Raw genomic sequence first — 70,361 nt, 5'->3', positions numbered from 1 at the left:
GAGAAAATCCATTTCCTTGCCTTGTCCAGCTTCTAGAGGCTTCCACATCCCTTGATTTGTGACCTCCCCCCACCCATCTTCAAAGCCAGCAACACTGCATCTCTCTGACCCTTCTGCAATCACCTCTCCCTCTGACTCTGACTTACCCAGGAAAGATTCTTTCAAGGACTCCTGTACTAAGTTGGGCCCACCCACATGATCCAGGATGGTCTTCCCATCTCAAGGTCCTTATTCCTTTTTTTTTTTTTTTTAAGATTTTATTTATTTATTTGACAGAGAGAGAGATAACGAGAGCAGGGACACAAGCCCGGGGAGTGGGAGAGGGAGAAGCAGGCTTCCCGCTGAGCAGGGAGCCCGATGCGGGACTCAATCCCAGGACCCTGGGATCATGACCTGAGCCGAAGGCAGACGCTTAACGACTGAGCCACCCAGGCGCCCCAAGGTCCTTATTCCTAATGGCATTTGCAAAGGCCATTATTCTGTCTACTCACTCAATGATAGGTCCTGCCCATGCTCGGGAGGAGGGAGTTGGATAACGGTGTTAGTAACAGGAGGCAGGGACCACTGAGGAACTGGGGCTTTCTCCCCCTCATCGGGAGTGAGGCACCTGATGCAGCTTCATCACAGGCAAGTCTTCATTCTTGCCTTCACCATCCACCGGGGGATGTTGGGTGACCGTGACTTCTGTGTGCCAAGTAGGGTTCTCCGACTGTTAACCAAAGAAGCCAACCCTGGTTGACATAAGGAAGAAGACGTTTCTTGGAGGGCTGGTGGGGCCACAGAACGAATGGAAAGCTAGAAAGCTGCACTTGGAAAAGAACAAGAAGAAAAGTGGCTCTGTGATCTAGGAATCGGGGACGATCACTGTGGGGCCCTAGCAAGAACAGTCTGGTCCGGAAACAGCCAGTGGGAGACAACAAAGAGCCGTCTCCAGTCCAGTTAATCACAATACGAGTTATTTTTGGCTCATGAGGCATTCCAGCATGGGTATATATGCCTGGTTGGGGGGCTTCTGTGGCTCTGTCATCCCCTAGGGCCTCAGAGTCCCTTCACTTCCAGCCAGTGGGTAGGGAAAGCGTGAAAAATCCTCTAGGAGGTGAGCGTGGGCCAGACCTGGAAGTGGCTCTGTCACACATTCACGTTAGCTACCACTTGGTGGCATGGTCACGTCTCATTGCAAGGAAAACCTGGAAATGTAGTCTGTGTGCCCAGGAAGAAGATGAACTGGATTTTGGGGAGCTTGAAGCAAGGGTGTGTTTTTGTCAGTAAAGTTTTATTGGAATGTGGCCATGCCCATTTGTTTACATACCGGACACGCTGCATTGGCAGAACAGTTAACAGTGGTGACTGTCCCGCCTGCCAGGCCCGAAATGTGGACTGTCTGGCCCTCTACAGAAGGAGTCTGCTGAGCCCTAGAGCAGTCTGCAAAAAGCACGAAGGTCCCTATTTCTTGGCATCCAATGAGATAGGGGATATAACAGCTGTTAGTACACCTAGCGCGTAGCAGCATGGGTGAGTAATCGATTGCAGGCAATTATGAACCTGCTAGGATCTACTCACATATTAGTACCTCTGCATTAGGACCGGCCTTCCATCCATATATAATGCCACCAAAAGCACCAACTATGATGTTTGTCCTTTCTCTGTAGGTTTTATGTATTTCCAGGTTTCTTCCTGCAAAGCTAAGATCTCATTCCTTCAGGAGCCTTCACTGAGTGCCTGATGTGAGCCAGACTCCAGGAAAATGTAGAGAAATGAGACCTGTTCTTGCCCTGGAGAAGCTCCCCAGCTAGCATCAGAGAGACAGACATGTAGGCCGGTACTCGGAGTACGTTTGGGACAAGAGCGGTTAAAGAAAGTCAAGAGCTATTCCAACACAAAATGCTGTCTGAGGGTCCTGGCAGTCTTCCCATAGGGGATCATTGAGGGTGGGCCTTAAAGGTTGGATAGGAGTTTGCCAGAGAGGCAGGGTGTAAGAGGCATTCCAGACAAGGACAGTACATGTTCCTCTCTGAGCAAACATTTATCCGGTGCCCATGGCGAGCCTGGTCCTGTGCCAGGCCCCCAATGTAGCAGTGACCCCAGACAGATGAGGGCCTCGCCCGCAGAGTTTATGCCCAGCCGAAGAAGGCCACTGTAGAATCATGACCCATGAGATGCCATCAGAAAGGACACATGTGAGAAACTGTGGGAACCTGGAAGGGAGGAAGTCTGTGTGGTCTCTCTGTCTTTGGAAAATAACTTTATATAGTTTTTACTTTTATATTTTATCACTTTTTAATTTTTTATTTTATTTTTTTCATCATGATAGGTGCACTCCTTAATCCCCATCACATATTTCACCCATCCCTCCCTCCACTCCCCTCTGGTAACCATCAGTTTGTTCTTTTTAGTTAAGAGTCTGCTCCTTGGTTTCTCTCTCTCTCTCTTCCTTTGTTTGTTTGCTTTGTTTCTTAAATATCACATGAGTGAGATCATATGATAATTGTCTTTCTCTGACTTATTTCACTTAGCATTATACTGTCTAGCTTCATCCACATCATTGCAAATGGCAAGATTTCATTTTTTATGGTTGAGTAATATTCTGTCTCCCCCCCCCACACACACACACACACATCACATCACATCTTTATCCATTCATCAATCGATGGACACGTGGGCTGCTTCCATAGTTCACCTGTTGTAAATAATGCTGCAATAAACATAGGGATGCATGTATTCCTTTGAATTAGTGTTTTTGTATTTTGGGGGTAGATACCCAGGAGTATGATTACTAGATTGTAGGGTAGTTCTGTTTTTAATTTTTTGAGGAACCTCCATACTCTTTTCCAGGGTGGCTGTACCAGTTTGCATTCCCACCACCATGGGAATGGACGAGGGTTCCCCTTTCTCCTCATCCTCGCCCACACTTGTTGTTTCTTGTGTTGTTGATCTTAACCATTCTGACAGGTTGAGGTGAAATCTCATTGTAGTTTCGATTTGCATTTCCCTGATGATGAGGGATATTGAGCATCTTTTCATGTGTCTGCTGGCCATTTGGATGTCTTCTTTTAGAGAAATGACTGTTCATGTCTTCTGCCCATTTTTGAATTGGGTTATTTGTTCTTTGAGTGTTGAGTTGTGTCGGTTCTTTATAGATTTTGGATCCTAACCCTTTTTGGATATGTCATTTGCAAATATCTTCTCCCGTTCCATAGGTTGCGTTTTAATATATATTTTTTAAACTCTCAGTGGTTGACATTTTGGCCACTGGATGTCATCACAGATCTAGCTCCCCCTGGCCCCAGTTTGATTTTATGAAAATCTACAAATGTGCGTATTTAGGTGTGCAACATGGTGTTTTGCTCTAACTGTTCTTTCTCCCCCACCACCTTTATCAGGCGAGGCTGGCAGAGGGCCCGATGGCTGAAGACCACCGAGAGCCCCTGGCAGGAGCCGGCGCCCTCCGGGAGGCCCTCCGGGCGCTCCTGCCCCGCACAAAGGAGGAGCTGGTGCCGGAGCTCGGGGAGAAGGTAGAGCGCAGCGTGGTGTGGCTCCTGTGGGAGGCCGCCGAGCTGTTCTGCGAGGGCCGCCGGAGCGAGTGTCTGCAGGCCAGCGAGGCCATCCTGGACTACTCCTGGGAGAAACTCAACACGGGCCCGTGGCAGGACGTCCACAAGGACTGGCGCCGTGTCTACGCCTTCGGCTGCCTCCTGAAGGCCGTGTGTCTGTTCGAGGAGCCTGGGGATGCCCCTGCAGTGGCCGCAGCCCTGAAGGCCTGTGACATGGGCCTGCTGATGGGGGCGGCCATCCATGGGGACATCCTCATTAAAGTCGCCGCTATCCTCCAGGCGCACCTCCCCTCGGGAAAGAGGCCCGGCCCAGGCTCGGCCCAGGAGCAACCCAGCATGAAGGTATCTAGGTGGGATTGTCGCCTGCCACACCTCACATGCCCCCCACAGCTCAGTTTTTTCTAGAAGGGAGGAGTCAGCTGTCCCCAGGGGTGAGGCCTCACGGCGTGCTGACCTCTGGCGGAAAATAGCATCTCGGCAGATTTAGAAATGGAACAGCCCAGTCTGTTTTCTCAGTTCCCCCCCACACACACACACTTTCTGCAAAAGCAGTGCCCTTTCAGGAGAGAGGGAGGGTGGAGGCTCTGTGGCGCCGAGAGCGGCAGCTCGAAGGGCTCGTGTGGGCCAGAGCCGTGGGCAGCTGTAGCCCGCACCTTCCGGCCTGTTCTTGGTCAGCTGGCTGAAGCGTCACCCACTTTCCGGGCTGCCTCGCTCCCGGTGCTGCGGAGTTGGGGCGAGCTGCTACCTCCAGCGGCCTCCTGGTCCCGTGGCTGGTCGGTCCCGCCCTTGAGGTCCTGGCCTGGGGGGTTCCTGGTACTTGGGGGCGCGAAGCACACCGCGCAGAGCTGAGGGCGGGGGCAGACAGGGAGTCAGGCCCCAGCGCTGGCGTGCAGGCCTCAGCCGCGATACCTCTGGGCATGTCTGGTCGCTGGGAGGAAATAGGTCTGTGACACAGGCACGTGGGAAAATGTTCCATCTCACCTGTGGTTTAAAAAAAAAAAAGGCAAGAACGGGGAAGCAGCCATTGTTGGCCGTGAAATCCTCAAAGGAGGTTTCCTGTGATACCCGGTGCTGCCAAGGACGCCAGGGGGCCACGGGCATGGCGTGTTGGTTGACCTTTCACGGGGCAGGGCAGACATGCCTGTGCCCTTCGACCCAGGGGTTGCACTTCTCTTTCCCACGCCAGGTCTGCCCCAAGGGAACGTGGAGGTGGCCCCACACCCAAGGTGGTGCTCCCAGCGTGGGCGGCGTCGGGCAGTGTGTGTAGCTGAGGGGGGAGAGCTCACACTCTGGAGTCGGCCTGCCGGAGTCGGCCAAGGGCCTGGGCCCCTCCATGTCCCCATTCCCGTGCCTATAAGGGGGGTTTGCTCGGCGGCTCTCTGGAGCCCAGGCGGTGGTCCAGATGTGCCAGGCGCTGAGGGTACGATTCAGAAGGGCCCGTTCTCCTGGAGCCTGGCTTCTAGGAGGCTGTAGAAGAACGTCTTCTCTCGCGCGGTGAGAAGGGGGAGGCAGCTTCGCTCACACAGGGTGGTCAGGGAGGCCTCTGATGAGGGCAGGTGTGACAACCAAAGCAGAGGGTATACAGGCCGAGAACAGGCAAGTGGGAGGCCTCGCACCCGGCCCGCGGGGACAGAGGGAGCGGACCCCCACCCACCGGTGATCCTGGGCGCTCTACGTGGGAGGTCTCTCCCAGTAACGTGACAGGTGAGCAAACTGAGGCCCGAGGGAGTGACTGGCTCAGGTCACTTGGCTGACAGGTGGTTGAGGAAGTCCCGGCGCAGGGGCTCCCACGACCTCGCCGGGGCTGTGACCTGCTTTAGCTGGGCTGCCCGTCCCTCACGTCCCTGCTGGGCATCAGAAGCTGGGCCAGGAACACGTGGTCACGGGACAGGGTCCTTTGACACCAGATGGCGTTTGGGGTGGTGACTTTTCCTCTCTTGCGGAGTTTCTGTCTGTACGTTCCTCTTATAATCGAACAGACCCTTGAACTGGTAAAGAAAAAAGTCTGGGTGTCGCCAGAATGAAGAGGAGGAGGGGGATGCAGGGACAGTGCTGACACGTACGGCGCTGTCATCAGTAACGGAGTCAGCTAGCCTGCAGGGACACAGACGCCCAGCCCAGTGCCTCAGACGGTCACTTCTCGGCGCTTTGATTTTTAAACAGAAAGCGAGGGACGACCATGTTTCGGTTCCGGATGTGGCGTTGGAGAGACCGGTCCCCCGGCTTCGCTGTCCGTCCCTCCAGCATTTCAGGAAGCAGTTTCTGGTTCCCAGGAGGCCTGTGATCCTGGAAGGCGTGGCGGACCAGTGGCCATGCATGACGAAGTGGAGGTGGGTGGCTCTGCCCGATCCAGCCCCCCGCCCCCACCTGGGGACTCCCCGATTCCGTCTCCCTTCGTCCCAAGGAAATGCAGCCTCGCGTGCACGTCCCGACCATCCCTGCGTGGATCGCTCGGGGTTAACCGGGGATTACAGGCACAATGCGCCACGTTCGTGGCAGAGATGGAAAGGTCCGTACTTCCACAGCTCACTGCTCTAAGCAGGTTCTAGTGAGTGCTCGCCTCGTGTGGCGTGAAGTCTGTTAAAGCCATTTTGCACGATCTGAGGTGTCCCCTGGACCTTCCCAGGGGCCCTGAGGCCTAAGAGCAGAAGTAAGAACCCGAGACATGGCCCCTCCCCTGCAGGCAGGGCTCCTGGGCTTGTTCCCTCCTCCCATCTGCTCCAATTCGTGGTGGTGACAGCAGGTCAGGCCACTGGGCGGTGGCCAGCATGCCAAAGCTGCGGAAAGGAGCAGGGGTCTCTGAGGACGATGGATCGGCTCCCCTGTCTCCCGTGGGTCGTGCATGGAGTGGTTCCCGCCAAGGCTGTGAAGAGTACCGGCTGCTGGGGCCATCATCCCGCAAACATTCATTACGGGTCTTACTATGGGCCATCCGCCACGATCGGCTCGTGCTGTGTTTTCTCTCTCTGTCCTCCCCGTTCCCATCCCGTGGGACAGGTACCGTCATCACCCTAGCTTACCAGTGGGCAGAGGTCCCCGGCCGGTCACGGGCAGGGCCAGGCCACCCGAGCTCAGAAGCCAGCGCCCCCGCCGTGCCGCCTGCTGTTTGCTCGGAGGTCTCTGAGCTCAGAGACAAGGTGAGCGGAGAGAGAACTGGGAGGCTTTCGGCCAGCAGGGCGATAGAACCACCCAGCAAGAAGCTTGGCAAACCAGCCTCCCCGGATCTCTCTGCAAAGCCACATGGCGTCAGTGGGCTCGTCACCCCACGTGTCAGTGCCCGAGTGCCCCCCGCCGGTAACAGCAGTCTCTCTCCCCGTGGGGCTGTGTGGAGACCAGAGGCCAGTGTGGCCGAGTGCCCGGCAGGTCTTAGCCAAAGCGACAGTGGTGACCATGCGTATCTGTCTTCTAGTTTGGAGTATATCCAAGACATTGCCGGCTGCCGAACTGTCCCGGTGGAAGTCGGTTCCAGGTACACGGACGAGGACTGGTCGCAGACGCTCATGACGGTCAATGAGTTCATCAGCAGATACGTCAGGAGTGAGGTATGTCGTTGTGCCTCCTCCCCCGCAGCGTTTACGGTGGGAGCTCGCGGGACGAGGATTTGGAGGGGCTGGTAGGGGGGCCAGAGTGAGGAAGGCCAGCTGCAGGGCCTGCGGAATGCTGACTCATTTCAGGTCTTTTTTTTTTTTTGGTACAATTCAGTGGTTTTTTTTTTTTTAGTGTCTTTGTAAGATTTTGCACCCATCCCCACTAATTCCAGAACATTCTCATCACTCCCCAAGAAATGCTGTAGCCATGAGCAGTCACTTCCTCTTCTGCTATAGACAACCCCTAATCTGCTCTATGTTTCCATGGATTTCCCAATTCTGGACTTGGCATAGAAACGGAATTGGACAGTCTGTGGCCTTCTGTGTCCAGCTGCTGTCGGCACTGCACTCTCGGGGTTCCCTGCTGTGGCTGGGTAATATCCTGGGGTGTGGACACCCCGCATTTTGTTTATCGTCAGCTGATGGCCAGTCAGGTGGTCTACACTGGCTGGTGTGAAAAGCGCCACTGGGAACGTTCCCGTCCAAGTTTCTCTGTGTGGACGTATGTTTTCGTTCTTCTCGGGTATATATGAGATGCCGAATCGCCGGGTCACAAAATGTTTGACCGTTTTGAGGAACCGCCAGACGGTTTCCAAAAGCAGCAGTGCTGTATTCTCGTGTCAGATTAGTCACAGTAAGGGCCAGGGGTGGCTTCCCCTTCCTGAGGCCCAAACAGTTCCTCTGGGCTCAGAAGGGAAGCCCGCATGTGGCGCATGGACCCTTATGGGGAGGGGACGTCCACCCAGCCTCGGCAGTCCCGGCCGTCTTCCTGGCCCGGAGAGCAGAGCCCTTCCCGAGGGAGGTCGGGGAATTTCAAATCCGTGGTCTGCGATTGTTCCACACACTTCCTAGCAGCTCACACCCAAGGCAGCCCCAGGCCCAGCCCCTGGAAAGTTCTGATTCGGTTTCATCTGGGTCTGCTGCAGTCCAAGGGCCCGGGAGGTGACCATGCTGGCTGATAGTTTGAAACACAGAAGAGTAAACCACGGAAAGCTCTGAGCACAGCATGGTCAGCGCCCGGCTAACCTGAGTTAGCATCTTTGGGCCAGAATCCCCGTGACAGCAGAGATCACACAGATCCGGCCCTGCCCGCCGCAGAACCCCAGGTCTGGCTTGTTGTGACTTTTCGAGTCATCAGGAAGAGAAGGGAGTGAGGGAGAGGGCTGGAAGCAGAGAAAGTCTTGAGGGATTCTAGAGAGAAGCCTCCATCTCCTTCAACATAATAGTTTGGAGTATATCCAAGACATTGCCGGCTGCCGAACTGTCCCGGTGGAAGTCGGTTCCAGGTACACGGACGAGGACTGGTCGCAGACGCTCATGACGGTCAATGAGTTCATCAGCAGAGCCTGGGAGACCCAGGCCGGTGGGGCTCTGGCTATGGTTGGGGGGACTGGCGGCCAGCCTCCCGTGTGCTCCACCCCCAGCGGCCCTTCCAGAGCCTGCGCCACCTCCCAAGAAGGCCTGGAGCCTTGTGGAGCCCAGTTTGTAAGGCACCAATCTTTCCATCCGTCTGATGGCAGAGATGTTCACGAGATGATCATCTCTGGGGAGTGCAGCTGGGCTGCAGGAAATGGGTGCTCACAGTTGTGCTGGGAAGTCAGTACATGGTTAATTTTGGGAAAATAAGCTGGCAGAAGCTACTAGAATTTAAAATGCACACACTCCTTGACTCAGTTGTTCTGTTTTTGGGAGGACATAAATATAAGGACCAGAATATTAGGCTGTTTATGGAAACACTGGCTAAATGACCTGACTGTCCACCAGCAGGGGGTGATTGAATTCACGGGGTGTCCTGCCTGTAAAACATGTATCCGTCAAAAAAAAAAAAAAAACTGAGGCAGATCTGTACGTACTCACCTGAGGAGACACTCATGAGGTTGTCATTAAATGAAACAAAGATTTCCAAGGAATACATATGATACCATTCCATTTTTATTTATAAAAGAAATCCTCATGGGTGTACAGCCTCTTCATTTTCATGGGGGGAAACTGAGCCTGGGGCATCCCTACAGAGGCGGCCCCAGATCCTGAGTCTCCCTGGGGCCCAGCGCTGCCCGCAAGAGGGAGAGCATCGCCGGTGTTCGCCCCTGGGGCACAGAGGGGCCCAAGGGGGACGGGACGCACTTGCCAGCTGGCTGCCCGTGGCTGGGGCGCACCCGGTGCCGAGAGCGAGCGGAACAGCGCCCGGAGGGTGCTCCTTACGGCTAACCAGGCTTTTTCTGTGTCGCTTCCGGTTTTCCTTCCGCGGATCAGTCGAGGGACGTCGGGTACCTCGCGCAGCACCAGCTCTTTGACCAGGTAGGTCTGAGACCACGCTCCTCTGTCCTTGACCCTGCCACCTTCTCCCACCTCCCTTCCTGGGCTCTGAGCCGCAGAGGGCCGGAAGGGCTCTAGCAGCCTCTTGGGCCACCCACGGGGGTGGCGCCTGTGTCCCCCTCACCAGCGGGCAGCACGTGGCGAGCGGGAGACTGGGCGTGCCGACCTCAGGGCTCCAAGCCTGGGGTGGGGGGGTGAGGAGGCCACGGCATCGGAAGGAGGTGGCCCCAGCGAAGTGGGAGCAGGTGTGGTCGGACGTAGAGGAATGGGTCCTGGGGAGCCGAGTGAGGGCGGCAGGCTCTGACCCGACCCGGAAAGAGCAGGTCGCTGCTGTCCTTGACCGTGGGTTTTCCAGGGGGGTTCCCGGCACCGCCCTTAGCCCATCTCAGCTGTCAGCTCACGAGGCCGTCTCCCCCCAGCTGGGCCTGTGTGCTCCTGGCAGGGGCCGGGTTCAGTTCCTCTGGGTCCTCAGCCCTGGTTGGCCAGACTGAAGACCCTCAGGACAGACTGCTTGAAGGCTGAAGGCGGAGGGGGTCTCGGGCTGGGGCTGAGAGGAGGAGCGGGGTCCAGCCAGGCCGGAGGCAGGAGGACATTGCAGGGAGAGGCATCTCATGCACTGAGGCTCAGGGCGCACTCTGGAGCGGGCTCCCTGTGCCGGGAGCATCCACCTGCCTGGGAGATGTGTTCAGAAGAGCAGAGCGAGAAGGCAAAGAGGGAGGCTGGGCCCCAACTGCGCGAGCCTTGAAGGTCAGACCAAGAACTCGGATTTATCTGCAAGGCAGCAGGGAGTCCTGGGAGGTTTCTGAGCAGGAGGATCCCAGTAAGAGGAGGTATTCCGGGGAGATCCATCAGGAGAGCCTGGGGTGGGGGCAGGGCAGAAGTCCTGCTCCGGCTTTCTCCGTCACTGTCACCGGTCAGCCCTAAGAAGGGAGCATGACAGGGTGGCCCCACCAGCGCCCCGGGAGCTGACAGAAATGCAGGATGGCTCCCAGCCCCCACCCCGGCAGCGCGTGTCCCGTGCACCTGTCACCCAGGGCCCCGAGCACACGGTGAGGAGGGGGGCTCACTCACGACGCGCTGGTGGGACCCCGGGGGCTGCCTGGCTGCGGGGAAGTGAGAAAGCGAGGATGCGCCGTGGACAGAGGGAGCTCCGCTCTGGTGAGGACAGGTGCCCCAGAAGATGAACAGCGCTTGTGCGTGGTCACACGGTGTGTGGTTTTTCCTGTTCTTCTCTGCAATTTGCAAAGCATCTAGAACGAGCCCGTATGCTGATCATCATGAGAAAAAATAGACTTTATTTTTAAATGTAGACACAACGAGGGAACAAAGTGAAGTGGAACCCGATTGCCTTCCGAGTTTTCAGAGCCATCTGGTCAGGCTGAAACAACCTGACAGCTTATCCCAGGGAGGTCACTGAACAGTTTCCTTCTGTCCACCCCCTGCCCTGTCCCCCCACTCACTTCACTCTGTTCTGGGAGCGGGGGGCCGGAATGCTGCCGCGGGCCTGGGCTTCCTCATGAGCCCCTCTGCACCCTGCTCTGGGCCCGGCCCTGGGGGGGACAGAGTAAGGAAGAGCCGCCCCTCCCGCCCCAGTGGACCTGAAATCCAAGTACATCAGCTGGTGACGAGCGCCCCCAGGAGAAGAACAGAGGCAGCCTTGTGGCGGTGGCTCTGGGGAGCCCAGGGGCAGGGAAGGCGTCTCCAGGAGGTGAGACTTCAGTGGCGACCTCGAAGATGAGCAGCCTCCAGCCATGGGGCGGATGTTTTGCCCATTTTTTTTATTGGGTTGTTTGTCTTTTGAGTGTTAGGAGTCCTCTGTACGTTCTGGGTCTAAGCTAGTTGTCTAGTGTAAGCGCCGTATTTGATGCCAATCCTTAACTTTCTTCTTTTGTCTAAAAGGAGACAAGAGGGGGGCATGCCAGCAAGGGGGGGCAACAGGAGCTGACTTGCCCCTTGAGCGGGTCTGGAGCGAGTGCCTGGGGTGGGGGGGGGGCGGGGAAGAAGCAGGTGGGGCTGGAAGAGGAAGGATGGTCTCTTCCATGCCTGGGGCTGCGTGGGAGGGTTGGGGGCCTTCTCAGATGGCCGAGGCCCCGTCCCGGAGGGGAATGGAAGGTGGGCGGGTGGGGCAGCGGGGAGACCCCCAGGAGGCTGCTGCCGTAGTCCAGGGGGAGCTGATGCCCGGGGAAGCGGACAGCTTCCAGACTGGTGCCAGCTGCCGGCACCTGCACACAGGTGGCTGGGCGAGGCCGAGGGAAAGGGAGCAGTCAAGGAAAACTCTAGACTTGAGACCCGAGCGCCCGGTCAGTGGAGCCGAGGGATCCAGGAGGGACTTCGCTGGTGTCTCGGCCAGGCTACAGACACTGCAGTGGGGCCCAGCAGGAATGCCCGGGCAGGGCAGCACCTGGCCTGGGCGGGGATGGGGGGTTATGCCCCGAAGGGGGAGATCTGGGTCAGTCAGGGCCCGAACCACAGCCAAGGTCTGCCGGGTCTGCCCCTGGGCTGGGGCTACTCTCACTGCCCCTCCTGACAGGGGACCCAGGTCCAGTTGGGGCTGTCCAGCCCCCAGGAGCCTGCGCACCCAAAATTAAAGGGGCCGGAGCGGGTGGGGGCTGGGTGGGCTGCGCTGTCTTTCCCAGACCTCTCGAATTAGGACTGTAGATCCTGCCTCCTGCCCTCTCCGAAGGAAAGGGGGAGTCTAGCGAGCAGGCCCCTATGGTGCCATCCCAAGTGACCAGCCTGTCCCCTGAACTTGGTCACACCTCCCGTGGACCCTGTGAAGCCACAGGTAAACTCGCCTCCCTGTCCTAGGGCAGCCATTTTCGATTTTACTAGAACAAGAGGAAGCAGTTTGAGAAGAAGAAGGCAAAGTGCCCAATTGTTTTTAAGACGAACCAAGACCTTGAAGACATTTTGCCTTTTGGAGGGCCACCTGGATCTTTCTCTCGGGTCCCCAGAGGTGTGTTTTCACCTCTGCTGCCCAGAGTGCCACCTGGCAGGCCCCCGCACTGCTTTGTGGGGCCTTCTCTGCCTCCACGAAGCTCAGTGGCTCCCACCTGAAACCTCTTGCCCAAAAACTTCTTACTGACTTTTCTCCCAGGGACCCCATGTTGTGGGAGATTGTGGCCACCACGCTAGGCCTCCCTTTAATTATTGGTCACATGATGGGAGCATTCCTTCTCTTGGGGGGGGGGGTCTCTGAATCCGTGGCCAGTGGCTCTCATTACACCATTTGACCAACCAGTCACAGCCCAGAAACCCTGATGATATCATCAGGGACCAATCATCTTCCGACCGTCCCAGCAGGAAGCAGCTGTGTGTGACGGAGCCTCGTGGTGATGGAGAAGCAGGAGGTTCCCAGAGGCCTTTGGCATCTCCTGCCAGCCCCCACCCCACCGGCCGCCCCACGGGCCGACAGGACAGGGGACCCCAGACTGGGAACTTGTACGTTAGCCCAGAGCAGTGGACACAGCCGCATTTCTCTACTTCTGCACAGGCTGTTTGAGACAGAACAGCCTGAGGTCCCTGCAGGGAGAACACTCCAGCCATTCCCAAGGATCCATCAGTGGCTTCTTGGCCAGCACCCTGAACTTGGAGCAGCTATGACTGAAAGATGGCGAAAGCCTGCCTGCAGCTGCCCCTTCAGAGCAGGGAGACGTCCCTCTCAAGATACCTGAGGAAAGTAGCCGAGGGGTGCCCCCCACCGCCACCCATTAGGGACCAGACGTCGGTTTCTGTGGAATTTCCCCGAGCCGCCGAGCCACCTGCCCTGGCAGCAGGCAGTCTTCGAGGCTTGGGGCTGCAGGGGCCATGGGGGCCTGGCCTCCGTGGGAGAGAACCGGCGTCTGATGGGCCTTCAGAAGGCCCGGCCAGGGATACATCCAGGGGAGCGGGCCCGCGGCCCCCTCCCCGGGGTGTCCGGACCCCTCACCATCCCTGAGCGGGGGTGCTGGGGCCCTTCTGCGGGGTGCAGCCCCAGTGGGGCCCTCTGAAGGCCCAGCCAGGGAGCGGGGAGGATGTAGGGCTAGAAGCAAACTCCAGAGGGGACACCATGCTTGCTGTCTGAAAGCACCTCTTGTCGGCGGGTCAGGGACGGCAGCCGGGGCGGGGAGCCAACAGCGCCTCCTTTGTATCGAACTCATTTCTACATAGTGTCTGGTTTTTGCCCTTTGATTATTCATGTAGCTTATGTACCGGGATCTTTATTATGTTTAACCCTTGGGTACCACAGTGCAAAAGTTTCTCCCTTTATTGGCCTTTGGATTCATGAACGTATTTAAAATGTACGCACGGTGACCGCTTTCTCCTTAGTCCATTTTGGGGAATCTCCCTTTCCAGAGATTTGATGAATACCCAACCCCATTTTCTTTCTGTTTTTTTCTTTAATTTGATTTTCAAAAACGTGGCACTCTGCAGAACATTGCGAGCTGGTGTATTTTTAAGTGCAAAGCAGTGCTATCAGGTTTTCAAAAAGGAAACGAAGATAAAATGCACATGACAGGGAAACAAATCTGGAAATAAAATTATATGTAACTCTTTCCTAATGATTATATATTTATTTTTTCTTTCTTTTTTAAAAAATTTTATGTATTTATTTACTTGAGAGAGAGAGCTTGCATAGTGGGAGGGGCAGAGGAAGAGGGACAAGCAGACTCCATGCTGAGCACAGAGCCCAACATGGGGCCCGATCTCATGAGATCACAGCCTGAGGCGAAATCAAGAGTCGGACACTCAACCAACTGAGCCACCCAGGTGTCCCTATGTATTAATTTCTTCAGTTGGTTTTTCAGTTCCCCCACAGTAAAACGCAGACGCAGTTTACTGACCCGGGATAAACAGGATCTCTCTGGGAGAGATCACACTGTAAAAAGGCAGTGTGTGTTTGGCCGTCCTGTGAGATGGTCCATTGACTTTGGGGCTGGTGCATCCCCGGCCGGGGCTCGGCCTCCCACCTGTGCTCTGACCCCACAGATCCCGGAGCTGAAGCAGGACATCGGCATCCCGGACTACTGCTGCCTGGGCGACGGGGAGGAGGAAGAGATCACCATTAATGCCTGGTTTGGTCCCCAAGGAACCGTGTCCCCCCTTCATCAGGACCCTCAGCAGAACTTTCTGGTCCAGGTGGGAGTTGCTCCAGAGCATCGGCCTTGTGCCTCCCCAGCCCGGCCCCGCGCAGCCTGGCCACGTTACCCGTGTTTAAACACCAGAGAGAGGGGTGTGGACAAAAATGAAATCAGAGAGATGGTACCAGGCCCCTCTGGGGCCCTTCCTCCGGCGGAGGCTGGTTCCAGGTGTGGTTCCGGGACCAGCAGCCCCCGGGATGGTGGCCGCATCACTCGGGCAGAGCAGGGCCAGGGTGCCGTCTCGGGACGGAGCGAGTGCCCTCACACTGCGTGTCCTCTGCCTCCCCCCCGCCGCCCTCCTTCCATCAGAACCAGGCCGGTTTCCCCCTGCCAGCACCTCTCCCCAGACGAGGCATGGCTTCCCGGCCACTGGATGGTGTGTCCTGAGACCCTGACCCAGACAGGGAGCGGGTGTGCTTATTGCAAGGGGAGGGGCACCTGTTGTGAAACCACCTTATTTTTTGCAGGCAGAGGTTTAACAGATGAGAACGTTCTAGCAGAGGCACTAGAGGGGCTGAGAGCTGGGCCCTGGAGCCACTGCTTGGTGTGAATGCCAGCCCTGTCACTATTCAGCCTGGTGACCTTGGGCCACTTGGCTAGCCTCTCTGTTACTGATCCGTAATATATTTGGAGGCTAAACCTATGCCTGGCCTGGAACGGGCGTGGCAGGGATGGGGCAGTCTGGGCGCAGGGAACAGCACGTGGAAAGGCACGGAGAGGTGCGGGAGGCTGGTGGGTTCAGGGACCTGCGGTCCGCGGGGGACAGCCGTGGCGCTGGGGGCAGCAGCTGAGTGACGAGTCACTGTCTTCCCAGGTGCTCGGCAGGAAGTACATCCGGCTGTATTCCCCGCAGGAGTCAGAGGCTTTATATGCGCACGAGACGCACCTTCTTCATAACACGAGCCAGGTGGGTGCTCGGGGACCCCGCGTGACGCTGCAGATTCTCCCACCCGTCCCTGGAGACCAGGCAGGTGACCGCTCGGGTTTTCTTCAGGTTGACGTGGAGAATCCCGACCTGGAGAAGTTCCCCAAGTTTGCTGAGGCCCCGTTCCTGTCCTGCGTCCTGTCTCCCGGAGAGATCCTGTTTATCCCAGTTCAGTACTGGCATTACGTGCGGGCTCTGGACTTGAGCTTCTCCGTCAGCTTCTGGTGGTCGTAGCCAGGGTGCGAGGGTCCGAGACGCGTCCCCTGCTCCACACCCGGCCTGTGCGGGAGCTTTCACTGGAGACCAGGCTGGGCGCTGGCCGGACACGGGGCGAGGGCGCGGCAAGGCGCACGCTCCGGGCCAGGTGCGTGCAGCAGAGGCAGGTGGGCCAGACCCCAGGAGGACGTCCCCGGCCGACACCCCGCATGGAGACCCCGGGCATCGTGAGGCCTGAGGCGCTGGGGACACGGACCGGCAGTGTGCACGGCGTTAGGGGTGGGCTCCGAGGTCGGCTGCCTGGATTCAGACCTGGCCCCTTGGCTTACTTGCTGTGGGAGAGGTGGGACGGATACCTCACTGTGTGAGTGTCTCCATGGGGAAAACAGGGCAGCTCGAGCACCCACCACGGGGAGTTTGAGAGGCAGTGCGCGGACAGAGCCCCGGCAGGTCCACGAGCATTGGCTGCTGTCTGATCTTAATAATTACTGTGATTGCCACCGACTTGTCTGTCATGACTGGCCTGACAGGACAGCCCCAACCCGCAGACTCTGGAGGAGGCGCTGGCCACGGGCGACGGTCCCTCTCGGCTTGCTCAGCCCAGCCCTGCCGGCAGCGGGGAGTCTGGGGAGGTTTCTGTTGTCATTATGCACGCACGGCCTGACGGGCGGCCATGGCCATCTCCTCGGCTGCATTTTCAACTGTGCCCCCTCCCAGCAGCCAGTCCCCGCACCATGAAACCACCCTCAGCGGTGCCCAGAAGCCCCCTCCTGCCCCTCGGTCTCATTCATTCCCCCCTTGCAGAGAGAGCCTTCCGCCCAGGGGAGCAGGTGGCCCTGCACGTCAGCTCCATGTCCCCGCAGTGCCAGGGCCCACAGGCTCCGAGGCCCCAGGGAAGACTCTGGCGGGCCGGGAACCAACGAGGTGCAGCTCCAGCAGCCGGGGCCTGGCTAGCACGCAGACCCTTGGGTAAGCGAGAGCAGGGGTGGGGAAGCGTCGGTGGGCAGCTGGAACCCTAGCCGCTCGCGTCCTCTGCAAGCGGGCCAGGGCCTTTGAGCTTGATCACGCAGGACTTGGGGCCCCGAGTTTGGGGCAGGGAGGCCATCAGTATATGCATGGAGCCGGCGGGGAGGCAGTGGGGCTGAGGCGGAGTGAGGGGGGGCGCGGCGGGGGCACGCAGGACAGAGGCAAAGGCCAGCTACTTGGGAGCGAAATGAGGGCTCTCTGCGGAGACTGCTTGTCCCCCATCTGGCGCTATTAATAGTTCTTTGCCTAATCCGTCAGATGAAGAACTTACCCAGATATCCGCGCCACTGAAGGTAGCGGGGCAGTAGGAAGGCCACTGCGCCTGGCACGCTGGCCGTCAGGGACGAGTGGGCCGTAACTCGGGGGCCCACCTGCATCTCCCACAGGCCCCCCCAGCCGAGGGTGGCTGTAGCCTCTACGATCCGTCTCTCCCGGCTGGCGGCCCCGCTCCTGCTCTGAACGGCCGAGAGGACATGGGCATTAAAACAGGACACGGGGGCCTGGCCGCCTGCAGCAGCTGTCCCTTGTCAGGTGGCAAGATGGGGCAGAAGCCGAAATCTTTATGTGCCCTCTGGGCCGAGCTCCAAGGCCGCCGGCAACAGCGGGGCCGGAGGGCTGGCCTCAGCTCTGAGCAGCGTGGACTCGGGTCCGCCTGGAGGACGAGCGCCCGCCGGCTGTCCGCCGAGCCAACGAGGGGCGAGCCCGGGGCCGCCGTCCCCGACCCGCCTGAGCTGCAGAGGCCGGCCCGGGGCTGGTCCGACGCAGGCACGTGAGGCCTCGAGCCGGATGCGGCCCTGTCCCGGCATCCGGACAGGAGGGACAGTGCAGTAAGGTGCGGATCGTGGCGAGGCCTGTGAAGGGACCGCGACAGGGCGGGCCGGGGACGGGACTTAGCACAGACGACATCTGAGTAGCCGGAATGCCCAGGAGGCCGCAACCGGCCACGAGGTTTGAGGAGGCGCCTCCAGCAGCAGGTGCAGCGGCCCTGGGGCAGGGAGGCTCAGGCACCGGGGGAGAGGGAGGGGGCCCGTGCGGCCAGAGCAACGGCGGGGGGGGGGGGGGGACTGCGCCCGTAGGGGGAGCCGGGTCTGCCAGCTGCTGTGAGAAGGGCAGCAGGGCGAGCCCGGAAAGCGGAACAGCTGTGTCACGTGTCCCATCGGTAGCTCTCGGAGTGACCGAGTCAGGAGTGTCAGCAGGGAGCAGAGAGGGGGGAGACGGGCTGGGCAGAGAGGCGGGCAACGGCCCGATCCCCAAAGCCTCGAGCGCCAGACACGGTCTTAGAATTGTGTATGAGGTTTTGTCGGGTGCTGTCAGGGAGTCCTCGGGAAGTTCAAGTTGGGATCAACGCTGGGAGACTGAGAGCCGGGGGGCCTGTGTCCCCAGGGGCCAGGGGCTCAGAGCTTCTGGAGTCACAGCTAGGACTCGCCTGGACCTGCGTGGTACAACCCTGCCCCTCCTCGGGCTGTGGGAAGCCCCCGGGCCCCCCCAAACCCCAAGCTCCAGGGTCCATCCTTTCTCCACTGGTTTTCCTGCCTTCCTGTCATCTCTGCAGATTTCCTTGTACCCTTCCAAGAAAGCCCCTCTCTGCTTAAGCCGGTGGGGATGCTTTCCGTTGCCTGCTTGACACCAGACCTCCCTACACGGTCGGGGGGTGCCCATGGGGCTCTATTGGGGGGCTGCTGTTTGCCTCCAGAGGGCTGTGCCAGGATCCTAGCCTGGCCCCCAGAGGCTCCGTTGGGAGCATCCTCACTGGGATGCTGGGTGATGAGGAGACCCACCTGAGGCTGGGAGGGTGAGCCTCTCACCAGCCGGCACCACTTGTCCACCACGTCCTAGATGCAAGATGCCCCCTGTGCACCGGGCTTGTGGAACAGACCACGGGTGGAGGCCACCTGCCCATTTGGTGCCAAGTTCATCCCCCGTTTGCCTGATAAGAGCATCCCGTTATCTTTGGGAGAGAACTCTGCGGCTCAGAGGCAAGCGCCGATTTACCAGTGCCAACTGGACTATCCTGTCCTGTCTCCGCCTCTGGAAGTATCCAGAGTGGAGCTGGGACCACGAGGGTGTTTGCCGGGGCAGGCAAGCCAGTTAATGAGACGCGCCCTCTTCCTCCCAACACGGCGCAGTGGCGTGTGAGGCCTGGAAGGATGGCTAGCAGGAAGAAAGTGGCTAGATTTTCTGGGAGACTGTAAGCACAAGGCCAGCTCAATGAAAATTAGAGGCAGCGATGTGGATGCTTGGTGACATCACAGGACCCACCAGGTCAAGCCTCTCCTGAAGGACCCCGTCTGGCCAAGTCCCTCCTTGTTTAGCCACATTGGGCTGACTGATATCGGGGTGGAAGAGACAAGGAGACGGGAGTCAGAAGTGTGGCAGGTGTGATGAGCAGGGATGTGCGGGAAAATGGGGACCGAGGGCTGGAAGCTGTGACAAGATCCGAAGAGCGGCCGGGGAGCAGGCCAGTGGCGGGAAACGAGGAGGGAAATTGCGCAGGCCGAGGGCACAATGCGTGCAGGGGCTCAGGGGCCAGGAACAGAGGGCGCTTTCAGGAGGGAAGGAAATGCCATGTGGGGCAAAGCGGGCCCGGAGAGGTGGTGAGATGGGCCTCAGCGCCGGCCCGTGAATCCTCAGTCTGCACCCGAGCCCCAGGGCAGCGGGGCCGTCAGTTCTCAGGGGGGCGTGCCGCGCTGACGGGTGGTGGCCGGATCGCCGCGGTGGAAGAGCCTGGAGCAGGCAGGCTGGCCGCGGCCAGGAGCTGAGCTGGCAGAGGGGGCGGGGGCCTGGACAGGGTTCGGTGGCAGGTGAGCCAGGGAGGAGGGGGCATCTAGGCCAACAGGATGGCTGATGGTGGCGCTGCCCTTCACCAGGCAGGGGCGGAGGCCCCCAGTGAGGAGAGCAGCCTCTGGCCCGTCAGGCAAGCTGCACCTCGGGCCAGAGGAGGGTCCGGGCTGTGGGGGGCTGGGGAGGGCTGGGCCGGCCAGTGTTGATGGCACAAGTGACTCAAGCCGGGGGCTGAGGCTGAGCCGCTGGGCGGTGTCGTGCGGGAGGAGCTCTGGCAGCTTCCCCAGCGGGGACCCAAGCCAAGGGGTTCTCCGTTATCCGGGAGCCACCCCGGGAAGCCTCCTAGGGGGCACGCGACCACAGACCGAGGCTGCAGCGAGGACTCCTTAGTAACTTTTATTCCAAACCTGCTCACGAGTGATCACAAAGCAGACGGGGGCTCAGGTGCAACGTGAAGCACCGTCTCCCCAACACGGCCCGCCGGCTGTCCCCGAAGGCAGCGAGCCCGTAGCAGCGCATCAGCTAGTGCTGCCTGGACCGCAAGGACCTCTTGTTGGCCCTGGAGGTACCAGCCTCCCGCTCCTTCTCGGGATCGAAGACCTCTGCACACGGAAAAGGCCGGAAGGTACCGTGAGCAACAGCGTGACGCACGCACACGACAGCAGCTCGGGACCACAGCTATGGGTCCCCTGCCGAGGGCTCTGTCCTCGCGCCCCACCCCCACCGCAGCCAGGAAGGGGGGTCACCTCCCGTCCCCGGACGGCTGCCGGGGGGCTGTCTAGACCAGACAGGTCTAGACACGTGACCTAAGGGTTCTCCTGGGTTCTAAGAGCCCTTGGCAGTGTGCGAGCAGGAGGCCTCCGCATACTGCAGGAGCTGCTTCAGCGCGTGGGTTCGGGTCCTGCTCACACACACCTGCACACGCGGAGCCCTCGCCTGAGCGCTCCCCATCCCCAGGTGTCCCCTCAGTCCTGCCACCCAGCCCCTCCCAGAGGCCAGGGGACAGCCCCCGAGCACCGCGGTGATGCGAACCTGGTATCTCGTGGGGCCAGTAGTCATTACAGTGGGGACAGCGGGGCTCGGGACTGGACTGGAAATACTTGGCCGTGCAAGGTAAGTGCATCCTGATCCCACACGTCTCGCAGCTTTGACCCTGCAACCAGAAAGGCAACGGCCGTGGAGTCTCGCTCCGTGTTCACAAACCTTCCGCAAATGGCCTGGAAAACGTCCACCAGGCTCCATGGTCTTGTCTTCCAGGCCCCAGATGAAGAAGGATAATTCCAAAGCCCTCAGCACAAGGGCTTGTAGGAACTGTTACTAAAAAATTCTGAGAAATGAACATAGGTAGAGGACACTCAAAACTCTTAACAGCGGGACGCCAGGGTGGCTCAGTCAGTTAAGCGGCTGCCTTCGGCTCAGGTCATGATCTCGGGGTCCTGGGAGCGAGTCCCAGGTCGGGTCCCTGCTCAGTGGGAAGCCTGCTTCTCCCTCTCCCTCTGCCCCTACCCACTCCGCCTCCCCACACTCTTCCTCTCTCAAATAAAAATCTTAAAACAAAAAACCAAAACTCTACCGGCCAGAGCGCGGTGGCGGCGGGCCCAGCCCCGCAGCATAGCCAGGCGGCCTCGGAAACCCGGGCTCCCGGCGCACGCGGGCGCTCAGAGCGTGCAGGGCCCGTGCACACGACTGCAGCCTTTCGGAAGGCTATCTGGCAACGTGGATCCAAGGCTTTAAGAACACGCGAACGCTGTGCCAGAAACTGCACTTCCGGGAAGCCGGCCCAAGGAAACAATCCCAGGTGCCCAAGGGCACCTGTGCAAAGCGACTCGTCGGGGCGCAGCTGACCATGGTGGCAAGGTCAGCGTCGGAGGAGGAACCCCCCAAGCGCCCAGCGCTGGCCCACCCGCAGGGAAGCCCCCGCAAGCAGGCCGCGCAGGACAGAACAGCCGCCAGACGTCCCCACGCCGGCACCAGGATGACGGGCTACACGCAGGCCTCTGAGAGGCCCTGGCCTAGAGCCGAGGGACCAGGGAGGAGAAAAGGAGGGCATGCGCGTGGCCGTCCTCAGACACTTCCCAGGGGATGGCCTCCGTCCACCGGTGCCCGAGGCGGGGGCTCAGAGCCCGCGGGGCCCCGGGGGCGCCGGCTCACCCCGCCGCCAGCACGGTACCTGGATGAGGAGGCTGTGGCAGATGTTGCAGATCTTCACGGCGTCGGGGTACGTCTCCCGGATGTACTGCTCCATCTCCAGGATGGCCCGGCTGTGCAGGGTGAACTCCCCTTCCTTCTGCAGGACAGGACGGGACGCGGCCAGGCCTCAGCCCCCCTCATGCCAGCCCCTTCCCCGCCCGGCAGGCCCACGGCCCACAGCCCAGGAAGCTGCACAGGGCTGGGTGCCCCTCACGCGGCCCGTTTCCACCAGCCCCGGCCGACAGGTGGCCACGCCGGCCCCTTGGCAGAGCCACAAGCCGGGAAAACCTAGGCCGAAGCGGAAAAGGGAGCCGACGTGCGGCTCCCCAGGCCCTTGCCTCGGCACCTCGCTTGTGCCGCACAAGCGTGAACGGGGGTGCCAACAGCCCTCCTACGGGGAGCACGCGGAGCCGGGAGAGGGAGGCAGTCTCCCCGCAGGGCGAACTGGGCACAGCCCCTGCGCCAGCGCTCACCCCTTCCTCTCCTCCCCCAGCCAGCACTCTAGCCGGCTCCCGCGCTCCCGCGCCCCCGCGCCGCCTTCAGCTCCAAGGTCATTGCCTCGGTTGGGGAAGAGCTGTCCTGGGACGTGTTTCCCTCGACTTCCGCGGCCGCCTGCTCAATCCCTGGCTCTGCCCCCCACCGTGGGCCCGGGGCTGCCCTTGTGTCCCTAGGCCTAGTGTGGGGCTCAGCGCTTGGCAGTCCCGTGGTAAACCTCCCAGGGAAGGTGAAGTCGACCCTGCCTTGAGACCACTGAGGAATGCCCGAGGCCCCAGTGAACAAGTTCAAGTTCACGGTTGGGCCCGAGCCACATTTACTGAACATCTACTGTGTGCCTGGAACCGTGCCCGGTGCTTATCGTTCACGACCCCACTCGGTCCTGTGGGGGCCCCGTCACAGGGAGGTCAGGCGAGGTGCCCTAACCCCCAAAGAAGACCCAACCTCCCACGATCTCCCAGGCCTCGCAACTATCCTTGGAGCTCAGGCCCCGCAGCGCAGTGGCCCCTGAGGCGTGGAGGTGCGGCCGTCAGCAGAGGCCCACCTGGGGGCCACCCGCCCTCCGGCCCCTGCCGCTGGGACACAATCGCGTCTGTGCCCTGGATGTACATGGTAACTCGCAGGGCCACAGCAGGGTGCTCGGGGCTCCCGGAGTGGTGGCTCTGCGGGGCTGACCAGCAGGTGACCACAGTGTGTTTCTTCGTGAAGATCGGTTATTCTCTCACCTTCCCGTGAGGAGCAAGTACTTCTTGTATATTTGGAGGGAAGTTTCTGGAACGCCCCCTCCCGGCCCACTGTGCCCCCAGCAGCGCTGACGGAGCATCTGCAGGCCGTAAGGCACAAGGAGGCGTCGGGGCCCCGCCCTTACAAACTCTCGCAGAGCTCAGCCGGTTATGACCCCAGCTGCCCAAGAATGTTCCCTCCTGCCGGGCCTGCCCCGGAGAGGAAGAGACCCGGACACAGCAACTGTTGGGAGCTGCAGTCTCCAGAGCCCGGGCCGGACGGGGGACGTCACCCACACCACGGAGCTGTGGCGCGGTCGGCTCAACGCCAGAGCCGAGGGGCTCTCCGTCGTCACGGGGCCACGGGAGGACCCGAGGCCGCCCGGGGGGGTGGGGGTGGGGTCCCGGCACCCCTGCCCTCGGCCCTGTGGCCCATCCAGCCAGGGGAGCGCCTCAGGCACTGCGGGAGCAGCTCTGGTGACCGGAGCAGGCTCTCCCTGGAAGGGAGGTGGATCAGCGCCTCCCCATGAGCAGCGGCCGCGCAGGCTGGGCCTGCAGCCGCCGCTCCGACCACCGGGGGAGGAGGTGGAGGGCTGCCCCGAGCACGCGGGCGCAGACACAGGCGCTCAGGGGCACGGCCGAGGTCAGGGGCCAGCGCGGGGCCCGTCTGCCTCGGGGTTTCTAGCAGCAGCACTGCCCTTTGTGGAAAAGCCCGGACACATCTGCTCCGCTCCAGTCAGCAGAAGCAGCCACGGGGTCGAGAAACGGGAATGTCAGCGCCGTCCGGTCCCTTCCCGGATGTCCCCAGCTCCCCTCCAGCACCTGCCCGCATGTCCTCTCGGCTCCCCAGGGCCAGCGTCCAAGCGAAAGGCCCTGAATGACGTGACACTGACGATAGCAACCGCAAGGACGGCAATTCCTCTGGGAGCCCAGCACCGGGTGGAATGGCCATCCCATTCCCACCTGGGAGGGGACATGGCTCCTCCCCGCTCACAGAAGAGGGGCTCCAGCCCCCCTGCCCAGGAACCAGGTCCAGGTCCGACGCCAGAGCCGCACCCACCGCCCCACGTCTGGACCAGGGCCCCAAACCTGGGTGCGGTCCCTGCTCCCGGGGCACCCCACGGGAGCGAGCAGGAGGCTGCAAGGCCTTCTCAGGGACGTGGTGAGCGTTAAAGCAGACAAGGGGCCCGACCCCAGCTCAATGGACAACAACTGAATACGATATGGTTTCGGAGGAAAACTCGTTCTCTGTTCTGAACAGTGAGCCGAGCCGGGGGAAGCACTGGACTTGCTACCTCGATCAGCCATTTGTTCTGTACAAACTTCTGCAACACCTGTTCTGCTTCCTTCTTCCTCATCTTCTTGCCTTTAAGTTGATCAACCAGGTTCAAAATATTTGTGGAAGACGCAAAGCCAGTTTCTGAGTCAATAATCAGTTCCAGCTGGAAGAAAGAGCAGGTACCACGTTCATCTATCAAATCGGCAAAAACAACGTTTGAGCAAGAACATGGATCCTGGCCAGGGCGCAGCGAAACCGCTCCCACCCGCAGGCAGCACTGGGCCCGGGGATGCTCCTTCGGGAAGCCGGCTCATAACCAGCACCAAAAGCCGTAACCACGGCCAGCCCTTCTGACTCAGCGCTCACCCTGTGACCTGCCAAATGAATGACCTTAATGCCCCCCAAATCAAGAATCCGCTCTCACCCCCCACCTCCCTGAAGGTAGAGAAGCTGAGGAATGAATGAACTGAGGCAGCACCCTCCTCCTCACACGTGGGCAGGACATCGGGGGTGAGGGGCAAGCTGGAGGCAGGAAGGACAGGACAGCAAAGCCAGGGTGGGCCAGGAAGCAGGCACGCTCGGGGGCCAACTGTCACCAGAGGAGGCTCAGAAAGGAATGATTCTAGGACTGGTCATCAGAGACTTGGATTCGCCAGATCCGGGTGAGGCCAGACTGTCTCAGCTGTTTTTACCTCCCGGTTATTAGAAGGTGCACCCAGGGCTGAGAACCCCTGTCGGGACCAGGTGCTCAGCCAGGTGAGTGACAGGAGGGCGGAGCCAACAGCTCTGATGCTGGGGAGGCAGGGCAGCGCCTCTCCAACGTGACATGTGCCGTCGGGGCACCTCATTAAAACGCAGACCTGGATTCAACGGTCCGGGGGTGGGGGGGGCGGGGACTGGGATTCGGCCTTTCTAGCAAGCTCCCTGGTGCGGCTGCTGCGGGTGTGGATCGTGCCGTGGGCACCAGGCAGTAACACCTGTTCACGTGCATCGCACACCCAGAGGCCTGGTGCAAACCTAGAGAAGCTCTCCCTTCCCGAGCAGCTGCGGCGCCCTCCCGTCCTCACCCGGTGGTGGTGAGCTGCCCAGCGGCCCCCCTGCACGTGGCCACCTGGGGCAGCAGTGGTGACCCTCCAAGATCACGGTTTCCATGTCTAATGATGGAAGACAGCAGGTTTCCCGTAAGAAGCCCGGCCGATAAACAGGAGCTACTGTACTTACAGCCTTTCTGAACAGGTCCAGCTCATTCTCTGCAAAATCTGAGGCCATTTTGGAAACAGAAGTGGTTGCCAGATTCACCTACAAAAGAGGTCAGCGTGGCGGTCAGGCTGGGCCCGTCCCTGGTCACTGAGCACCGGTGTCCAGGCGCTGCCGGCCACAGGGCTGGATCTGTGACCAGTCCTACGTTACAGACTTCAACCTCTAGCTCAGTCAGCATGTCTGATTCCCAGAGATTCTTAGAGCTCCAAAGGTTGTGGAGTATCTTCCAAACCCAGATACCTTTGGGGAACTTGTCTGCATGCCTAATGGAGCTTCACAAGCAAAAGGCACCGAGAAGTCCAGCAGTAAACAAACCCGATTTACCGATTTAACCCAGCATCTCCACAGTTATTTGATGCACAGCCCTTTTGCCCAGGAAGAGTGTGGGAGTCCCTGGCCAGTGCCCCTCGCTGGGTGGGCCTGGCTGGTGGGAGCCCGGCCTCCTTGGATGGGCCCACGGCAGTGCCCTGGCCCAGGCGGGGGCCTTGTTTGCTCCGCCCGCCTGTCTCTCCCCTCGCTCGCTGGCCAGGAGGGACACTGGAGCCTGACAGGAGGCCCAGATGGCTCTCAGTCCCAGCGCGCCACACATTCTTTCTTCTCTCAGCGTCCATGCCTTATTCTAAATGAAAAACCACTTTCCTCTCTTTAATCCTACTACTGCGCACATTTGAGGGGACTTCTTGCGTTGAACTGTCAACAAACACAACCTGTCTTGGGCAGGGGCTCAGATGGGGCAGTGAAGTGAGCATCGGGGTGACAGCCCCGGCCCTGATCACGGCACAGGACACTGCCAGTGGCGCCGGTGGCCCCGGGCGGGCAGGGCGGCCACGCTGGGCTGGGTCTGTGTCCCCCATTGCAGGGATGCTGGGGCGGGGGCGCCTCCACCCACCGCAGTTCCGCACAGACGCCGCGAGAGGGCGCCGGCGTGCACTCACCAGCGCGTAAACGGGTCTCCCGTCGTCTTCGGTGGCTCCTTTCTTTATCTCAATATACAAGGACTCCAAGACACTGTTAATGTTGTTGATAAAGTCCTCCAGCTCCTCCACGGTGGCAGTGCCTGGAGAGAAACAGGCCGGGACGGGAGCGGGGGAGGCATCAAGAAGTCATTCCATCCACCTGAGCCCATGACGGCAAGGCCAGGAGCAGGTGAAGGCCCAGCCCTCCTGGGTCAATGCCAATCGTGTGGCTTCTTCCTTCCTCGAGTGTGCAGACAGGGAAGGTGCTGTGAGCAGGAAGGCGGGCGAAATGGTGTCTGAGCCTACCCAGCTCTTCCCATCCTTGCTGGAAGCCCCCTCCTGCTGCCCCCAGCCGCCCCCCGCCGCCCGCTATGCCCCTCTCCGCACGCTCCCCCACAAGGAGCCTGTCCCTGTGCAGCGTCACCCATGCCAGGTCTGTCTCTATACCTTCTTCCCTTTATCCGCCATCCAGACACATACTGAACACTCCCGTGCCGGCCCATGTGCTGGGCCCCAGGGGCGGGGGCAGCGGTGAAGACTGACAACAACCAGCCCAGGGTAAGAGCACCAACTCACGCTGAGCGCAACGCTGCCGCCCCCCGCCTGCCCCGCCCCGGGAGAGGCCCTGCACCGAGCACTTTCCAGCCATTAGGCCATCGTGCCAGCAGCCTTCCGAGGCAGGCACCAGAGTCCGCCTCCAGCTCGGCGGCCAGGCCCAGGTGCACAGGGGCTGACGCGCCCGCACTGCACCCCCAGGCTCAGTGAGCAGCGGGGAGCCCGGCAGCACGGCCGCGGCCCGGGCTCCGACCCGTATGCTATCCCGCCTCCACGCTGCCCGGGGCTGCACAAGAAAGCCCCCTCCACTGTCCTGCGGCCGCCAGTCCATAGACGAGGGGTACATACAGAACCCGGGGAGGGATCACCATCCCCGTGCTGCAGGGGAGCCGGGGACTGAAGAGGTCCAGGGGCCAGGGAGGCTGCAGCGGGAGGCAGGAGTCCCACGCGCAGGGCCCTGCCGCCCAGCGGAGGGTGGCAATGGGAGCCTTTCAGATTCGGAAGCAGAGAAAGGACACGGTCAGCTCTGTGTCTTGGAATTACCCTTTTGTATACTGTGATACTTTTTTAAAGAAAAAGTATTTATTACTGTTTTAACTTATTAAAATAATTTCAACAGATTTATGACAAGAAAAAGCCAGCATACAAACAATGTGATACCACTTATGTTAAAACAACGATAAAACTAATGAAATACTGCAGGAAAAAGGCCTGGAAGGATACCCACGAAGCTGATGGCTGAGGCCATTGCTAGGAAGGAGATGCAGATGAGGGGGTCAGCCCAGGGCACTTATCTGTGTTTGACTTCCTACAGAGAGAGATATTTCTAAGCTCCTTGTGTACCTAAGGATTGTTGAAGGTTAAAAAAAATGACCGGTCACGCTGGTGGCAGTGAAGGTCACAGCCACGTGGGCCATGCAAGGGACAGTTCTGACCCGGGCAGAGGGGGCCCAGAAAAGCTAATGACAAAGACCAGGACAATCATACTAACATGCAAATCACAGCAGGGATCAAATCTTCCTTTTTCAGTAAACTTATTTAAGTTAAAAAAAAAAAAAGCCCTTTAAATAAGAAGTCAGTAGTAATAAATAGGTGGTGCATGGACGTGGGACAAACCACGAGGACAGGAGGACGATGGAATGCGGCCCCAGCTGCTGAGCGCGTGAGCAGAGGCGGGCCCAGGTGGTACTTCCTGTCCCTTTCCGAAACGCCTCCCTCCTCCTCACCCCCACTTCTGCCTACGGAAGCCGACTCAAATAGCACTTTTTTCCACGAAATGTTCTCTGCGGCCTTTGCCATCCTTCCTCTTCCACACGGACAGCGTGTGCCACGTGGGGGCCTGGGCTTGGGCAGGGTGGCCAGGAAGCTTCCCGGCGGGCGGGCAGCCCTTTCTGCCGCAGCGCACCCGACCCTGGGAAGCTGGCTGCACGGCAGTCGGGCCTTCGGGAGCCGCCTCTCATTGCCTGGGGTGGGGGTGGGGGGGTGACAGGGCCCTTCGTGGGCAGGAGCCGCTCCGTCCACCCAATATGACACAATGGCAAGTCCCACCTCCCCCTGAAAGTGATAATGCACATTTTCCACCGAAAAGGCCACTCTTGGGTATGGTTCAGAAAAATGTACCCTGTGGGCCGATCACAAACACTGCAATAGGGCGGACTTTCCAGATACCTCGTCTGCATGGAGATGAGCTAATAGCCACTCTGCGCTTTCCCCTCTCCCACCCCTCCGGCGTGCTGTCCACTCTCATTTTTCAGAAACATGAATGTTTTCACTGAACAACAACAACAAAAAACCCCAAAAGACCAAAACAAAAACGAAAAAACCCACTTCCTATTGCTGTTCCCGCAGGAACCTGCTCAAGTGCTCACGTTCTCTCCTCTCGGTCTCCGACCACACGGCTTCCTATGTCAAGGGCACGTCCGCATCCCTGCCCACTGCTGACATTGTGCGTGTTTCTCACGCCCTGTGCCATACTATCTCCTTCTTAATGGAGAGAATACACTTCTCTGGTGTTCAGGAACACCCCCCACCCGGGCAACAGCAGGTGCCATGGGGCCAGCCCAGTCCCACCCCGCCTCTCTGGGGGTCCTCAGGTGAGTCTCGCCCTTTCTCTCATCCCCGAAGGCCACCCACTGCCTCGCTTCCAACTTCACGAGTCTAGAACACATCCCTCTGACTCTCTAGGGACACCCCTCGCTCCAAGCCCCCAGCCTCCCACTCCCCCGGCGTCCTGGACACGTCCCCTCCCGGGCACGCCTCTCCGACCAGACCAGCCGAGGGGAGGTGCCCGTGCCTTGGCCCCGTGCAGCTCCCAAGCACTGCCTTCCCTGGTCACTCGGCTGCCCCAGTTACTAGATCTGGCCGCCCCACTCCTGGGGTCATCTGGTAACGTCTGACTGCCGATAGCCATTTCCATCTCTAACCAGACCTTAGCTTTTTTTTTTCTTAATTGTCTTTCCCCTAAAAGTGTGATCTGGGGAGAAGAATAATTCCAGGTACCCTTTTCCAGAGAACTGGAAGGCAGGAAGCTGATGGGACCAGAACTGAGATCAGGAGGAGTGGCCCCAGACCCCGTGCTCAGCCTATCAGATGGACACTCTCAATCTAGGAAGGGACAAAAGGAGAGCTCGAGGTGGTTCCAGCTCGGCCACCAGGAGGTGGGAAGGTGGGAAGATGGCTTTGGCCAGACGGTCATCCTGTGTCCTGGTGCCCTCTGGGTCCTGCCCATTCCCCAGTCTGGCCCCTGGCTGTCAACCAGTCCTGTGTGTTCCTGTCCCCAACGCCCTTCCAACATGGTTCTTTTAAACTCGGCCAGAATTGGGTCACTTGCTTGCTACCAAGCACCCCGACGGGCCCATCAAATGTCACGGGTACACGGGACTGGTGCTTCCCGACCTCCAGTCCTCCAAGGAGCTGTTTGCACGGCCATGCCGTCATGCCCTGCCCTGCTCCTGAAGCCTAGAAGCTCCAGTCTGTAGATCTGTATGAACACCCTGGGCCAAAGGACAGTCAGAGGATCCCTTGGGCCCCAATATCCTGTAAGGCCATGGTCATGATAAAGTGCGTAAGATAAAAGGCTGAACCACACACTCCTGAGGCAATTATTTCCAGCCTTAGTCCCGCCATGTTGACGACTTAAGAGAATTAATTAATAACATCACTCCTCCCTTCAGAATTGCAAACCCATTGAGAAGAAAGACAGGCTTCAGCTAAGTACTGAAGTTACCAGATTTTTTTGCAGGTTGAGCTGGATCAGAGGCTGGGTCCCTCAACACCACAGACCTGCAGCCAGCACCATGGGAGGACCAGCTCCAAGAAGTGACGAGCAAGGCCCCGGACCCACCACCACTGTCTCTTCTCAGAGAGCAGGTAACCCCCAAAACCAGCACGTGGCACCATGTCTGAACCAAGCAGAGGTCTATGGATCTTAGGAGGCCCTGGGGTCCTCTCTCCTTGGGAACAGGCTGTCCCTGGGCCTTCCTGTGGGCTGGGGCAAAGTTGCTCTAGACGAGCTACAAACAGCGAGCCTACAAACGTGTGGCTGTAATTCACCAGAGTGTGTGCTGGGCACTGCTCACTTGCCTGCTTCACGTCGTCACTACCAGAAGGGCTCCAGAATTCGAGTTACGAATATCATCTTGATACGCAAGAGGCATGGGGAGAGTCCCCATCGCTCAGCAAGGGCGCCCAGGCCGGCCTGACCCCACATCCCGAGCACGGAGCCACAGGGCCTCAGCAGAGAAGAGCGAGCCTTCTCTGGGAACACACCCCCTGCCATGTGGGGGGCCGAAAGGCCAAGGCCCAGGAGAGGACAGAAGAGCTCTTTCTTTAGTAGGAAATGCCCTTCCAATGGGACAGTTCAAGAAAGGGGACTCCGGGTAGTCCCCAGGCCGGGGCAGCACCACACAAAAGGGGCCACCATTCCTCTGCCAAGCCGGGCTGCTTCATTTTGAGAGACTGCTCTTTCTGGCCACTTCTGTATCTATTCTCTCCTTTTCTCTTAAAATTCAATTAAACCTCTTCTTGCTAATCAGGGTCCCTGCTTTTCAGGAGGCTACTGGAACTGGGGATTCACCGCACACTTGGGCGGCAGGCAGTCAGGAAGTCTGCTGCCCTAACTTCTGAGCAACAAATAGTTTTGTTCCAAACTAAGCAACTATAGACAGAAAATGCTATTTTTAGGCAGAGGAAATAACAGCAAAAAATAAGACCCCAAGGGACCAAACCACTTGTGGGCCAGCTCGCCCTGTGACAGGCCCCTCACCTGACGGGCCGGCCGGGTGGTCCCCTGGAGTGCAGCGCTGGGGAGGGGGCAGGCCAGGCCCCGGGTCGGACACGGGCGCTGGGGCACACCGGGGGCTGGGAAAGGCTGGTGGGCAGGGACACAGCGCCAGACAGGCTGTATAAGGGGTCACATCTCAGCCTGCGACCTTCCCATCAACTGCCTGGGAAAAGGACTCTGGACACTCCGGGGCGTGCAAGAAAGACGGGAACGGACAACGATGCCACTTCCAAAGTCTGGCCGGTCAGGGGCACTGGAAGAGCAGGGAGGGAGGGGGCGGTCTTTCACGTGGCCAGTACGTTCGATAAGTAATTCCCTGTATCTGTGCAGCAGTGCACCGCGTACCCCGCTTCCACCCCCTCGTGATCTCATCAGAGCCTCGTGAACAACCACCGGTGAGCCGGATACAGCAGGGTCTGGGCACTTCCACAGAGGACACCAGGGGTCACGGAGCTTAAGGGCTCACCCAAGAAGCCAGGGCCAGCGAGGGACGGAGTGCAGACTGGCAATCTGAGGGCTGGACTTTAGTTTTTGGTACGGAGACAAAAGGACTTGAGCATTCATTCAAACGAAAAAGTTTTGCTTAGATACGCAACAATGTCTTGAGAATTACTTCAAAATAATATGGGTTAAGTAGGTAGGAGATGTGTAGATAAAACAAGATTAGTTATGAGTTGCCATTTTAGCTGAGTGATGGGCTTCACTGTATTAGTCTACTTTTCTGTTTGACTTTTCCCATTTAAGGGTAAAAAAAAAGGCATCTCAAGCCTCACCAACAATGTGACCTGATGCCTTCACCCTCAGGTTTCTGAATCCAAAAAGAGAAAAATGGCAGTGCCCCGTGACAAGACGGATGAGCTCAGGCCTCTGATGGCACAGAGGGGGCCGGGGGGGACGGACAGTCTTTGAATAACGGACTGTTCTTAAATCTGTTGCTTAGAGAGCTGTTTCCAAGTACACAGAGTTGTTTTTTGTTTTTTTTTTTAATCTAACTTCAGTTAGAAAGTCTGCCGTTTGACCCATCGGCCAGGCCCCTCACCAGAGCTCTGTGGGTCAGTGCTCCAGTCGGCAACTGAACGGTGCTGCCTCTTTGTCACGAAGGTGCTGGGGCAGGCGGCCTCCTGAATTACAATGTGAGTCATCAGAAACCTGAGCCACTTTCAGCAGAACTTGACTGTTGATGCTATTAATTGCATTTCACTTCATCTCAGCCCTTGAACACAGGTGGGCCATCTACCGTTGAGACCAGAGGCGGCCCCCACTCCCACCACCCCGGGAACCTCAGCAGCAGATGAAGGGGCTCTGCGGGGACGGACCGCCCACCCGCTAAAAGCAAACTGGCTCGGCTCTATCCCTGGTGCGTAAGCTTCCTCCTCCCCGGGTTTCAGCTGAGCCCAGCTTGTTGGTCCTGACAGAATCGGATGCCCACAGAGGCCAGGCAGAAGCCCAGATGGGGACAAGAGCGGATGCAGGGGGTGATGTGGAGGACACGCGTCCCACCAAGAGCAGCGGGACTACTCTGCTTCAGCCACATGCCCAATCTTCGGATTTTTATGAGAAATCTCCCGGTTGGTTTGTTTTTTAACGTGGTCATTAGTTTTTAAAACACTATAGGGCAAACAAACTGTGCCCATTAGCTAGATACCATTGACTATCCCTGGTTTTCAAATTCTGATATGGGCTGGGACCCTGCCATAAAGAGACACGATGACTAATGGGGCCACTCTGTTCCCTGACCCACCAGATAAGAGGCTATGGGCTGAGCTGTGAATAATTCAAAGGAACAAACTGTGTCACACTCCTTCTTCTGAGAGACTGCGTTCAGACAGACCTCAGAGATAACACGGGCTTCGTTGCAAACCGCCACAATCAAGCAGCATCGCAGTAAAGCTAGGCAAGTGAATTTTCTGGCTTCCCAGTGCGTATGAAAGTTACGCTTACGCTACACTGTCATCTACTAAATAGGCAATGGCACTACGTCTAAAACAAAACGCACGGACCTTCATTTAAAAATACATGATTGCTAAAAATGCTGAGCATGATCTGAGTTGTCAGTGAGTTGTAATCAACAGGATCCCAGATCACCGTAACAAATATAATGAAAACATTTGAAATATTGCCAAGAATGACCAGAATGTGACACAGAGACAGGCTGTTGGAAAAAAGGCACCAAAAGACTTGCCTGATGCGGGATTGCCACAAAACTTTGATTTGTTAAAAAAAAAAAAAAAAAAAGCAACATGTAGAAAGGGCGTTAAGCAAAGTGCAAGAAAAAGAAGTATACAGACCAGGAACAGACCACAAATAAGAAAAGGACTCTGACCCACCATCTGCAGCCACCAGCCCAGAGAAGCAACCCCTCATCTACAGTAAGCAGCCCTGGGAGCCAGCCCGCCACCTAGAAGCCAGCCTTCTGGAAAGTCAGACCACTACCACTAGCAACCGGTCCCGGAAGCCCGACGATAACCCGCGTGGTAATTGGTGCATGATGACCAGGACCTGCTTTGTAACTGACGGCTTCCCTAGTTTTTGGTTCCTTCTTCCAACTTAGGAGCAACCACAGAAAGCTGAATATGCTCCCAGGAGATGCCCTGCTTCGAGGTAACCGGCCCCCAGCCTCCAGTCAGGGCACACCCGACACCTGCCAGTGGGTCTCTGCCAAAACACCAGTGAGGGGCCTGCCTCCCTTGCCACAGCAAGCTTTGAACAAGCAGCGTCTGCCTATCCCCATTTGGGTGGTCTTTGTTTAGGTCCACATGCAAGACTCAGCTCAGTGCCCTGCTCCCGGGAGGCATGAACGAGGCGGCAGAATGGTGTGTGCAGGCCCAGGGTGCTGCGAGGGGGGACTCTGGCCAATTTCTCCAATTCTCCTCATCCCTGGAGTGTGGACCAGCTTCCCACAGTCTTCTGGGAGACCCATCGTAGCCCTCTACCCCTGTCCCCCATACACAGCCACAACAGGGCCAGGTCCTGGCAGCCCCTCTCCGCACAGTCACTGGGGGCCCCATCACCCTTAGCCACACTCCTTTGTGATCCCAGCGTGCGCCCCCTTGCTCCACACTCCCATCATGTGGGCCTCCTGCCTGCCCACAAGGCCCCTCCCCCGCTCAACATCCACACTTGTGACTTTCTTCCATTAGGACATAGGGACCACACGTTCTGGATTTGGGGAGAAAATGCCAGCACCAGAAATTCAGCCCTATGGTCTAGATCATCCTGTGTATCAGCACTATGAATCTTCTGATAGTCACTACCCCCACACCCCATCCCCAGGATGTGGGGTCAGATGACACGGGAAGGGTCACACAAGAAGGAAGGGGCAGCGAGGAGCACGTACTGAACACGCCCCAGGAAGCACTCTGTATCAGGCACGTAACAGAATTTTCCCTGTTTAACCCTCGTGACTTTTCCATGAGGTAGGTAAGATTTCCTTTCGAAAACAGAAAGCTGAGACTCAGAAACTAAAAGAACTTCTCCAAGTCTCTGACTGGGACACCTCTGTCCTCCCCGGCCCTCCACTGGCCACACAGAACCTCCCTCGTGTTTGGGAACCAGTACAAAATGCAATCCAAAACCAATGATGTCCACACTTAGAAGAGTGAGGAGCACCCAGAGGTCCCGGCTCAGGAAATCTGTGCTGGCCACTGGGGTCCATCCCACCCTGGGGGCTGTGCCGCACACTGTTGAGAGCGGGCTGGGATCTGGGCCCCTCGAGTCCTTCAGGAGCCAGGGGCGTGAAAGCAACATTCACTTCCTCGTGGTTACGGAGCTGCTGAGCCCAGAGAGTCCTGTGGAAGCACAAAACAGCCACCTGTTGTGAAATTCTGTATGTTCAGAAATCCACCCAGTTACATTATAGAGATGACTTCATGTTAGTTTTCTGCCACTTCAGTTACGATCACATCCCTAATCCCCCTTGATTAACTGGGAAGGCGGGCGGGCTTGGACGGTGGCAAGCTTATTAACTGTTCCTCACAGCCAAAGGGGACAAATGTGCAATGAAATCATTAAAAACAGGGGGAAAATTGCTTGGGAGCCAGCTTCGAGCGATCACAGAGTCCTCCCTGGAAAGAGAAGACACTTACAAACACGACCACACACAGGATGGAACACTACGCCAGTGTCAACCACATCACGGTGACTCACCGGTAGCACGCGCCACCTAATGATACGCCGGGGTCCTGACGGGGCACCTACACGGCGGGGCAGACGGAGGACAAAACAGGACAAAAACAGAGCCACGGGGAAGGCAGGTAGAAGGTTTGACAGACACGGAAAATACCTGTCAAACCCCAGTGTTCCTCTCCTACTGTGCTCACCAGTCTATTTTTGGTACATGCATTTCGGTTAACTGGTTTTTTTGCTTGAACACCGTCTTATTTATTCTGCTCCCTGAAATCATGTCAGATCTTCATTTGTTTTATTTATTTTTATTTTTTTCAAGATTTTATTTATTTATTTGACAGAGAGATAGATAGAGAACACAAGTAGGTAGAGCGGCAGGCAGAGGGAGAAGCAGGCTTCCCGATGAGCAGGGCGCCCGATGCGGGGCTCGATCCCAGGACCCTGGGATCATGACCTGAGCCGAAGGCAGACGCTTAACCAACTGAGCCACCCAGGCGCCCCTCTTCATTTGTTTTAAACTAAAATTTGAGATAGTTTACCCAGTTTGTCCTTAGGACCGCAGATAATTGAAAAACCCGCTAAAATGAACACGTAACAAGCATCATGAATTACAAAATGCGAGTGCGGGGCGTCTAGAACAGTACCTCACAGCAAGCTGGAAACCACAACAAAATAAATGAAGTCAGGGAAGAAACCCCACTGGATGCTAAATCTAGCAGGTACAAGTGGGGTATTTACTTTGTCTCAAAGAACCGCCCTGCAAAATACTTCTTACTCACACAGGAAGGAGTAACTTTACAGCGCAGACATCGTCTTCACCAACATCGTTATGCCACCAGATAGGAGGCAGAGAAAGCACCGCTTCTGCATCACTTCTGCAACAGTAAAAAGCATAACCAGAGCCGAATGGGGAGGAGGCACACACCAGCCCGAACTGAGGGGCAGCCTGCCAACAGCAGTAGCCACCGGGCACGGGGTGGCTTGGCGCTCGCAATGTGGCTCGTCCAAATTCAGGTATGTCCCAAGTGCAAAATACATCCTGGATTTCGAAGATGTGATATTAGAAAATGGAAAAGATCTCATGAATCATTTTTTACATTCGTTACAGGTTGAAAATGATGGTATTTGGGATCTTAATTGCACGTGTTTCCTACCTCTTTTAACGTGGCCCCCAGAAAACTTTAATTACCTCTGTGGCTTGCGTCAAATCTCTAGCAGCTCTGTTCTACTCAGTAATTAACCTGTAATCTTCAAAAATGTCAAGGTCATACAAGTCAAGGAAAAGGCTGAGGAATGATTCCCAATTGAAGGCACCGAAAGAAACGTACGTTAACAACTAAATGTGACACGTACCCCTGCGGCAGATCCCTTGGCTAAAGGAGACAGTGTTGAGACAACTGGAAAACTCCAGTGGGGTCTGCGGATGAGAGGGCAGTGATACAGCAGTGTTAATCAGTCCTGAAGTGAACGGTTATCCCATGAGGATTTAGGAGGATGTCTTTGCTAGAAGGACACATTCCCTAGAGAACTTAGCAGTGATGGAACGTCAAATTGGAAACTCTCAAATGATCCAGGGGGAAAATACTTCCTTGTACTATCCTTACAGCTATCCTGTGAGTTTGGAATTATTTCAAAATAAAAAATAAGTTTAAAAGGCTCCCCGAAGAGCTTCAGGCAAGGAAGGCCCTCAGCGGATGTGCCGCTGATCCGGAAGGTCGCGTTTGGCAGCGCTGGGGCCGGAGCCGACGCGAGAAGCAGCTGGGTGCTGGGAGGCTGGACCCGGTGATTCCCTAAAAACCCAACCTGTTCAACCGGAAAACAAAAGACCAGACCCAAGAACATTTTAACGAGGGCTGGAAATCAGAATCGTTGCCGTGCAACTTGTGGGCTATGGCAAACTTCTGCTTCTGCTCAGTAATGCCACAGGAGAGACGAAATACCAAGAGCCAGGCTCTGGTTTGGGGTGCCCTCAACCCCATGCCGGGCAACACCATTTCATGACAAAAGGGCCTGGCGCCACTTGTGAAGGTTTCAGAATTCAGGCTTCCACGTTTGTCCTGTTTTCCGGGAAACTGAACCAAAGAAACTTTCCATGGCTACCTGACTACCACATAACTGCTTCCCAACTCTCTTGTGAATCAGACTTCAAGGAAGGTGCTCCTCCGGGTAAACCCTGGATACAGGACGGAACGGATCTATTTCCTGGATGCTACCTCTGTTTTCTTAGAGGCCCACACAGATGAAGCAGGGCCTCACCGGACCAAGAGAACGAGCTCTATTGCGTGAACCTGATTATCCCCTACATTTAGCTTACAAAGTTTTAACACATTTATTTCTAAGTATTTCATATTTTTGATGCTATTATGAACAGTGCTTTTTAAAATTTCAATTTCTGATGATTCACTGTGAGCAAACAGAAATACAATGGATTTCTGGAAATTGATCTTGTATCCTGCCACTTTACTAAACCCACTTACTAGTTCTAGTAGCTTTTTGAAGATCCATCAGATTTTCTACATAGATGATCATGTCTTTTCAATAGACAGTTCTACTTTTTCCTTTCCAACCTGAATGTCTTTTATTTTTTTTCTTGCCTAAGTGTACTGGCTAGAACAGAAATGATTAGAATGGACATTCTTGTCTTGCTCCTGATATTAGGGTAAAGTATTCAGTCTTCACAGTGAAGTATGTTAGCTGTAGGTTTTACACAGACCCTCTCTATTGGGTTAAAGAATCTCCCTTCTTTTGTTACTTTGCTGAGGGATTTTATTGAGAATAGATGTAGTTGTTGAGTCCTCTCTCCTGCTCTAAGCCCCAAGGCCCTGTAAATCTGCTTCTCCCCTTGATCCTTAGGATCTCTACTTCCCTGTATGAAATTTCTGCTGCATCATGCCAGGATAGATATCAGATTTTGTCAAATGCTTTTTCTGCACTACTGAGATGACCATATGGGTTTTTCTTTTTTAGTTAATATGGTAAACTACATGGATTGATTTTCAGATATTAAACCAACCCTGCATTCTTGGTCTAAACCCCACTTTGGTCATATTATATCATCCTTTCCATATATTGCTGGATTTCATTTGCTAAAATTGTGTTTAGAATTTTAGCATCTATACTCATGAAGGATCTGAGCCTTTAGATTTCTCTCCTTGCAATGTCCTTGTCTGGTTTTGGTATCAGGATAATGCAAGCCTCAAAGAATGCGTTGGGAAGTGTTCCCTCTTTTCAGTTTTCTGGAGGAGGGTGGGTAGAACTGGTAGCACTTCTTCCTTCAACGCTTGGTAGAACTCCCCAGCAAAGCCACTGCGTACTGCACTGGGTACTGTCCTCCACCCTGTGAACATCGGGCACTGATCTCTCTTAATCCTTTCAACTGCATCTTTGCCTGGCCTCGGGCAGCTCCCTGTGTATCTGCTCTTCGCTGGATCCCTGCCAGGGAGTAGGGGGAAGCGGCCGACTCCACCTCTCCGAGCACCTCTTCTCCTGCTCTGATCTGCAAACGCTTCTGTCTCCTTGAGCTCTCATCCCCCATCCCCTCAGCTCAGACAGTCTATTTTTAGCTCTGCCTGGGTTTCCCCTGCGCCATGGCCTGAAAACGCTCGGGGCAGTGAGCTGAGGCAATTGTAGTGCTCATTCTGTTTTTGCCTGTGGTATAAAAAACATATTTGGAAAAAAAAAAAAAAAAAGATACTTGGTTGTCATCCCTGGTTCCTGGCACAGAGCTCCTAAAACCCTTGGAATTTCCTGAGTGACAAGGGTGACAGAAGTGTTTCGTTCTAATGCGGCAACTCTTGGTAGGTCCCTAAAGAACTTCAGGATTGGGGGTTGGTGGCCAGAAAGACCAAGCCTTGATTAGAAGCTTGGAACTTTCAGCCCCATCCCCAACTCTGGGAAGGACAGGGGGACTACATACGGAGTTAATCACCCATGACCAATGATTTAATCAATCATGCATGTGTAATGAAAGCTCCAAAAAGCCCCCAAATGATGGCATTTGGAGATCCACTGGGATGGTGAACACATCAAGGTACTGGGAGGATGGAGCACCCAGAAAGGGTGCCACCCCTGCCTATGCATCTCTCCCCTTTAGCTGTTCCTGAGCTGTATCCTTCATAATAGACCAGCAATGTAAGTCAAGGGTTTTTCTGAGTTCTGTGAGCCATTCTAGCAAATTACTGAACCTGAGGGGCAGGCCAGAAAATGTGATGTATAGCTGGTCGGTCGGAAGTACTAGAGGCTCAGACTTGAGACTGGCATCTGAAGTGGGGGCAGCCTGGTGGAGCTGAACCCCTTTAACTGTGGGATCTGACGCTAACTCCAGGTAAACAGTGTCAGAACTGAGCTGAATTACTGGACATCCACTGAGCGTCCAGGGAACTGGAGAGGAAGTACTAGAAAAGACAACAGTGGGGGGAAAAACCTTCACTGCATGTCCCTCAAGGAGTCACTGTCCTTCACTGACTAATGTCCACTGTTTCATCTCTTTTTAAGTGTTTCAGACAGTAAGGTAGATTGGTCCCTGTTACTCAGTCTTGGTCAAAAGTGGAAATCCTCAAATGCAAGTCTCCTTAATCATCACTCCCCTGGCTTCCTGTACCTACTTCTATCAAGGGAGGCTTATACTGGAATCATAGGATTCTGGGGCTGCATGATTCATGAAACCCAAGGCGAAGCAAAAGCTTTGTCTCAGTGTCACCAGTCCCCAGCACAGGGCCCTGGCCCCCATGACGCCCCCAAGAGGTGCCGGATGACCGCACGCATGTTCACACGCTCTAGCTCACAACCTCAGGTGCCCTCCGAGAGCCCACAGGCCCTCAGTGCCACTCAGAGAGCCCAGGCCCCTGGCTTTATGCCAGCACATCACAACAAAACCTCAACTCTCACTAGCCCAGAGAACTGGGGAATTTGCTTCCAGTTTCATGATGGTAAGAAGAGTTGGAACCAGAGCCCAGAATAGGAAGTGTGTTTGATAAGCTGGACAAAAAGCCATGGGAAACTGCAATCAGAATAACCCACAGATTCAATTACTCCTCTGTTTCATAATTATCTTAGAAGTTGAATATGTTTCCAGTTGGTAAAAGGGGACTTTCCTGGGTATCTCTTCCAAAGACAGATTAATAATGTTGGGTCTTGTAAGTATTTACTTAATTTGCAATCGTTTCTTTCCATCACTTCTCGTTTTAAAGTCTCTAAAATAACAGTAATGCTTAAGGCTTTTTTTTTTTTTTTAAATGAAGGGTAGGGGAAAACAAACCCCAGCTCTATCCTGATTACCCTAGCCATAACTGTATCTTGATATCTTAATGCACAGATACGGCACATAAAGTGTGAAGAATAAATTAATTCCTAGATATATTCTACAGGACTTTCCTAAATTAGGTCATAACAACTTTAAAGGTCAAACAAAGGCAAAAACACTTTCATTCTTAGTACTAAGGCACTGTGTGGCTCCCTGCAGTGAGCTAGGAAACTTCCCCATTAGCATTAAAGCCCACATTTAGGACTTACATGAGAAACTGAAGGGGGGTAGGAATGAACTGTCATGTAGATGAAAGACTAAGAAAAACATTCTTAGGCCCTTCACTGGAGCATTCCAAGGGGGAGGCTGAAAACCCTGTTGTGCTTTTTAAGGAACAAGGGCAGATAGCTTGGCAGGTGTAATACGCCTTTCCCATAAAGGAGGCCCTTACCAAAGACCCACCCACCCCAGTGCACGCAAGTAGAGCAGTTATGTTTTCACCAGAAGGACAGTTTTCTAGCACAGCACTAATTATGTCCCTTTCCTGTTTCAAGCCCTTCCAGATGTCCGCACTGTCCCCAGAATTAAGAACAAAAGAAACCCCATTACTCTGGTGTACATACGGTGGGTTCTTCCTGATCTGTAAACCCACACACCAAAAGGACACATCTGTTCCCACATATCATATGTTCCTATCTGGGGTTTCCCAAAGTATGTCAGGTGTAGGTCAACAAAGTTTGGATACACGGGGTGAAACAAGGTTCAAGAGGTTTCCTTACTGTAGGATCCCCGCAAGCATTTCATTTAGCGCCCCCCAGCAAGCTCCCGGCATTTTACGTGGGATACCTCAAGGGGCCGGTCCCTCCCAACCTGCCTCCGCCCTAGCACACACCCTCTCGTCTCCCTTCTGCACATCATGGAAGAGTATCTGTCTCTGCACCCGCCGTCTCACCCGTGCCGCTCCCACCCACCCTTCAGCTCTCTCCGATGTGGCTTCTGCCTCCGCCATGCGGCAGACGGCACCCCCCCACATGCGGGCCCTCTTCTCACGGGCCTTCACCTGTAAACCTGGCGCCCCACGCACACCTGTCCTCACTCCTCCTGGCTGGCTCACCCCTATGTGCTTTCCCCTCTTCTCTTGAAAACTGAAAACACAGAAAAACAAAAGCACAGAATATAAACAAACACCCGTATTCCCATTCATCGGAAGTGACGATCATCAGACTATACCACGAATGCCTTGTTCGCTTCAAGTCTTTTCTTTAATAAAAGAACAAAATACGATAAAGATTACAGTGTCCTCTGATTTCTCGCAAGCTCCTCACAAGTGTCTTACATATCCTTCTGGTCCACTCTTATTTTTTTTTACATGCAGATGTTTATATTCATGAACAACAAAAATCGTTAAGTTGGGGCGCCTGGGTGGCTCAGTCGGTTAAGCGTCTGCCTTCGGCTCAGATCATGATCACAGGGTCCTCGGATCGAGCCCCGCATCGGGCTCCCTGCTTCGCGGGGAGTCTGCTTCTCCCTCTCCCTCTGCCCCTCCCGTGGTTCATCATGTGCTTGCTCACTCTCTCTCAAATAAATAAATCTTTAAAAAACATTGTTAAGTTTTATAAAAAGCTTAACGCAGTGACATCATACAGTAAGTATAATTTATCCACTTTCTTTGTCACTCAACAGGATCTACCCATACTGACACTCAACTCAACCCGAGCTACCAATATCAATTTTACTGACCTGCCAGCATTGATCCTGTCGCTTGTACTGCGGCCTCCAAGCACTGCCAGCTCAGCCGGGCCCAGTCTCTGAATGCTTCGTGTGTCTTATCTTACCTCCTGTCTCAGCAACCACTGAGAAGATGCTCCAAATGTGCACGGCTGGCCCAGGGCGGCACTATCTCTGGGTCTGGCCGAGTCCCAGGCTACGCTCTGACCCACTGTGCTCAGCCACCCTCTTACCATCGACTGCCAAATGAGCACCTTCTGAGGGGCCAGGCACTTTGTACGCATCTTGTCTCTTAATCCTCTGAACCCCCCTGTGGTGTCAAGGACGATGAATTGTCCTCATTAGAGAGATAAAGAAACTCGGGCTGGAGAAGATGCTGGAGCCTTGGTGTGAGCCCCAACTAGATGGCTTCAAAGTCCAAATTCCTATCCCCTGGGCTAAATGTCAGATTTACGTAAAAAAATAAAAAGTATAAATAAAAGTCAAAGATGAGATGAGAAACAGGGGCTGGCGTGAAACTGTGTGAGAGACCCGGCGACGTGTACTGCTTGGCCGGCTCCATGGTTTTATACCCGTGTCTCTAGTCCCCGAACACATGGTTCCGGGGCATCCTGGGGCCCGGGAGACAATACTCACGGTCATGGACCCGATAGCAGTGCTTCTGCAGGCGCCGAACGTCCCACTCCTCCAGCACTCCGTGAGTCATCAACAACTGGAGGAATCGCCGGTGGACGTCAGTCATGACACCTGCCCTTCTAGTACCGCCCTGCGGGTGTGAAGGAGCTAAGAAAAGAAGCAAAGGAAACCCAGTCACCTCCGGGCTCTCGGAAAGCCAAGTTCTGCGTTGTGTACTAACTGACATTCACGAGTAGACATTTGTTGTAGTTCTCAAACTCAAGTGCATCCTGCCGAATGTCTCTAAATGAAAAGGACATGGGTCTGGGGCAAGCGAACGAGTACCAGCAGGTGGGGAGAAGCGTGGGTTCTGGAGCCAGCCAGAGTGCCTGGACCCGGCCTGCTCTACCACCTAAGTGGGTGAAATCGGGCAACCTAACCTCCTTGTGCTTCGGTCTCTATCTATGAGACTAACGATAGCAACGGCCTCCATGGAATTACTCCATTCAGTGAGTTAATACACAATAAAAGCCGGGTAACAGGCTAAACACTACGTAAGCGTTAGCTCTATTTACTCCTAGACAATTCTGGGTCTGAAACTTGGTTCAGCCACTTAGTGGATCTGTGGCCTTAGATAAAGTCAGCTGAGGCCCCATTTTCTCACGCTCAACCTAGAACGGCATTCACCGCCTAAAGAACTGCTAGTAAGCGCTTACCCAGTACTAGTTTCCTTCTCATCTCCCAAACCACTAATGAAACAACTGTCACTGTGGGGTGCTTTTTCAATCTCTTGCTCTCTACTAAAACGTTATCTTTCCACAAACCACAGAGATCAGAGCTGATGAAACATTACATAAGTCCCGATCAAACAGCCTGCTCTCGCCACGGAGAGGTGGCACGGTGCGGAGGCAAAGAGCGTGGCTTTAGAAATCGGCAGGTGGTGTTGAGAAGAGTGTTTGCCAGACCCACTTTATCTTGAGAATCATCGAACCTGCGCACGAAAAATACAGATTCCTGGGCCCCGTTCCTGGAGGTTCGGACCGCCGAGGGGCCTGGAATTCTGAGGGTTTAACATTCACTTCAGGCAACGCCATGATCTGACAAGAAATTCGCTGTTCCCTTAGGCAAATACAGCACAAAAACATTTCAGCTAATGAGCTTCATTTCCCTCGGCCTCAGTCTTTTCAGCTATAAAATGGGGATAACAAAAAACTATCTTTAAGACAGAAGATGCCATTTGAATGAGATATGACTACCAGAGGTTTGCCAAGGAGCTGGCATGTAGGAGAGACACAAAAAGGTTAGTTGCTGGGTGCCTGGGTGGCTCAGTCGGTTAAGCGACCGCCTTCAGCTCAGGTCATGATCCCAGGTCCTGGGATCGAATCCCACATCGGGCTCCTTGCTCCGCGGGAAGCCTGCTTCTCCCTCTCCCACTCCCCCTGCTTGTGTTCCCTCTCTCTCTTGCTGTGTCTCTGTCAAATAAATAAATAAAATCTTTAAAAAAAAAAAAAAAGGTTAGTTGCTGCTCAGGTTTTTTAAACAGCACATCAATCGGACCTCACGGGTGGGAAGATGCAGGAGCTCAGGACGAGTTTCTCAGACTGCCTGCTAGGTATCCTCAAGAACAGCTCAGCAATAACTCAACCTCAACAGGTCCTAAGTTGGGCTCATCTCCTGAGGCTTCCCCCATCCTCAACCTTTTTCTTTACCTGGGTCTTCTTCACGAATCTTCCGGTTTGGGGGGGGGGGGGCAGTGAGGTGGGGGCAGTCCATGCAGTCACACAAACACCACAGGCCCGAGCGTCCAACTCTGATCCTCCTCCCCATCGCCCTCAGATCCAGCCAGTCACTATGTCCTGCCAAGGTTTATTTCCTATCACTAGGATCAGCAACATTAAATCCAATGGCAAATTAAATCCAAAAAAAGTTAAAGAAAGTGAATAATAAAGAGCAGAAAACAATGAAATTAATATACACTTGAGATCAACAAAACCAAAATTATTCTTTGAAAAAAACATAATAAAAGCGACCAACCTCTAACAAGATTTTCCAAAAGAGAGGAGACTGACAAATAAACACTATTTGGAATGAAAAAGGGGATTGCTTCTCAGCCTTTTGGCTAAGATCAAGTGTGGAATGAAAAAGGGGAACTAACTGAGGATTCAAACATATTTAAAAAAAAAGACATAAACAACCTAACAATAATCTAAAGTTGTAAATATACGCAAAGTTATAGGAAATCCATTCAAAACCAACTACAGAATTATCTGAAAACCAACAAGTTTTATAACCATTGAAGACATTCTGTGGGAAGTCCATCTCCCCACAAAGAAAACTTCAGATCTGGATGGATTTATCAAGAAGCCCTACCAAACATTCTAGAAGCAAGTGATTTCAAAAGTCACAAAACTACCCCAGGGCCTGCAAAAGAGCAAACCCTCCCCAAATCATCTGATAAGGCCGACATAAGTTGGGCATTAAAGCCTAACCGAGGCTTCAAAACAAAGGAAAATAAAAAGGTTAGTATCTTTCAGAAACACAGCTGCAATGGTCTGGAGCAAAACATTAATTGAAACTTAGCAACACAGAAAGGATTCTACATGGTGACCAATTGGGTTTATCCCCTCAATGGTTTAAGATGTGAAAATCAATTGAATGTCATATGTCAATAATATCTCAATAAAGTCAGTGTGAGTCACCACATTAACAGAATACAGAAGAAAAAGCCTACAATCATCTTAATAGATTCAGAAACTATGACTGATTAAATTCAACAGTCACCCATACTAAATACTTGGGAGTTAAAGGAAACTTCCTTTATCTACTAAATGTTATCTACAAAAACATAACACTTAAGGAAGGAATATTGAAAGCAATCACTTTCAAATCCACATTGATCCAGTGCAACCTGAACCCAAGTGATTCCGATCAAAATCCCAACAGGCTGTGTGTGTCTGCATGTGATTTGACAAGATGATTCAAAAATTTACATGGAACACATAAAGGCAAAACAGCAAAGCCACCCATTCTGGGAAAAGATAAAGACAAGAGGACTCGTCCTACCAGGCAGCCACTTATTTTAAAGCTACAGTAATGAATAATGTATGAAAATATTATACACATGGACCACATAAGACCAGCAGGACAAAACAGAGAACCCAGACACAGAAACGCACACAGATATGGACACATGACATGTTGGAGAAACAGAACACCGGATCAAAGCAAGCTATTCAATAAACGGTGCCAGAACAACGGATTACCCTTATGTGAAAAAAACAGAGAACTCAACCTTCACCTCACACTATGCACAGAAATCTTTTGGAGGAGTAAGGTCGTAAGAAAGAAAACACTATAAAACTTTGGGCGACAATACAGAACATTCTTTATGAGCCAAAGGCAGGGAAGGATTTCTTTAAACGATACGATAATAATAATAACAATAATAGATACAAAAAGTACAAACCATAAAGGAATATACCAATAAATTTGACTTTGTTAAAATTAAGAACCTCTGTTCAGGGGCGCCTGGGTGGCTCAGTTGGTTAAGCGACTGCCTTCGGCTCAGGTCATGATCCTGGAGTCCCGGGATCGAGTCCCGCATCAGACTCCCTGCTCAGCGGGGAGTCTGCTTCTCCCTCTGATCCTCCCTCTCTCATGCTCTCTGTCTCCCATTCTCTCTCTCAGATAAATAAATAAAAAATCTTTAAAAAAAAAAAAAAAAAAAAAGAACCTCTGTTCACCCAAAATACTTGAGAGTGGGAGAGAGAGACAGAGGAGACAAGCTACAAACTGGAAAGCATCTGAAACACACTGAAGCCACGGAAGATTCATACTCAGAATATGTGATGAAGTCCTACAAATCAGTAAGGGGAAGACAACTGTGAGAGAAAAATAAGCAACAGAAATTTTCAAAGAGGATGCACAAATGATTAATATATTAAAAGCTGCTCAGTCTTGATGTCATCAGGCAAATGAGTATTCACACCACAGCGACCAATGTCTTATTCATCACCAGATAGGCAAAAGTTCTGAAGAATGGCCTAGGCTAAAACTCATCCACTGCTGGTGGAGTGTAAACTCTTAGGAAGCACCTCAGACAGTTCGATATTACCGGCAAATTTGGGTATCCCCAGAAATCCACTATTCAGTATACAATTTAGAGAAACTTTTCTACATCTGTCCCAGAAAGTATGTGTATAAACGCACCACGTGGTAGCAAAAATCTGGCAAGTATCCATGACAATCAGTTGAGGAATGCCTGAGTAAAGCATTTATAATCAAACCGTGGAATTTAAAAGAGCAAGGAAGCAATGAAGGTGATGTAGAGCTACTCACATCACCATGGATGCATCTCATATATGTAATTTTATGCAAAAATAAAGGCACATAAATATATATATGAGGATCCTATATAAAATTCAAAACCAAGCGAAACCGTACATGACAGTCGTTACAGATACACAGTAAAAACCACAAAGAAAAATAAGGGAACGAGGAACACAATACTCAGGGCAGTGGTCATCTTTGGTGAGGGGAAGAAAGGATTTAGCGGGGGCTTTCAGGATATGATAATGTTCTATTTCTTAACTTGATGGTGAGTATATGGGTGCTTTATTTTTATCCTTCAAACTTACATTGCAAACATTTTTATAGAAATGGTACCTACCTTGATTAGAAAAAGAGGAAATAATGTAAATATGTTACGTAACAGCCAAAATAAATGTTAGTAAGAAGGACCAACTATAGAACAGCATAGAAGGCTATAATTTGGGGGAAAGGAGAAGAAAATAGATACAGATAGGCCTGTTTATACACAGAAGGCAGCTGTCTGAAGAGGGACTGGGTAGCAGAGGTTAACCATGGTTAACTGCCTACCCAAATAATTAAAAAATGGAAACGTCTGTGCAATAAGCAGATCTCAACCGTCACCATTTGAGCCACGTGCGAGGCATAAGTTGAGTGCTTTCCTGTGGTCTCAATCCATCCTCACCTGAGGACGGAAGCATTACTGACCCCATTTTACAGATGAGGAAACAGAGACGGAAGGCACAAGGTGATGCACAGAATCAGTGATGGACACTGGGGTGGCAAAACAAAAGCAGGGTTCAGGAACTGTAGCACCCCCTGCCCAGGTAAGCGAGATACAGGAGGCAACAATTCAATCACGATCCCTTGCCTGCAGGGATCCCTTACCTACAATTCTCAAATCTAAAAAAAGGTCTGAAAACCCAATCTTTTAAGCTTGAAAACCTGATCTGACCTGAGATGAGGCTATTTCCGGCCGTTCTTTAGCTCCTTTGGTGTAAATATGCACATATTTAGCTGTGAAAATATTCATGTATTTGATTACAAGAAGCTGCCCCAGACCCCAGTGAAGGTATGACATAACATCGAATATATGCATCATATTCCTTTCGAAAATCCGAAAAATTGGGGATTCTGAGCACGCCTCGCCTCGGGGCTTTAAAATACGAGGCTGTGGACTTGTATAAAGTAAGGATTCCTGTAACAAGACAGGACAAGCACAGAGCGCGGCGAGTAACCGAGAGGAGGTCCGCGAAGGCCTTATTTTCCGTATTCGGTTCAGGGAGAATTCTGTATTTTGCTTTTGTCACCTAATATTAGGATCAAACCGACTTTTGCACCTCTTACTACGATTTAACAACGTCTGTGTGTCGGGGGCACTAGGTTCCAGCCTACTGGCCTTCCTGCCCCTCTCTGGGCCTGTTTCCTCATCAGGAAATGAGGAGCCCCAAGCCCCCGGCCCCCAGCGCCACACTCCGGCACAGACACGGGCCGACCCCGGGGCCTGACCCCCACCTTCCGTCCTCCGTCGCCTCTCTGCACGGCCCTCTTCCATCCCCGGTAGCCTCGCGGCCCGGCGCCCAGATTACCCACCGCGGTACCCAGGCGCAGCCCCGACTGCCGGCGCCCAAGGCAGAAAGGCGGGCACGGCTCCCCCTTCGGGGCGGGGCGAACGCGAGCTCGGCGCTCCCATTGGTGGATGTCGCCCATTAGTCCCTCCCGCCGGGTGACGCACTTCCTGCCCTCCGGTCCCCCTCAGTTGCCGGAGCCCGTGGGGTAGGTGGGGAGTTACGCACTTCTGCCGCTTTGCGTAGCTTACGGGGCGGGGCTGCGGCTTGTCGTCGTCCACCGCAGTGGCACCCCGCGACCAAAGGGGTGGAAGGGCAGGCATGCAGCGGGACCCTCCCCCCAGTAGCCGCGGCTCCGCGGACACAAGCCAGTGCCCTGTCCCGGGCCTCAGTTTCCCCATCTGTACAACCGACACTGTGGCCTCGGGGTCAGCGATGAGGACTCTTGTTGTCATATAGCTCGAGGAGAATCCTGGCTCTGCCACTTACTAGTTGCCAGATCTTGGGTGAGTCATTGAGCTGCGCTGAGCCTCAGTTTCCTCTTCTGTTACATGGGAATGATAATAGTCCTCATGGAATAGTGTGGTTATGAGGTTTAAAAGAAAAAACGCACACTTGGAAGTGCTGATTAAATGTCAGCTACTGTCTTACCTAGGGGTTGTTAGGAGAAGCAAATGAAGTTATTAATAGAAGTGAATGGACTGTTGGAGGACGTCATTTGACAAACGCTTGCATCCCAGTGCCTGATCTGGGAGCTGGGGATGCAGTCTAGCAGGGAAACAGGTAGCTAATTCTAGTACAGCAGAAAGTGCAAGTATCTATATCTCTGTGATGATAACTTCAAATCCCTACTTGCCCGGTTACATTCCTGTGATCTTGGACAACTTCTCAACCTCTCTGGACATCAGTTTCCCGGTGGGCTGAGTGAAAAATGCAGTAGCGTGTGGTAGTTAAGAGCTTGAGCTTGGGAGCTGGACCGTCTGGATTTGAATGCTGGTTCTTAAACTCAGTATGTCTGAGACCCAGGACAAAATACTGAAGCTCTCCACCTCAGTTTGCTCATCCATAAGGCAGGGATAATACTAGCACATTGTTGATAGGATTGCTGTGAGATCAAATGAGCTAATACATGCAAAGCTCTTAGAGTATCTGGCACATAGTAAGGCCTCAATAAGTGTGAGTTATCTTTACTAATAAAGTACTTTATAAAATGCCTTGGGGGCAGTCAAAGAGAAGAACAGCTCTAAGGAGACCATCTATGTTTTGTTTGTCCTGCATAGTTTTGTAAAATTTTGAATTCATTATCAATATTTAAAGCTGAGGCATTTCACATAAAACCCTAGGGTATCTGCAGCTCTTGAAATATGGGGCAGTCTGGCCATAATAGGCCAGCATTCCCCTATGGCAGCCCCTGTTTAAAGCTTGGTAGAGACTATGCTGCTTTGTGATGACATGTGTGCTTTCCGGGGGTGTAGAGAAATAAAAACAGGGGCCCATGAATGGAAAACACTGGGAACACTGACATTTCATGATCAAACGGCCAAGAAAGGAGGTAGAAAGAGAGAGATTCAAGACCAAGTGGTACCAGAGTCAAAGAGGTGGGAGAGACTATTGGGTGGTAGGGTGTGGTCTGAATTGTCAGTGCTCTGGAGAGGTCAAGAAAAACAAGCACTGATTTAGAATGTGATGGCCATTAAGAGCCCATAGAGAGGAGGAAGCTACATCTGCCTCCAAGAGAAGTGAATGCATGGAAGCTGAGGGAATGGAGAGGGGATGCTGACTACTTCTAGGAAGGGTGTTTTGGGAAGGGGAGACATGAAGACAGGAGCAGAGGGAATAATCAATAAAGACAGGAGAGAATGGGGTCAAGGGCATACAGAGACAGGATTACTCTTACCCTAGAAAGGAAGAAAGACATTTCTGAAACAGGAGGAAAAGAGGTAGAAATGGATGGATAAAGGTTCACCTCTGATGTTTTCTGCTTTCTCCATAAAGTAGCAAACTCTGCTTCTGCTAAGCAAAGAAGCTGGGAGATGCTTGGGGATTTGAGGAGAATCAAAGGTTTGGAACAGATGCCAAAGGGAATGCAAAAGTGAGGTTCCAGCTAAGGTTGAAACCATAAATGTGCAGAGAGGATAGTCACTCCTGATCCCCAGGCAATCTCCCATCCCCATACCAGGGGCCTCAGAGCAGAAGCTCTGTGTGGACTCATACTGGGGTGGGTCTTAGCTAAACAAATGCAGCTGACCCTAGAAGTCAAAGCAACTGGAGAGTGTTGGTGGGAGGGTCTTTGAAGTCATCCACTGCAGTATGGGCAGGTAGACATAGGAGGAAGGGAGAGTGCTGAGAAGTTAGCACGGAGGGGGACAGCAACCAGAGGTCCCAGTGAGGTGGATTACCAGGTGACTGTCCTGCCTCGGCATGCCTCCACCCTCAGAAGACAGCCCACTCTCTAGCTGGCTTAGTGAGTATTTATGAGGACCTTCAGTGTGCCAGACATTGAGCGGTTTGCTGCAGGACGACTCTGCTGCCAGTTCAAATATTCTTCCGAAAGTTGACCGTGAAAGGTACAGAAGCTCCATGGACATAAATTCACTGTCCCTAAGGCAGGTGGCTGAGACCCTGGCTAGAGAGGAAGCTTGGGGGCCAAATCATAGGCTAAGGGGGTCAGTCTTTTTACCTGAAGACCATAGAAGCTATTGGGGAGGAAGTGATGAGATCAGGTTTGTATTTTAGAAAAAGAACATCAACACACCTGTTCTTTTCAAACATACTTGGAACATTTACAGAAATTGACTGTGTACCGGCCACAAAGGAAGTCTCAATAAATTCCAAAGAATCTGTAGACCACATTCACGAACCACAGTGAAGTAAAATGAAGAATCAACAAAAACACAACCAGAAAGAAACCCAAACCACTTCTAGACCTTAAACTAGTAACTGAAAATGCTTCTGAGGAGAGGGTCCTGAAGACAGGATGATCTATTTTTTATCATGTACTACTATTACTTATGAAAAAATTAAATTAAACATGGTGAGCATACATTTGAATTTTATTTCTTAAGCCGGGAGTTCATTTATATTAGTTTTTATACCTGAGTGTATGTTGAAAGATTTTATAACATTTTTAAGAGAAAAAGAACATACATTTGGAAACTGAAAAATACATACATGTTAAAAAGAAAACCAGTATGGAAATTACAAAATATTTAGAAATGAATGACCAAAAAAACCCCAAATATAATGAAACATGTGGGATCCAACTAAAAACAATAATTAGAGAGGGATTTATAGCCTTAAGTGTACTTAATACAAAACAAGAAAAAAATTTAAGTGTTCAATGTAAGAGGTAGATAAATAACTAAATAACCCAGAGAAAACAGAAAGAAGGAAATAATAAAGCAAAAGGTAGATGTGAATAAAACAAAAAAGAAAATTAAATTGATTGTGGAAACCAGAAACTGGTGTTCTATTAAAGACTAATACAACAGACAAGCTTCTTGTAAGAGTTATCGAAGCAATATTATAAATGGCTAAAGAGAGTGTAAAAATTTAGAAAGCATGAGTATACTATGAACAACTTTATGCCAACACATTTGAAAATCTAGATAAAAGAGGCAATCTTTGACAAAAATACAAATTACAAAACTTTGCCCTAGAAGAGAAGTAGACCAATAATCATCATTGAACTTGAAAAGGCAATGGATCTGTTCCAACTCATAAAATGCCCAGGCTGAGATAGTTTTACTAGAGTGATACACATACACACAAATGCAAAAAACAAAAAACAAAAAACCAAACAAACTATATTATGCAAACTGCACCAGAATATGGACAAGATGGAGAAATCTATCCAAACATTCTGTGAGGCTAGTCTAATCTTGATACCAAAACAAGAACAGCAGAATTAAAGAAAATGCCAGGTCCACGTATATTATAACCATGGATGCAAAAATTGAGTCTCTTAGTATCTCAAAAGACAGTCTCTTTATGATGAGTGATGTTGAGCATCTTTTCATGTATCTGTTGGCCATCTGGAAGTCTTCTTTAGAAAAATGTCTATTCAGGTCCTCTGCCCCTTTTTAATTGGATTTTGGATTATTTGTCTTGTTTGGTGTTGAATTGTATAAGTTTGTCATATATTTTGGATACTAATCAGGGAGATGCAAATCAAAACCACTAGGTATCACCTTACACCTGTCAGTATGGCTAAAATTAAAGACAAGAAATAACAAGTGTTGGCGAGGATGTGGAGAAAAAGGAACCCTTGTGCACTGTTGGTGGGAATGCAAACTGGTGCAACCACTATGGAAAACAGTGTGGAGATTCCTCAAAAAAATTAAAAATAGAAATAGCATATGATCCAATAATTCCATTACTGGGTATTTACCCAAAGAAAACAAAAGCACTAATTCAAAAAGATATATGCATCCCTATGTTTATTGCAATATTATTTGCAATAGCCAAGATATGGAAGCAATCTAAACATTTATCAATAGACAAATGGATAAAGAAGCCATAATGTATATGTATATATGAATATGAATATTATGCAGCCATAAAAAAAGATGAGCTCTTGCCATTTGCAACAACGTGGATAGACCTAGAGACTATTATGCTAAGTGAAATAAGTCTGACTGAGAAAGACAAATACCGTATGATCTCACTCATATGTGGAGTCTAAAAAAACAAAACAAATGAATAAATGAACAAAACGAAAAGCAGAATCAGACCTATAAATATAGAGAACAAACTGATGGTTGCCGGAGGAAAAGGGGACGGGCAAAATATGTGAAGGGAAGTGGGAGACACAGGCTTCCAGTTATGGAATGAATAAGTCACGGGAATAAAAGGCACAGTATAGAGAATATAAAGAACGCTGCATAGTGACCAATGGTAGCCACACTTGTGAGCACAAGGTAACATACAGAGATGTCAAATCACAATGTTCTACACCTGAAACTAATGTAACATTGTGTGTCAACAATACTCCAATTTAAAAAAAAAAAGTTAAAAAAAATAGATGTCTCTTCCAGACATCTCTTCCAATGTCTCTTCCAGAAGAGGAAATTCAAATGGCTAAAAAAAAGTGTGGAAAGATGCCCAACCTTACTATTAGTTGGAAATACAAACAACAAAAAGATGCCAATTTTCCCCCATAAAAAAGACAGTGCGTCGCCGTGCATATCTGGTGGAGTTGTAAATATTACAGCTGCTCTGGAGAGCAATTTGGTGTCATGGAAATTGAAAAAGCTCATCTGGCAACTCCACTTCTAGGACTTTAACTGGAGAAAATCTCCCTTGAGCTCTTAAGAGGTTTGCTCAACAGTGTTGCCAACAGAAGAAACAATGAGAACATCCTAACTATCTATTAACAAGGAAATGAAAAAGCAAAACGTTCATGAGGGATGGATGATCATGTAGCATTAAGAGGGATGAATTCACTTACAGGTATCTATATGGATGAGTCTTAAAAGCATAGAGTGAAGTGGGGAAAAAAAACAAGAGGCAAAGATGATTCATCTTCCGGTTACTCTGTGTGTAAAATTGGCGAAATGCAAAACGGCAATATTGTATATTTCCAGTAGATGAATCTATGCATATAAAAGTATCTTCTTATTAAGGATTGGAAACACTATCACAAAACTGACACTAGGAGACCTCTAGGAAAGGGAAAAGGGGGTGGGATGGGGATAAAGAAGTCTTGAGGCTTATCTGCAATGTTCAAATTTTAAAACAAAATAACAAAATTATATATTAACACAGTGTTTGTCTAATTTTCCAATACAGGCAAATATGCCTAAATGCTAACAGTGGCTAATGCTGAGCGCTGGGAAAGTGGATGGCTGTCACTGTTCACTTTCACTGTTCTGTATTTAAAAACAATTTCTAATAGGAAGAGTGAACATATGAAAAGGAATGAAGAACATGTTTTTGGTTTTTCTAGAAGTACCCGGCCATCAATGGAAAGGGCGAGAGGCGAGATCAGGTTTCACCAGAGCCCAGGTCACACCCTTTCCACTTTTCCACGATGGTCCTCTTTCTCATCTATATACTCACATACCTTTTGGATTCATTACATTTTAGGTTGGATCCCATGGAGGTGATGAGTATGAGCCAGCGGGGTAGAAAGGGAAAGTGATTCCGCTCCACTCATCCTTCATCTTGGAGGCCCCAAAGGTCAATTTTAAAAACGATTCCTGCTTAAAGTCCAGGAAGACCCAGACACGGATTGAGAAATATGCCCACTGCCAGAGGCGGTGTAGACTGTTTAATCTTTCTAAAGGGCAATTTGGCTGTGCTCATCCAGAGTGAACACATATCATGTTCTTTGACCTTGTAATTCCACTTCTGGGAATCCATCTGGGGAAATAATTAGAAATACACACAAAGGTTAATGGACAAAAAAAAAAAAAAAAGTACATCAGAGCCTTAATTTTATCAGGGAAAAATGGCAACAACTTGAATGTCTCAGAGGAGCTAAAGAGAGGAATGATCAGAATAAATAAAAATGCTGCAGAATATTATGTAGCCTAAAAATCATGTTTTCAAAACATAGTTGAGGTCAGGAAAAAAAGCCATAATGCAGAGTATTTTAAGAGAGAGAGAAAACTAGAAGAATACATGTACGAAAATATTATCAGTGACTATCCCTGATTGGGGGGATTATAGGTAAATTTTTTCTTGTCGCTTTCTTATATTTTTCAAATTTCTCCAAAAGCATTTTTTTATTTCATAATCCTAAATGCAGTCTGTGATCATAAAGATTTTTGGTATAATAAAATTATACTATGTAAAGTTAGGAGATCGTTAAAGTCACATATATCCAGTGTCTGAGATTGTTTTATGTGAGTGAATGTTCCGTATAACTAGATTATCCCTTTGACCATGAGCATTTTAAAACCTTTTTCTATTTTCTGTACCAATAGTTCTAAAATACACACTTATCTGCCACCGTGAGCAAACAATGACTTTTTGTGATGAGTACAGGGACATCTTTGAGGACAATTACTATGCTTTTATGCCTTTACACAAAGTACTCCGACTAATGCGGGTGTTAATTGTAAAAATGAAAAGCTCATGCTTGGGCACCTGGGTGGCTCAGTCGGTTAGGCGTCTGTCTTTGGCTCAGGTCATGATTTCAAGGTCCTGGGATTGAGCCCCGCATTGGGCTCCCTGCTCAGCGCGGAGTCTGCTTGTCCTCTCTCTGCTCCTCCCCCTGCTCTCTCTCTCTCTCAAATAAATAAATGAAATCTTAAAAAAAAAAAAAAAAAAAGCTCATGCTTTTCCACTTCCTTCCCTCTGTCAAGCCACCAGCAGCCCTACTCACTTCTTATAATGCCCCTTAGCCTAAGCAAACAAATGCCCAGTGTTGTTAAAAACAGTGGCCATAAATAAATAAATAAAGATAAATATCAGTAAAGTGCACAAGTTTTAGTATGTAGAATTTGTTTTTCCTTCTTGGGACCCTGTTTTGTTCTCAGCGATTTTCTAAAGAGATAGAGAAGCTGCCAGGGGAGGTTTCCAGACAGGATGCAAGGTCATAGTGATCTCCTAATGGACTGACAAAGAAAGTGAATCAAAGGTTGAATTCACGGCAAGCTGATCAAAACCCCAAATCTCTTGTCATCCCACATAGACCTTTTAAGAGCTCTAGAAACTTCAGTGACCTGTTCACATCACACAGGGGCATCCCACACTTGCTCCTCCAAGTGTGGTTGGTGAACTAGAAGCATCGCATCCCCCAGGAGTTTGAGAGACCTCTAGTAAGATGAGTCTGAGGCGCCGCCCCAACCTACTGGAGCAGAATCTGCATTTCAGCAAGATCTGCAGGTGAATGACATGCATGTGAAAGTTTGAGAAACACTGATTTCAAACACACTTATTTATTCACCTCTCCCACTTCCCATGCTCTTAAAGCTTACTCCAACGAAAACATTTTTTCTCTCTCTCTCTCTCTGTGATTCATTGGGAGCAGGTTGTAAATTGTTTTTGCTGCACATGCATTTCTTTTAAAATGGACAAAAGCAGAGAATACCCTCTTCTCCGTGGTTCTCCATGGGTTCAGCAGCTTCCCGGGACATTTTTAATTTTTTAATTTTATAAATTTTTTTAAGTAGGCTCCCATGCCCAGCGTGGAGTTCAACGCAGGGCTCAAACCCACCACGCCAAGATCAAGACATGAGCTGAGATCATGAGTCAGACGCTTAACCCACTGAGCCACACAGGCTCCCTGCTTTTTTTTTTTTCTGATTTGAAAATTATGAATTCCTTTAGGAACAACAAATAGTTCCAGATTGCTGCTTCTCCCCTTGTCTACAATATGATATTACGCATCAGGATTGGGGGTAGGTGAGATAGGGACACAAAACTAACAACCCTATATCAATCAAGGGTCTGTCATGAAGTAAGAGCTCAGTGAATATTATTGTTGTTGTGATGTTTCAAAAGTATTTTTATTATTTGGCATTTAATAAAGTTTTCTTGATGTTATGACAACCAGTGGTAATATGAGAAATATATATGAACTCTGATATATAGAGATATATAAAAATGATAGAGATTTATATGACATATATGATATAATGATATGTAGTATGCTATATACAATAAATAGAGATATTGTGATATATATTTATAGCACTATCATCATAAAATAGAAGTGTCATCATATTTTCAAATCTCTTAATTAAAACTCATTTGTATCCCCACTAGCTAAAATGTCTATAATCACTTACTCCTCACAATCCCGGTGCGGCTTTTTCTGCCCATGGGACCTGTCCCCGAGCTTTAATAAAAGCACCTTTTTTTGCATGGAAAAAAAAAAAGAAAGAAAGAAAACTAAAACCCCAAAAAAACCTCACCTGTAAATGGTTTTGGAAACCAAGGTTAAAAAGAAAGCACCTAGTTGACTCACCAAATTTTTCATTTTCATTTAATTTTTTGCCTTCCTCCTAATGAATGATCAAGAGCCTTAGAAGGTATACAGCAGTACAGTAGATGCAAAGATGAGTCTTAGGCCCTATAGTCAGGTTGATTTAAAAAATAGCTGATAAAAAAAATAAGATAGATAACATGTTAGTAAGTGTAGTTAATGAAGAAACTGCTAAGTGGTCTCTGAATTTACCAGTTAAGCTATTTTAGGTGCCAGAAACTGACTCTGGATAACTTAAGCAAAAAAAAAAAAAAGAAAAAAAAAGGTTTATTGGAAGGATACTGGGCATATGTTTATTATTTGGGGTAGTCAAGGTCATGGTGCTGTAACAAACATCCCCCACGTGTTACTTCCAGGGCATGCCACACATCCTGTGTGGGTCAGCAGAGGCTCTGCTTTGCACTCACCCGGGGACTCAGACAAACAGAGGCTCCCCAACCTTGCAGCCACATCACTTAAACATGAAGCTTCAGGGACCAGGCAGGGGTCTCTAGAGCCTGGAGTTTGGCACAGGGGCTTTTTACTGCCTCGGCTTGAAAGTGACATGTGTCATTTCTATCTATTGTCATCAGTCAGAACTAGTCACATGGTCTGCCCTCACTGCAGGGAGCTGGGAAACTTAAGGGGACAAATGGAATTACTGGTGAGCTCATTCTCTCTGGTACAGGGAGGTTCATACTCCCAGGAAAAGCTGAAGCATCACCTCTTGCACTGAACAGGGATCTGAGCATCTTGGGAGGCCCAGCCAGCAGGAGATGCAATCGGGCCATCACCCATTTGCAGATCTTTCTGTCTCCCATCTCAGGATTTGCCCTGGAGGAAGGGAGCAGCTGATTGGTCCAGTTGGGCTTTATGTTCCACCCAGGACAGAGGTAAGTGGACAAGTTGATTGACGGTTCCAACAAAAAGGGGGGATCGTGCGTCCAAACAAAATTGGTGAGCTGTTAGGACAGAAAGGGAGCTGAATGCAGGCGGGCCAACCTACCCAACTACGCAGGCTTGATGTAATAGTTTAATAGGAAAGGTGGCATTCAAGATGAGCCTTGAAGGAGGGGGTACGTTTGATGAGGAGGAATGAGAACCCAGGCCGAGGGCAATATAAGCAAAGTATGGATGCAGAAGAGTGGCAGTCATCTGCAAGAAAGAGAAAAGGAGTTGAGTGTGATCAGAAACAGTGATTTTCAGTTACTGGTTCACCACAACTGACCTGGCTTGTCTTTGCTCCACGTGGACACAAGTGGGTGGGGACTGGTTGGAATGGTTCAACCTCCATCACGAACTTGGGGCCGTGGTCTTCTGTGTTGGTTGAGATTCTCAGCTCTCCCCCGCGTGACCTCCCCTGTGGTTAGCTGACACTGCCTCATAGCATGATGGTCTTGGCACAGGTGGATTGCTTCTTAGGGCAACTGAGGGCACAAAGGTGGAACCTGCTGGTTTGTCTTGGTGCAAGCTGACAGAGCATCAGATCCTCTGCTAGGATCTAGGAGTTAAGCTATTTCATGGGACCAGCATAGATTCAGGGGAGGGGGCTGCACAAGATCGTGACTGCTGGGAGACAGGGCGGCCTTGGGGCCATCTCTGGAGATCAGCTGCCAAGGAGGATGTCCCTGTGCTTAGGCGTCCCACCCCCAAGCTCCAGCATGAGGTACGCAGTGGGATGTGGGTAGTGTTGGAGGAAAGAGAAGTTGGGGGCTGGATCGTGGAGTCTAAAGAGTTTATGCCAGCCCAGAGAGCTTGAACTTCTAAAACCTAAATGAAAATGATGGCAGCTGGGGACGGGCACAGAGGTCTTTCTCTTCATGCGCCTCTTTCCAGATTTGCCCCTTTTTTCTTATTGGCCAGGATGGGATCACATTGCCACCCCTTGCTGCAAACGAGTCTGGGAAAGCGAGAATCTGTTCCGGGAAAATGGGATTGCTCACAATACACTCTCTAGGTGCAGGCCATTGCAGGCTGAGTGAAGTGGGAGGGAAGAAGGAGTACAGTGGTACCGGGGCGGGGGGGGGGGGGGGGGTGCGAAATACAGAAGTAGCCACCAGCAACGCAAAGCAGGGAAGGATGTCGCTTTAGGTCATGCAAGAGGGAGTTAGGGCCTGGACCAGGGTGGAGGCAACAGGAAGAGGAAAACAGGCCGGATGTGAACATGGATACACAAGTGGAGTGGACTGATTATGGCAGCTCAGTCTTATCTTTCATGAGAGAGAAGGGGAAGGAGAAAGACAGAGACAGAGAGACAGAAAGAGGGAAGTCAAAGATGAGGACGTGGTTTCCAGCTTGCTTAATTGGATGGTGAGGCCATTAACCCGGGCTGAGAACACAGAGAAGAAGTGAGGTTGGAGAAAGATGACTTAGTTCTTAAGCATTTGGAGTTTGAGGGATCTGAGAGGTTGCTTGGGGCAAATGCCCACAAAGTGTGGGCCCTGAAGCACTAGGACATGGGAGGATGGACAAGGTCAGATGGAGAGATTGGGGGTTATCAGCCTAAAGCTGGAGAGTGGTGACCCCTTATCTGCAGTTTTGGTTACTCTCAGTCAGACCCGGTCCAGAAGCAGACAATCTTCCGGGTATCATCAGAAGTCGATAGTCACCTCGTGCTGCATCACAGTGCTTAGTCATTCCCCTCACTTGGTCTCATCACGTAGAGATTTTATCATCTCACGTCCTCACAAGAAGAAGGATAGGATAATAAGTATATGATAATGAGATATTTTGAGAGAGAGAGACCACATTCATATAACTTTTATTACAGTACATTGTTACAGTTGTTCTATTTTATTAGTAGTTATGCTATTAACCTTTTGCTGTGCCTAATTTATAAATTAAACTTTATCACAGGTATGTATGTATTGGAAAAAAACGTGGTATATATAAGGTTCCATACTACCTGTAGTTTCAGGTGTCCACTGGGTGTCTTAGAACAGACCCTGCCTTGGATAAGGGGAGGACTACTGTAGTCAAAACCGTGCTATGAAATTATGTCTCTTCTTCTGCAAGGTCCAAAAGAATATACATACATATACTCACAGAGGCTCCTTCTGGGAAGAGGGATGCGCAGAGGGGAGGCGGGAGGTCCAGGGAAAATGTTCATTAACATTGTATACTTCTGCATTGCTGAAGCTTTTTTTTTTTTTTTTAAAGATTTTATTTATTTATTTGAGAGAGAGAGAATGAGAGAGAGAAAGCACATGAGAGGGGGGAGGGTCAGAGGGAGAAACAGACTCCCCGCCGAGCAGGGAGCCCGATGTGGGACTCGATCCAGGGACTCCAGGATCATGACCTGAGCCGAAGGCAGTCGCTTAACCAACTGAGCCACCCAGGTGCCCCTGCTGAAGCTTTGATAATGGGCATGTATCTGATGAAGGGAAAGCACAGTTAGAAATGAGCCAAACAAGAAGAGAACAGTAGAGGAACAAGATGAGGGTGTGGCGAATGCTTCCATCTAAAGGAGGATGAGAAGGAAGAGGGGAAGGTGTTTAGAGATTTAGAGGATTGGAATTGAACCCTGGGAGAGCAATGAGTGGATGCAGAGGTGGAGGAGGACCAAAAGAAAGCCTGAAAAAGAGGGGCTTTGTGTTTCATGAAACCTCATCGCTGACCATAGACGGTGCAGGTAGAGTGCAGAGGAAATACAGTCATATACTTGTGATGGGGTTCAGGGCAGGCCGGCACAAAATATGCCACTTTGGCATACTGATTATTTTGAATTCAAGTTATTTAAGAAATAGCCAGTGCCAGAAGGACACTCGGACCCTCCCCTGTCCCCCTGTCCCTCCCCCATCCCCCCATGGGGAGAGCTCCCTCCCTGCACCTAGAAGGGAGAGGCTTCCTTATCGCCAGAGATGGGGAACTCAGGGCGGAGAAAGCTATAGAAACAACCCTCGTTACCTCCTCATTAATTTGCTTACCTCTGAGCCCAAAGTGCTTTGTGTCATTATTTCTTCACAAATGTATCATGTCTTTGTCTAAAAAGTATAAAAAGCTGCCTGCTTTGGTCACTTCTTGGAGTCTTAGATTTGTATAAGCCCCTATGCATATGAAATTAGGATTGCCTTTCTCCTGTTCATCTGTCTTATGTCAATTTAATTATTAGGCCCGGCCGAAGAACCGAGAAACGAAGAAGGGAAAAGATTTTGCCCCCTACGCACAGAAATGTGAGCACATGTGAGAACACGGGAGCTTGAGAAAGCAGAGAAACAATATTTCTTGGCTACATATCCTTAAAAGACCAGCCATGACCTTCCAATGTCTCATCCACCACCCCTCTCTTTTTAGCTTGTTTTTGACCCACCATAGGACTACCCAAAACGAGAAGTATCATGTGAGCTTGAACAAGGTGCACACCAGTTATCCTTGCAACATCCTGCACCACCATGGGACCGGTAGTTGTTGTGGTAAAAATAGGTTGTGCATTTGTCTTTCCCACGAAATTTTTTCTAGCCACAGAATTAACCAGAAACAAGAGAAGCCTAACCCCTGCCCCTCCTTTTCTCAGCAACAGAGAGACAGTCTTCGATACAACAGAATGAATAACGTACCACACCTACGTTAGAAAGACCACTGGAAAAGGTTAGCAGGGAAGTGTTTCTTTGCCGACAGCCGACGGACCTGATGTTCCAATTGAGATTACGGGATGCCCCCGATTAAACGAGCAAGACTGTGTGATAAGACTGAGCAAAAACAAAGCCAGAGGAATTTGGATTATTCACTTATGAGTGATTCTTCTCCCCCTCTCTTTGGTATTTTTATTTGCTGTGTGTTTACTGGCTTTCCTACGAACACACTGCAGAACAACCCATGAGGCCAACACATATTACAGGGCCAAGAAGCATTACCCATCTATAACTTCAGTTGGCAGCCAGCTCTCGTGCTAATGGGAGCCTGGGTGGGAGTGGGGGCTGGAGAGTAGAAGGTGCTCATCAAAAACCCACTTACCTGAGCCTCCAGAAGCCCAGGATTTCCACCCTGGCATTGCCACTTTCTTTCAATAGTCACAGAGCATAAATGTCTGTAATAATGTATGCAATGAATAGTTTCAGCTGCTCATACCAACTAAACATGGCTTTCATAGTAAGGACATTTCAGATCTAATTTGCCAAAGTGTTCTAAGGTAGGAGGTTCCAGGGTTGGGGCAGCAACTCAACAATGTCATAAAGGCCCCTGACTCTTCCATCTTTCCACTCGGACATCTTCCACATGCTGACTTTTCCAATGAGCTCTGCCCTCGTGTCACAAGATGGCTGCCACAGCTCCAAGCATTGCCTCTCTCCATGTCAAATGTCCAACATCTCTTTCCATTTTCCTGTCTTTATCAGAGGGGAAGCTCTTTCCCAGAAACCTCTGGCACACTCCTGCTCTAGTCCTGTTGCTCAAGATTGGGTCACATGTTCATGGCCAGCTGGTACGCAAGGCTGGGAGATGAGTACGTTACATTTTCAGTTTCTGTAGTGGGAGAAAAGAGAGCTGGGAATGACAGGTAAGCAACCAAACAACCACTGCAAGTAACAACAATGAGAAAAAAAAGTAATCATAGCAGCTAATATCAACTGAGTCATTAGTACGTGTCAGGCACTGTTTAAAGGGATCAACATGCATTACTTTGGTTCATCCCAACCACACTACCACGAGATTGTATTATTGCTGCCCCCATTTTATAGGCAGGGAAATTGAGGCTCAGAGAGGTTAGAAAACACCATCATCACAATCAGAGAGCCCACTCTTGGCTTTTTGGAGAGCAAGTTCGAGATAGTACTTGATTTCCAAAGACTCACAGTTCAGAGGAAGGTCCAGGCGGGAGAAATAAATCCCTGTAATGTGGTGAGGTAAGTGCTAATCCATGTGTAACAGGGCGTGAGTAGGCAAGAAACTGTCTGGCATCATCATCCCTCGCCCCCTTCCCAAGGCAAACCAGACCACAATTTGTTCCTAATGAAATCTCCCAGGGAGGAAGGGAACAGAAGTGCTGGCGTGTGTGTGGACGGAGGGGTGGGGGTGGGGGGGTGCGGGGGGTGTAGATGGAAGAAGCAGAGAGCCTCAGGAGGGGGAGAGTTCCCCAAACCTGGGGGAGGGTGTGGAGGCATTTGGGGGTTGCGTGACAATGCCATGCTGCCTTGCCGTGTGCGGGGAGGTGACAGGACCCCAGTGGGACTGCATGATGTGAGAAGGGGTGGTGCCCAAGCTGGGAAGGAGCAGTGAGGACAACTACCCTCCTTCTGGGGGCAGGCAGAATCAGACAACAGCCACTCAATGGTGCCTTTTGCAGATCAGAACCCAGAGGACTCTCCATAAGCATTTGCCCTGTGTATGACACCTCTACCCTCGTGTCACCCTGGAAACAGGAGAGACTCCAGCAACCACTGAGAGTCATCTGTTATACACTGGAGCATGAGGGCTTGGCATCGGGCTTAGTTTTATTTGGAACAACAAATTCCTATGGCATTTCGTACGTCCAGAGAGAAAGCCAGCCTGATGTTACAGCCGCATGCACAGATAGGTAGAAATGCAGAAAAAGGAATCATTGACACTGTCATAAGGAGAAAGAATCCAGGTAAGTCTCCACAGATGAGGTGCAGCTTAAGCAGGGTCCTGAAGGCTGAATAGGAGTTCACCAGGGGGACAAGAGAGGGAAAAGGTCTACGCAAAGGCAAAGAAGTATGAAAGACTTGCTCCCTCTTAAAACTGTGAGTATTCTGAACATTGGGTAATGGCACAGAGGTCAGGAAATGGGGCTGGTAAAGAGGACACTGGGTTATTATCTGAGCTTCCAAGACCACGGGTAGGTGAAACTCTTTAAAATTAGTCTGAATGAGAGGTTTCGAAACTTGCGGTTTCAAGTAGCGGACTATTTTCTTATTCATGAACCCCTTTACAAAAGTTGAAATTAAATGTAACTCCAATATATACATCAAATATAATAGGGATCAATTTTTCTCAGACTGCAATTGTCTTATTAAATGCAGGAAGTATGATTTTACTAATAAATTAAATTAAGCCTGACCCTGTGTGCCCAGTGACAGGCTGGCGAGAAAGCTACTCTCTGTCATAACTGGAGAGCCTTCTTCCGTCCAGAGTCATGTGAAAATTTAAGGTCTGATCCAGTCCAGATGGTTGAGGAAGGCTTTGATTTTCATCCACACAGGTGACAACTTTCAGAATGCCCACTGCCCTCTGCTGTCATCCCGACGCTGGCCCCCTGATGCAGGACACAGGATTCTTTCCCTGGTCCAGCTTCCCTGGGGACACCAGACAGCCATTACCCTCTCAGCTGGGCACGAACCCCAGCTACTCCCTAGGAACCTCCAAGTAGTCCTGGTCCTAGAGTGGGGAGTCGGCCCAGCTCAGTCCACATCTGGGGACCTTAATCTCCCCAGGCTCTCTCAGGTTAAAGTTCAAGTGCCTTAACCAGGTCTAAACGAGTGTTCTCCTAACTGAAGGTCTTGGCCCATCAATGGCTTACAAAATCAATGCGGTGTGGACCATGCTTTAATTACTATATTTATTATTTATTATTATTTAAGACTTGAAGGGTGAAATGAGTCACTTTTTAAAATTTAGTTAATTGTGTATTAGTTTGTTTTGGTCGTGCGCACATTTATTTTTATCAACCACCTAACATCTTTTCGATGTTTTTTGCCAAGCATCTGGTTGGGGACACGTTCAAACATACCAAAGGGTTGTAAGAATTGTATGATGAATACCCATATTCCCACCATCCAGATTCTACCATTAATATATATTTTTAATTTTTTTAGATTAAGGTATGATTTACATACAGTGAGATTCACACATTTTAGAGTACACTTCTATGAATTTTGATAAATACAGTTGAGTAGGCACCACCCCAATCATGATACAGAATGGTCCCTTTAATCCAAAAAATTCTCCCCTGTCCATTTCCAGTGACCCTTCTTCCCACCCCTGGCCCAGGCAACCACTGTTTTCTCTCCCTGAAGCTTGTCATAGAAAGAGAGTTATACGGTATGTATCATTTTGAGTCTGGCTTCTTTCATAACGCATAGTGCATTGGAGATTTTTCCATAGTGCTGTGCATATCAGAGGATTTTTCCTTTTTACTGCTGAGCAGTAGTCCATTGTGTGGATGTACCAAGGTTTGGTTATCCATTCACCGCCAGCTGGGGTACATTTGGGTTGTTTCTATTTTCTTGGCAATTATAAATAGAGTCACTGTATGGAAACATTTGCAGACAGGTTTTTCTGTAAATGTGTTTTCATTCTCTAGAGTAAATACCCAGGAGTAGGACAGTAGGTTGTATGGTAAAATATGTTTTACTTTATAAGAAACTGCCAAGCTATTTTCCAAATGACCCTGTCATTTTGCATTCCCACCAGCAATGTATGAGAGTTCCAGTTGTTTCGACTCTCATAATCACTTGGTATTGTCGGTACACTGAAAAAATTTGAGACATTCTAATGTGTGATGAGGTATCTCATTGTGGTTTTAACTTGTAATTCCCAGATGACTAATAATGTTGACCATCTTTTCAGGTACTCATTTGCCACATGTCTATATTTATTGATGAAATGCCTGTTCAAGTCTTTTGCCCATTTAAAAAAGTTGAGTCATTTTCTTATTGAGTTTTGAGAGTTCTTTATAGATTATGGATACAAGTCCTTTATTAGCTATATAATTTGCAAATATTTTCTCATGTTCTGTGGCTTATCTTTTTATTCCCTTGGTAGAGTCTTTTGAGGAACAGAAGTGTTTAATTTGGGGGCACCTGGGTGGCTCAGTCGTTAAGCGTCTGCCTTCGGCTTGGGTCATGATCTCAGGGTCCTGGGATCGAGCCCTGCATCAGGCTCCCTGCTCAGCGGGGAGCCTGCTTCTCCTTCTCCCACTCCCTCTGCTTGTGTTCCCTCTCTTGCTGTCTCTCTCTCTGTCAAATAAATAAATAAAATCTTAAAAAAAAAAAGAAGTTTAATTTGGGTGAAGTGCAATTTATCAAATTTTTCATTTATATCTACATAAACATTTATAAACAGATTTATTGAGATGCAATCCATAAATCATACTGCAGTCAGGGCACCTGGGTGTCTCAGTCAGTTAGGTGTCCAATTCTTGATTTTGGCTCAGGTCATGATCTTGGGGCCATGAGATTGAGCCCTGCATGGGGCTCTGCACTCAGTGGGGAGTCTGCTTGAGATTCTCTCTCCCTTTTCCCTTTGCCCCTCCCACCATGCTCTCACACGCATGCATGCACTCTCTCTCTCAAATAAATACATCTTTAAAAAATAAAAATAAATCATATAATTCGCTCATTAAAAATGTACAATTCAATTGCTTTAGTGTATTCACAGATTTCACCACAATCAATTTTAGAACATTTTCATCCTCCCAGAGAAACCCTGCACCCTTTAACCATCAATCTCCTACTCTGCCCTTCCCACCTCCAGCCCTGGGCAACACTAGTCTGCTTTCTGTCTCTATGGATTTGCCTACTGTGGACATTTCATATAAATAGAACACACAACATGTGAGCCTTTGCAACTGGCTTCTTTCACTTAGCATCATGTTTTCCAGGTTCATCCATGTTGTGGCGGGTACCAATATACATTCCTTTTTATTCCCAAATAATACTCTCCTGTATGGATATGCCACATTTTACTTATCCACTGTCAGTTGATGAACATCTGGGTCATTTCCATCCTTTGGCTATTACACATAATGCTGCTGTGAACATTTGTGTACAAGTTTTTATATGGACACATGTTTTAATTTCTCTTGGGTTATATGCCCAGGAGTGAAATTGCTGGGTCATAAACTGCCAGCCTGTTTTCCAAAGTGGCTGCACCATTTTACATCCCCACCAGCTGCATACACGGTTACAATTTCTCTACCTCTTCACCAACACTTGCAATTGTCTGTTTGATAATTGCTGTCTTGGTAGCTACAAAACAGTATCTCATGGTGGTTTTTATTTGCATCTCCCTGATGATGTTGACTATTTTTTCATGTGCTTGTTGGCCACTTGTATATTTTTTTGGAGAACTGTCTGTTCAGATTCTTTATCATTTTAAAATCGGGTCATCTGTATTGTTATTACTGAAGTGTAATTGTTGTTTACATAGTCTAGAGACAAGTCTCTTATCAGATACATGATTGGCAAAAATATTCTTCAGTTCTGTGGATCATCTTTCCACTTTCTTGATGGAATCCTCTAATCCACAAAAGCTTTTCTATTTGATGATGTCAAGTTTCCTTATTTTTTTTTCTTTTGTTGATTGTACTTGTTTGTGTCATAGCTAAGAAACCATTGCCTAGTCCAAGGTCAGGAAGATTTATACCTATGCCTTCTCCTAAGAGTTTTATAGTTTAGCTCTTGTATTTAGGTCCTTGATCAGTTTGAATTATTTTTTGTATATGATGTGAGGTAGGGATCCAGCTTCATTCTTTTGTAGGTGGATATCCAGCATCATGTATTAAAAAGACTAGTCTTTCTTCATTGAGTTATCTTGACATGCATTAGCATTTGTATTATATTTTCTTTATCATATGTCTGTCAAACTTTCCATTGCTCTAACCATTTCGAAGTGGTGAGCTGCAGACACCACAATACTTTCTCCTAACACTTCAGCATGCATCTCATCAACTACAGTTCAATTTTTGTCACAGTCTTTTTTCTTTCTGATGTAAAATTTGCATATAATGAAGTGCACAGATCATAAGTGTACCATTTGATGAGTTTTGACAAATGCATTCACCTGTGCAATGCAAATCCTTTATCAAGATATAGAACATCAACACCACCTGAGAAAGTTCCCTCACATACATGTATTTTTATGTATTTGTTTTTGACAAATGCATGTGCCCATGTAACCACCACCCCAATCAAGATATAGAAAATTTCCATCTCTTGAGAAAGTTCTCTTTCACTTCTTTGCAGTTAATCTTGCCCCCACCCAGTCCACACCCCAGGCAGCCACTGATGTCATTTATACCACTATAAATTAGTTTCGCCTATTATAGAATTTTATAGGAATGAAATCATATGATGTGAACTATTTTGTGATCAGCTTATTTCACCCCTGACCAACATTTTATTTTTTTTTTTAAGATTTTATTTATTTATTTGACAGAGAGATAGAGAGAGAGAGCACAAGTAGGCAGAGAGGCAGGCAGAGGGAGAGGGAGAAGCAGGCTCTCCGCTGAGCAGGGAGCCTGATGCGGGGCTTGATCCCAGGGCCCCGGGATCATGACCTGAGCCGAAGGCAGCTGCTTAACCAACTGAGCCGACCAGGCGCCCCCTGCCCAATATTTTAAAACAAATATCAGAATGAATGTCATGTTGCAGAGTGAAATATTGTTTTGCTGACCTTTGCTTTAGATAAACACACACACACATGCACACACACACACACACACACACACACACACACACACACATGTGTATGTGTATATGATTGTACAGGGCCAAAATAGGAAATGAAGTTCTTACTGTGGCTTATAATAAAAAACTTTAAAAGCTACTGTTCTCCTGGATCAGAACCTTGTTTCTTTTCTACCTGTCTTTGTTACACTCCCTGCCCCCTCACCTTCCCTGATCTCATATCAATTACCCCAGTGATTGGTCTCACCTTCATACCTTTGCAAATTTTGTTCCTTCCCTTGGGTCACTCTCCCCACCTCATCCCACTCACCCCAAACTGGAGAACTCCTATTCATCCAGTAGATGCCCACTTGGTTGGCCCTTCTCTAGAAAATTTTCTCTGTTTGCATGCCTTCCTCTTACAACTGGCATGTTGTACCCTAATTACCTGGTGACTCTTTCCTTCAGCTGACCACAAACTCCCTGGGGTTCAGGGACCATGCCTCATTCACCTTTGCAGTCCTTAGCTCCTAGGATGTGATGATACATAGCAGGTATCAATAAATGTTCATTGAATGAATGAATGAATAAGCCCCGGGGTTCGGGGTGACAGAGTTTTAAATAAACCAGCCTGATTCTTTCCCAAGAATCTTCCCATTCCTGCTTATTTTATTGTCCTGTGTATCTCTGATTTCTTAACCATCATGTTTTTATAACCTCCTTCAACCTCCCTGAGACTTTAGCCTTTCTGCCTTCCTCTCTACACACCCAACGCTAATCCTTTCATCATTGTTACTTCCTCCCAGATGTGCTGAGGCAACAATGCCCTTTCCGAGGATGACGTCCTATCCTTATCTTTGTGGCCTTTGCCCCAGAACCCTCCCCCATCTTGCCAAAATTATATTAATTTCTTGACTGGGGACGTGCCTGGAGGTGTGTATGATGTGTGCACCCGTGCACGTGGAGAAATGTTCACCAAAACGTCACCACAGGCTACCTCTGAGATTTCAGGTGATTTTCACTTAAATTTTTTAAGCTTTTCTATATGGCTCCAACTTTCTAATTGAGAATTGCATCAATTACCTACAGCTGTAGGAAAGCTGCCAAAAGCCCTTCATGGCCTGCGACAGAAGCATGTATTGCTCATGTTGCAATGGTTGGCCAGGCATCTCTGCTGATCTTGGCTGGGCTCTTTCATGTCTGGGCATAGGCTGGCTGTTGGATGATCTAGACTGACCTTGGCTTGGCAGTTGAGACA

General features: G+C 51.2%; 2 protein-coding genes and 1 long non-coding RNA gene across 4 annotated transcripts in view; 2 read left to right on the top strand and 1 right to left on the bottom strand.

The window, feature by feature from the left end:
* Window positions 1-16,210, top strand: part of KDM8 (lysine demethylase 8) — a 23,866-nt gene extending 7,656 nt beyond the window's left edge. The window contains exons 2-8 of the mRNA XM_032431210.1: window positions 3,381-3,893; window positions 5,715-5,881; window positions 6,961-7,093; window positions 9,392-9,436; window positions 14,423-14,572; window positions 15,389-15,481; window positions 15,569-16,210. Coding sequence (XP_032287101.1) covers window positions 3,402-3,893; window positions 5,715-5,881; window positions 6,961-7,093; window positions 9,392-9,436; window positions 14,423-14,572; window positions 15,389-15,481; window positions 15,569-15,733 — 1,245 coding nt within the window. The 5' untranslated portion in view covers window positions 3,381-3,401 and the 3' untranslated portion in view covers window positions 15,734-16,210. The remainder of the gene's footprint in view (window positions 1-3,380; window positions 3,894-5,714; window positions 5,882-6,960; window positions 7,094-9,391; window positions 9,437-14,422; window positions 14,573-15,388; window positions 15,482-15,568) is intronic.
* A 3,689-nt stretch (window positions 16,211-19,899) lies between these two features.
* On the bottom strand, window positions 19,900-48,938 carry NSMCE1 (NSE1 homolog, SMC5-SMC6 complex component). 2 transcript variants are annotated; one of them, XM_032430846.1, is made up of 8 exons: window positions 48,795-48,938; window positions 42,993-43,139; window positions 26,404-26,525; window positions 25,430-25,507; window positions 24,225-24,371; window positions 21,693-21,809; window positions 20,555-20,675; window positions 19,900-20,124 (listed from the first exon to the last, which is right to left on the bottom strand). In XM_032430846.1, the coding sequence occupies exons 1-8, from the start codon at window positions 48,832-48,834 to the stop codon at window positions 20,045-20,047; spliced, it is 852 nt and encodes a 283-aa protein (XP_032286737.1). In that variant the 5' UTR covers window positions 48,835-48,938; the 3' UTR covers window positions 19,900-20,044. The 2 variants fall into 2 exon arrangements, with proteins under 2 accessions (XP_032286737.1, XP_032286738.1); XM_032430847.1 differs by having other exon boundaries at window positions 21,693-21,806.
* Window positions 48,939-49,116: 178 nt separating this feature from the next.
* On the top strand, window positions 49,117-63,686 carry LOC116648831. Its single transcript, XR_004302571.1, has 3 exons — window positions 49,117-49,353; window positions 58,502-58,654; window positions 61,873-63,686. It is a non-coding gene; the product is annotated as an uncharacterized LOC116648831 (long non-coding RNA).
* Window positions 63,687-70,361: the final 6,675 nt, after the last annotated feature.

This window comes from Phoca vitulina, unplaced genomic scaffold, assembly GCF_004348235.1.
Source record: "Phoca vitulina isolate PV1807 unplaced genomic scaffold, GSC_HSeal_1.0 scaffold45, whole genome shotgun sequence".
Taxonomy (NCBI): Eukaryota; Metazoa; Chordata; class Mammalia; order Carnivora; family Phocidae; genus Phoca; species Phoca vitulina.
The sequence above is the reverse complement of the archived record's forward strand: the minus strand, read 5'-3'. Positions and strand labels throughout refer to the sequence as shown.

Excerpts from the sequence above, each read along its gene's own strand:
- NSMCE1 (XM_032430846.1), bottom strand. The coding sequence starts at position 48,834 with ATGGAAGAGGGCCGTGCAGAGAGGCGACGGAGGACGGAAG. Across the intron at positions 25,508-26,403 it reads GGAGACCCGTTTACGCGCTG|GTGAATCTGGCAACCACTTC; the intron begins GTGAGTGCACGC and ends CCTCTTTTGTAG. Across the intron at positions 24,372-25,429 it reads TGGACCTGTTCAGAAAGGCT|CTGGAACTGATTATTGACTC; the intron begins GTAAGTACAGTA and ends TCTTTCTTCCAG.